Source organism: Cryptomeria japonica, chromosome 4 (genome assembly GCF_030272615.1).
Source record: "Cryptomeria japonica chromosome 4, Sugi_1.0, whole genome shotgun sequence".
NCBI classification, from domain to species: domain Eukaryota; kingdom Viridiplantae; phylum Streptophyta; class Pinopsida; order Cupressales; family Cupressaceae; genus Cryptomeria; species Cryptomeria japonica.
In genome coordinates, this window is record NC_081408.1 from 431,347,344 (window position 1) to 431,419,432 (window position 72,089).

The following is a 72,089-nucleotide window of genomic DNA, read 5'->3' on the forward strand; positions in this document are numbered from 1 at the left end:
CATTGCAATATGGTTTTGTGATTGAACTAGGCTAATTTGCTATTTGCTTTGATGATTTCCAAATTCCTATCTACATTAATTGGTGAACCTGACGTGAATCTAACCCCTAACCATGTTTTTTGAGTGCTTTTGAGCTAATTTGCAGGTGAAAACCCAAGAAACAGGGCAACTCAGGGCTTTCTGGGCACTTCTGCGCCTGTGTAGGAGGAATCTGCCCCTGTGTCAAGGGATTTGCGCCTGTGTAGGAGGAATCTGCCCCTGTGTCAAAGGGATCTGTGCCTGTGTCAATGCATTTTGCGCCTGTGTCAATGCATTCTACGCCTGTGTTAAGACATTTTGCGCCTGTGTAAGGCCAGAAACAGAGGTAAAAATCAGTGTTTTTACTTGCAAGTTACCTTGTTTTGCATTCTATTCTGGTATTCTGGTTTTCTTTGGTACTGATTCTTTGTGCAGCACCTTGGCATTACGCATGGTGAAGACAAAAATGAAACTACTAACAGATCTTATGCAGGTTCGCTAGTCAAAGACCAAACAAATCAAACTTCTAACTTAGTGATTTTGCAGGTTGCCTTGTATTCCAACCGAACTTTGTGTTTGTGATTCATAATTAGGCACCTAGTATGTTTGCTAAGTAGGATGGAATGAACATGTGTTTGCTTTGATTGTCGAGTTTGACATTGGAGTAGGAGAGTATGCTCGCATCCTTCTTAGGGTGATTAGAAATCCAGATCTTCGATACCATTCTCATGTCTTGGATTGTTTGTTACCTTTAGAGGGCCTGCCTTCCCAACCATTTGCTTTCTTTTGCAACCAAGTGACAATCGTGAGAAGGGAATGACCCAAAGTGAGCACAGCCAGAGTACCTTGGCATTCTAACTCACTATAAATAAATACCTGATGGGCGAAAGCTTTGAAGGAAGGGTTACATGGGAATTGTAGTTACTTGGGAAGTGATGACCCTTGGACTCTTTCTCATATCAACATATAAGTAGGGCCTCGTGGTCTAAATCGTGCTTGCGCGACTACATTTGTTTGGTATCTTGGTGGACTTATGTCTCAATCACACTTGTGTGACACCAAGGAGTAACGCTTAACATAAATCCTTATTAAACACCTTGTATTTAGAGGCCAAAAATCCTTCTAGTTGCTTGAGAAGGAGGAGTTCGGATACTTGGAAGAGATACTAAGTTCGCCATGGGGAGATTTCCATGGGGACTGATGCTTGGCTGCCCTGAGAAGTGAGTGCCATGGAGGGGAGCCCATGGGGTCAAGCATCTATGTATTCTCCTTGAATCTCATAATGAGTCTACCTCTCAAGTACCTACTGTCCTTACCTACCATAAGAAATGTGTGAATGAGCATGATTGTCTTGAGTCTAAGTTAAAATACCTTGTCTTCTTTGCTTGTCAAAAGTTGAGTTGTGTCTCATTTCAAAAACAAGACAAATTGATTCGAAACAAGGTTAAACACAAGAGTATTTCATTCAACAAAGTTCAAAACACCTTCAAACATGGTTGTCAAACATTTTTCAAAATCTTGTCTAAACATTCATGTCACTTAGATTTAGGTTCATCCTAGGTTTGCATTTTGCAAGTTCATTGTCAACTACCAAGGTTAGGTTTCACCTAGGTCATACTCCTTTGCATATCAATAAGGGTCATTCATTTGCATGTGTCCTCTTGCATTAGAGTAATGCCATTTCATAATTCAACCTTAGGTTTTTGTCTTAGGTTGACATTGTCATATATTTGCATTTGCATCTTTGTCCTCATAACATTAGGTCACATTTGCATACCCTAGGTCTCTTCATTAAGCTTAGGTCATTATCATATCATAATTAGGGTCATTTGCATAGTAATTGTCCCTTTGTATATAGTGTCAAAACTAGGTTTTGTCACACTTGAGTAATTGCAAATCTTTGATAAACCCTAAGTCATTGTTAAGAAGTCTAGACCTTATCAAGTTTTTGTCTTTTTGTCATCAATGTCATTTGGTCAAACCTAGCTTAGTATCCAAGCATATAGGGGAGACATTGTCATTTTGTCTTTTTGTCACTTGGTCCTTTTGTCCTTTGAGGTCTAGACATCATTTCAATTTCCTAAGGGTCTCTTTTAGATTTGCATTCCAAAAAGTTTGTCAAAATCTTGAAAAACAACCAAAAACATAGGTTGCATTCTTGCTATAGATTGCATTTTCATCTATTTAGTTTTCATTTAGTTGCATATCATACATTATCCTTGAAAAATTCCAAAAATATTGCATTTTCATAGTGACATGCCTGTTGAAACAAGGTCAAAATCTAAAAAGATGGGCGAACCAACGTATCAACCCATTGACAACATATCAAATTCACAGTTTCAAACTAGTCAAACAGTACAAATTGAAGGTTTGTCAAACACATCATTGCCACCATATGGAATGGTTCAACTTGGACCACCTCCATTATATGAACCAGTATTTGTACCCATGAAACTAGGACATGGGAGTGTTCCACCAACACCGAGAGGAAATGCACCTTTCGATTGGAATCAACCAAACCTGCAACATGATATTCAAACATTATATGAGGAACAAACTCTTTCACAAGGATTTGGTTCAGATCAAGGCATTCAACAGGAGACAAATCCAAATGTTTTACCAGATTCTTCATCAGATTCTAATGCTTCCGATGATGTTGATATGTTCCTTAAAGATCCTAAGATGACAAAAAAGATGGATAAATCTTGAACAAGGTCTTTAAGATGTTCCCACAAAAATATCTTGACATGATGAGTAATGTGACCTCCTCAAGTGAGCAAATCAATGTGCAAAAACAATAGGGCAGTGAGCTGTTAAATTTCTCTCTGCATCCAAATGAAGAAAATGTGCAACAAGAAACTCAACCTACCTTGATGGGTAAACGTGCTTCAAAGGCATTGACAGTGACTATTCCTCAAAAGTCACCGTTTGAAACAATAAATAATCCATTATTTAATACAACACCTGTAACACAAGATCCAATGAGGACCACACAAATATTGACAGCTGTCTCTCAACAAGAAGAGGTTCCTCACATGCATAAAATTGGATCAAAATCTAAGATGCAAGAAAACTTCATGACTGGAATGCCTAATCTCACCAATGTCCAAAACAATTCCACAATGCAGCGAAGTTCCTATGTCCCATTAAGTTCAATATATTTGCCAAACACTCAAGTACCGGCTATGCAAACTATTGTGACAGATCCTTTGATAATGGCGACACAAAGAGATACAGATAATGATTTGCATCAACAGCAAATGTTGCAACAATTGAGTAATACACAAAAGGTACAATCGAATGTGCAAACAAACAATGCACAACAACAACAATATCGCATTCGACAACAAGTTGCAGCGCCCTCTGCACCATTACAAGTTAATGCAAACTTGCAACCATCACAATGGATTGGACAAATGACACAACAAGTCAATGCAAGTGTCATACCTTATCTAAAGGAGAAACAACAAAAACCTCCCAAACAAAGTCTTTTGCAAATGATGGGATTTACACCAAGACAACAACAATTGGCACAAAGTCAACAAATTCTGATTCGTCAGCATCAACAACAACATATGCCTCAATATGTGCCAAGACAAACAAGTTATCATACTTCACAACCACAATTGACGTCTACGCAATATCAACAACACCCTCAATTGCAATATCAACCTAGGCTACAAACGATGATTCCACCACAAGAAGCACAACAACAAGGTCAATATCAAGGCATGGTACAACCACAGCAGCAAGAGGTGTACCAAGAACATTATATGCCGGAGACACTAAAGACGGCAATTTCAGAGCATCAACAACTGATCAGAAACATGATGTATCGACAAAGAGTACCCACCAGGATTAATGATGGACCTCCAAAATCTAACACAATTGCGCAACAACTTGAGAAGTTGCAACGACAAGTCGAAGCATTGGAAACCAAAGGATCAAAGAAGTTGTACACAGATCAAGATTTATGTCCTAATCCATTTGACAAGAGCTTATACATGCCTCCCTTCCCTAAGCATTTTGAGGCACCTAATTTTGAGAAATATAAAGGGAATGACAATCCAAAAGATCACATTCGAGCATTTTTTGTGGCATGTACTGAAGTGAGTTATGAAGAAACATATTTAATGCGCTTATTTGCATGAAGTCTCATAGGACAAGCCATGGATTGGTATTCGCATCTGCCAGGGAATATAAAGACTTGGTCGGAATTGGCTCAAAAGTTTATATCTCACTTCGCATTCAACATTGACAGTGACATGACCATGTCAGATTTATGCAACACCAAGCAAAAGCAAGGTGAACCATTAGTGACTTTCTTGCAACGATGGCGAAGCTTGTATAGTCATTCTTCCCTAGATATACCTGAAGAACAACAAGTGAACTTGTTTATCCAAAATTTGGTCCCAGAAATGATGTATGAACTCAAATTGAAAAGTCCCAGTACTATTGAGAAACTCATTAAGAAAGGGATGAACATTGAAACTGCTCTTGTAGCTAAGGGAATTATTAAGCTCAACAAAGACAATGACAACACAAACAATTCAGGGGACAGAAATAGATTTTGGTACAAAAACAAGAATGTCACTGATGATGGAGTTGTTGACGCAAGAGCGGTGAATGCAAATCAACCCCCGTTTACAATCAAGAAATTGAGTGCTCCTAATATGTCAACTATGGAACAAAATCAAACACCAGCGAGCAATGTTACTCAACAGCCACACTCCCAACAACATACTCAACAATACACTCAACAATATAATCAACAACAAGGTCAGCAACAAAACCAGCAACGAAAACCTTTTCGATCAAGGGATGGGCCTCCTCGACAGTTTACACCATTAGGAGAGCCTATTGAGTCAGTAATGAAACAATTAATACAAGCAAAATTTATCAAGTTACCAGATATCAAGGCAGAACCATTGGTGGAATGATAATGCATATTGTGAATACCATCGGTCAAAAGGACATAAAACTGCATCGTGTTTTCAATTGAAACATATGATTCAAGATTGGTTAGATCAAGGAGTAATTGAGGTAGACCCGCCCAACGCGACCTCTAACATTGATCATACAATTTTCAAAACTCCTTTGCTTGATCATGACAAGGGTAAAGCATCTTCTTCGAACTCTACCCAAATAGCAAATTATGCGAATACTGGTTATAACAATGTCATCAATTGCTTTCGAGCTTCAAACGAGTATGTTTCCACCCTAAGAATAAAGGGGCAAGATCCCCCTTGCACAGTCACCACTCGTCGATCCAAAATAGTCCTGAAAGGAGCTCCTACAGTTCCTCCCAAATCAACTCCTGCAAGTCAGTATAATCTCCTAGATCATCTGGGAAAGACACCTGCAAAAATATCAATCCTTGAGTTGTTGAAAATGTCCCCCATGCATTGCGCAGTCCTAGATAAAGCTTTAATTGAGTCCACTATCCTGACAAACATTGATGTTGACCAGTTTCAAGCCCGAATTGGATATCTAGCTGTTTCCCAACACGTTGCATTTTCTGATAATGATATTTCACCTGATAAGCTCCCTCATAATGATCCTTTACATCTTGAAGTCTTTGTCCATAATTGCAAAATTCGACGAGTCTTGATAGATGGCGGAGCGGGTCTTAATATTTGTACCCTGAGAGTGGTCATTGGCCTTGGTTATACAGAAAATGACATTGATTCTTCCAAAAGAATAACAATCAAAGCATATGATGATGTTGAGCGCCCATCTAAAGGGATAATTACATTGCCTATCAGAGTTGGTCCAGTGACAGAAAACACTTTCCTACAGGTCCTAGACCTCGATCTCCCTTACAATATGATTCTTGGTCGTTCATGGATCCACGCAATGAAAGCAGTTCCATCCACTTATCATCAATGTTTAAAATATCCTTACAATGGAACTGAGATAACAATTCCAGGAGATCCTTATCCATTTCAATTTTGTGCTACTCTAAAGGATTCCCCGCAGTAGCAAGTCCCAGTTAATAGAGAGGCCCACTCACATAGTTATGTGGATCCTAATGAATTGTTAGATGTTGTCAAAGGAAAATTGAAGATACAGGACCAAGGATGCGGAGAGTATTCAATGGCTCAAACATTCCTCATCGAGAATTTACCAATATCTCCAAAATCATATGGCAAACCACATTTGATGCAAAAGGAACCTAAGGTAGTTATTCAATATCAGCCCCCCACTACATTTACAAGATGGGGTGAACTTGACAAAGAAACTATGGATGATGATGTCATAGACTGGATTTATAAGGATCCTACTAAGACACCACTTATCAGGTTGCCAGTGGAGCGGTACGGCAAAGGATTTACTATGCTACAGAAGAAAGGATATGACGACTGCAGTGGCTTAGGCCCTGACAAGAAAGGAAGGCTAGAACCTATTATACCCAAGATGCGACCTCCAACTTTAGGGTTAGGTTTTGTACCATTGCGAATTGGACCCTCGTCTACCAAAATGACCGCGTGTAGAAAGGGGCGTGACTCTGATGATGAAACAACACCTGAGGATACCCGACCCGAAACTGATTTCAATGAATGGGAGTGGAATTCTTTTTCTTCTAGCTCCTATGCCCTTGACAATGTTTTCCTTGACCCTGATGATTTGCCCATGGAAGACAAACATGAAATAACTCCCCCTCCTAAAACATGTCCTAATGCTTGGATAGAGTCATTCTGGGATCCAAGCTCTGAATCAAATGCGAGCAGTTCGGACAGTGATACCACAGACGTTTACATCTTTACCATCTCAACCCTCTCCCTCCTTAAAACCGATGATGACATGCCCCTTGTCTATCCGCAGCTTATCCAACATGACCAACAAGAACCACTCACATTGGATTGTTTTCAAAATGATGAAGCAATTGCAGAATTCCTTGGACTACGGGAAGGCATACCACAAGGTGATCATAAGGTAGGATTTGCTATTGATTTGGATTCCACAACATATTTTGGGGAGTCAACTCCATCTTCCAGTCATAAAAATGACAAAAGAAAAGAAAAAGTACAAAATCAAAAAGATAGGTCTTTGAGTGAAAACCGTAAGGCACTCTCTGATCATACAAAAGTAAAAATAAAAGACGTACCTATGAGTGAAAACCTCTCTGAGGTGCCCAAAGGTGGAAGAGTGGACATACCCCTATCAAGTCAGGATAAATCAACATTGCTTGTGCAAATGACCGAAGAAATCAATTTGGGTACACCTGACAACCCTAGGGTCATTCATTTCGCTGCTTCTTTATCAAAATAGGAAAAGATAGATTTTGTCAATTTCTTTCTTGAGAAAAAGATTAGTTTTGTGTGGTCCTATGCAAATATGTCTGCCCTTGATCTAGAACTAGTTTTTCATCACTTGCCATTAAAAGCAGATGCCAAGCCTGTCAAACAGAAACTCAGAAAGATGCATCCCTAGGTGGCTCTTTTGGTCAAGGTAGAACTGAAAAAATTACTAGATGTGGGCTTTATCAGACCCATTGATTATGCAGACTGGATTTGAAATTTGGTACCAGTTAGCAAAGTAACTGGGGGTATCAGAATCTATACGGATTTTAGGGATCTTAATAAAGCATGCCCTAAAGATGACTTTCCACTGCCAAATATAGACATCATAGTTGACATGACTGCTGGATATGAGATGCTCTCATTAATGGATGGTTTCTCCGGTTATAACCAAATTCGCATTGCTCCTGAAGATCAACATAAGACTGCATTCACATGTGCTTGGGGTACTTACTGCTGGAATGTGATGCCCTTTGGTCTTAAAAATGCTAGAGCAACATATCAAAGAGCTATGACGACAATTTTCCATGATTTAATGCATACTTTGATGGAGGACTATGTTGATGACTTATTATGCAAATCTGTCACAAGAGATAGTCATCTAGCAATCTTGGGCCCAATCTTTGACCAAATGGAAACTTACAAGCTTAGACTCAATCCAAAGAAGTGTGTCTTTGGTGTCACAACCGACAAATTACTAGGGTACATTGTTTCTCACCGAGGCATCGAAGTCGACCCGGCCAAGGTTAAAGCAATAATGGATATGCCTCCTCCTTCCAATCTCCATCAACTAAGAAGTTTGCAAGGAAAGCTATAGTCAATCCGCCGATTTATAGCTCAATTAGCAGACAAATGTCATCCTTTCCAGCATTTATTGCATAAAGGTGTCGCTTTTAAATGGACTAAGCAATGTCAATCAGCATTTCAAGCTCTCAAGGATTATCTGTTGTCACCTCCTATTCTAATGCCTCCTATAGAAGGGAAGCCATTTATATTGTATATTTCTGCAACTGAAACGGCACTAGGAGTTCTCTTGGCCCAACAGGATGAGAAAGGCAAAGAGCGGGCTATTTATTATATCAGTCGGACACTAGTGGGCTATGAGCTGAATTATTCAACTATTGAACGGGCACGCTTAGCAGTGGTCTTTGCAACACAGAAGCTTCGGCACTATATGTTAAGTCATCAGACATTGCTAGTTGCAAAAATTGACCCCTTGAAGTACTTGCTTAGTAGGGCAACTTTGACAGGTCGCCTAGCAAAGTGGGTTATGATCCTTAGTGAGTTTGATATTGAGTACATGGAGCGAAAGGCGATAAAAGGACAAATCATAGCAGATCAACTGGTCGAGGCTCCTATTTATGATGATCATCCCATGTTGACAGATTTTCCAGATGAATCAGTCTTTGCTTTCACATCTTCTAATGAATGGAAGTTATATTTTGATGGATCCCATACCAAGTTTGGGTCCGAAGCAGGTATATTGTTTGTCACCCCTCAAGGTGATGCTATTCCCAAATCCTACAGAATAACTTTCCATTGTACCAATAACATTGCAGAATATGAAGCTCTAGTCACAAGACTCCGAGTAGCGGTCCATTGGAATATCACACATTTGCAAGTCTACGGAGATTCTCAGTTAGTCATCTATCAAGTGAATGATGACTATGAAACAAAAGATGAAAAGCTTATTCCCTACAAGCATATGGTAGATTTCTTCAAGACAAAATTCACGGCTATCCATTTCAGTCAAGTTCCAAGAATGCAAAACAAGTCGGCAGATGCAATGGCTACGATTGCTTCCATGTTAAATATGCCCCACAATATGGACAAATGTGAATTTTTGGTTGAACAGTTGCTTGTCCCTTCTTTTGAAATTCCGACAACAGATGTGATGTGTGTTCTTGTTGGTCCTAACTCCCCGTGGTACAATGACATCTATCAATATTTGAAATCCCAAACCCTACCACCTAACCTTTTCGCTAACCAACGTCGAGCCTTCATCCGACAGACAACCAAATATGTCATCATTGCCGACACCCTTTACCGTCGTTTCTTTAACCATACCCTCCTCGGGTGTTTGGATTCTGACGAAGCACAAACGGCTTTACACAAGGTTCACGATGGTATATGTGGGGGCCATTTCAATGGTCTGAGCTTAGCCAAAAAGTTGATTCATGTTGGGTATTATTGGCCTACTCTAGAAAAGGATGTTCATGATTTTGTCAAGAAGTGCTACAAATGCCAAATCCATGGAAATTATATTCATGCGCTAGCACAAGAGCTTCATTCTGTCATATCTCTGTGGCCCTTTTCTCAATGGGGATTGGATCTTATTGGCAAGATTCACCCGACATCTGCAAATGGGCACACGTTTATCATTACAGCCACAAAGTATTTTACAAAATGGATCGAGGCTATCCCCATGACCTATATCACTAGTGTGCAAATTTCAAAATTCCTATTGAATTATATCATATGCAGATATGGGGTTCCCCTTGCCATAGTCATAGATAATGGCCGTCCATTCAAGAATAAAGATGTCAAAGAACTCTGTGAAAAGTTTCACATCCAACACCGTTTCTCCAGTCCATACTATCCACAGGGTAATGGTCAAGCTGAAGCATCAAATAAAACCATTATCAAGATCCTGAAAAAGGTTATCAATGACACTAGTCGAGATTGGCATGTACAGTTGAATCTAGCACTATGGGCTTATCGCACTTCTATCCGCACACCTACTGGCGCAACACCTTATTCCTTGGTGTATGGTGCGGAAGCCATTTTACCCTTGGAAGCAGAGATTCCTTCTTTGCGTGTTTCCTTGCAACATCTGATTGATGATGAGACGCATAGAGTCTCTCAGTTGCATCAGCTTGAGATGTTAGATGAGAAACGTTAGACAGCCCTGACACATTTACAAGCATATCAAAACCATCTCCGTCGCTCTTATAATAAGAAGGTCAAAGGGCGACACTTCGAAGTGGGAGATCTGGTTTTAAAGGCAAACCCCAAGAATGCACAATCTACTGACATCATCAAAGGCAAGTTTGAACCTAATTAGGTTGGGCCTTTCATAGTTACTGCAGCCTATGGCTCGGGGGCATATCAGCTTGCCACCCCAGAAGGTGAACCTTTGTCTGATCCTATAAATAGTATGCACCTTCGCAAGTACTGGGCATAATTTTCTATCAGCAATTCTTCAAATATGATCCTGAAAAAATACAAAATATCAAAAAGCTCAAAAAAATACAAAAAAATCAAAAAGCTCAAAAAAATACAAAAAAAAAAGAAAAAGAACAAAAAGTAAAGAAAAATGATTCGCCCTCTAGTGAAAACCTGGCAAATAGGTGCTTTGGGCAAGTACCATGGTGAAAACCTGGCAAACAGGCACCATGTGTAAAAAGATCCTTGCTCCGTCATCTATCATGACCTCTAGCTATACTTTTCCTCGCAGGTTTATCATGCTTACTCTGACCCAATGTTCTGTTCTAGGCCTGTGATTGGTCAACATCATTGTCTTGCATACTGCAGTTTCTTGTGCATATGTTTCGGTCCAGGTTTCTATATATGTCTTTCAGATGTGCATTGGGTGCGTGCCCCTTGTCATGATCAATCACTGGAACTTTCAAATTAAAAAATGTCCTGAACAAATCATAAAAATTGAAAATGTCTTGAAAAAAATTTACAAAAAAATCAAATAAAGTCCTGAAAAAAATTACAAAAAAATCAAATAAAGTCCTGAAAAAAATTAAAAAAATCAAATAATGTCCTAAAAAAAAAAAATCTAAAAAAAATAAAAAATGTCCTGAACAAATCATAAAAATTGAAAAATGTCCTGAAATAAACTCCTAAAAAATCAAATAAAGTCCTGAAAAAAAAACAAAAAAAAAACAAGCATTTTGCAATAAATATCCCCTTTGTGCATAGACAGATCGCTGAGCATACCTCCAACGACACGCAATCACACATTGTGCTTTAATGAAATCACGCATTCACAGATGAACTTTTTCAATCAAACCAGACATTCAAACTGATTAAAATTGTCATATCAATCAATCAACATCAATATCATTCGTCCTTGGCACATTATCATGAGTCTTATACAGGGTGTGGTATACTTGAAACCAGACTGTGTCCTATCTTAGATGGGGTACAACATGTCCTGAAACCAGACAACATGATCATCCTATCAACATTTTCAACTTTTGACAATGAAGATCAAGATGTTTGTTTGACTTGTTGAAATTAGCGAGTCTTATCATTTATTGATTTATCTTCGATCATGTTCCTATGTTGCTCGATGATGCCACTGAGTGATTTAGAGTGACCGGGATGGTTCATGGTCCCTTTTTTTTTTTTTTGTGTTTGTTGTTTATGGAATGTTTGTCACAAACTGGGGCAACTATATCATTGGGTGTCTGTGATAAGTACGTTCGCTTTGTGAATGCCGCACATACCTCGACCCTTGATGTATGCACCCTAGGATTCTTCACTCATTCCTTGTGTGCGATGTGTCTATCTTTTGCAAAAAGGGTTGCGTTTCAGCTCTGGCCTTCAATGCCATGATGCTCTGCATCCATTTTGCTACATTAAATAAAGGTTCTCACCTACAAAGTGCATTAGTGAAAGCAAGTTTTTCTTCGTCTCTAACTGTCCTTTGTCTCATTTCTTCTTACTAACATTTCTTCCGTCAATTTGGGTATTCAGTTTGGTCTAGTGCTCCGATCTCCAAAACACGTAAGCTACATCCTACATTCATCGGTTAGTACATTCGCATTATATCAAGCATTTTTATCCATTTTCATATTATACATGCATCAAAAACACATAAAAATATATTCATACATGTTCCACAATGGTACATAAACAGTGCATAAGACATCCATACATGGAACGTAACCATAAGTCATAACACATTGTATCCCATCATATAGCTGCATATCATATCATATATCACAATAATATCGGAGTACAAAATTGGACTGTCTGTCCTAAGTATGGCCCGCAGGCTGACTACATAAATGTCACACTACATATGTCTCTATCATAAGGAGTACATGCCTCTGTCACTGGGTGCTCCCTCTGTCCTCCTCATCCTTGCCATGTCTCAAGGATGATGTCCCTCCTACCCCTGGTCCTGGCTATGGTGGTCTCATAGGTCCACTCACCCCCATGCTGCTCACTGACCTCTGAGAACGTGGCCTGCTCTGTCCTCGATCGTGCCCGATATGATGTTGCTCTCTGCTCTGGTGGAACTGCACTCTCATATAGTGTCCTCCAATGGCGTATCTCCTCTCCGATCTCTACCAACATCTGTGCCATCTCACGTGCACTGGCATCCCTAATCGACCCAATATACTCGGTGACTCTTTGTTCTTCTCGCTGTGCCTAGGCTATTGTTGTATCTCAAGCCGCTATAAGTTTGGCTATCTCCGCTCTGAACTGATCATGCTCTGACCTCAAGATGGCATTCTGTCTCTCTAATGTTGCAATGTGATCATGCTGACTCACTATGGTAGCCCTGCATATCTCCATCTCCTCTATGCTAGCTGTCTTCGGCTCTATAGGTATATCCTGTAATGACTCCTGATTGGCTGGATCTGGCTCATCCTCCTCATCCTCATCCCCTCCGTCCTCGTCATCCTCCTCATCCTCATCATCTTCATCCTCCTCATCCTCTCCTTCCTCGTCCTCCTCTCTATCCTCATCATCTCCCTCCTCTCCAGCAAGTGGGAAGTCCTCCTGTCTCCTAGGTACCGGAATATCAGGATATGTCAATGGCACTGGCCGTTGTCATGCAAACCATCGCTCATACTCCTCTGTCGTCCCGGCATCCACCACATATAATCTCCAATCCCACTATCTCTGTTGTAGCTGTGTGAAGTCAGCATATGCTATGTGTGGCTGAATCATTCTACCCCACTGACTCATCTCTCTGTGAGATCGGGCAAAGTGTGCAGTCCCACTAGGTACATCCTGCCTCTCTCCAAACTGTCGTCTGACTCTCTCTGGCAAGTACATCTCAATCACTCTTTGGTGATTCACTGGTCGCCCAATCAGGTACCTCTCCTGTCTGCAATACGGTAGCTCCTCACTATCATCTGACCATCCAAGGCAATCAAGATATGGTCTCCATGTGAACTCTCTCAATCTGTCTAGCTCATGTCACCAATACAATATGTATCCAAAAGGACCCTGTCTCAGTGCTCCCCCATAGCAGTACACATATGGTTGATGTGGTAATACCTGTCTCTCTGCAATCAGTCGACATATGGCTATGTGCTCAAATGCCCATACCTGTAACAGTGTGACTCCACAACTCAAAGTCTGAACTCCCTGATATGCTATCTGATGCAACTGAAAATATAGCATCGCGAGCACGCATGGTCCCCATGTGTATACAGTACCCTTTGTCACCATCTTCTCTAGCACTCTTCCCCATCCAATAGGGAATCCATGTCCTCATCTGTCCCCTGCTAATATGCATGCTATAACCACTGCTATCACCACATATCGCCGATCATACTCTGATGCCATGGTCTCCCAGCCAATCTCCCTCTCTACGATATCCAGATCATCTACGTCACACTCGAATAATCTGCACAAAGTGTCTCTCCCTGTCACCGGGTCATACTCTATCATCTCCCCATGAATCGGAATGTGAAGGATATGCCATACATCCTCCAGTGTCACAGTCGCCTCTCCAGTCGCTAGATGGAATGAGGAGGTCTCTGAATGCCATCGCTCTGCCAATGCGGTAAGCAGTCCTGTTTTTGCCCTAATCTCGGGCATGAATGTGATATAGTATAATCCAAGTCCTGCTAATGTGTCTCTATCCGTGCTTCTGAGTCTATGTCGTAACATGAAGCAGTCCGGTCGGTTTTCCTACGTGATCAATGGATACTGTCGACTCTGCATCACAATTGGGGCACACTTTGTTAGTTTTAGGGTTTTCTCCTATGGGTTGTATTTCATCCACCAATCAGGGTGTTTCTATTCTATTTTGACCTATCCTACCCTTATCCCCCTTTTTGGGATCCTTCGCATGCTGTTTTTGGTCAAATTAGGGTTCCCAATGCACAACTGCGCCTGTGTGCTAGGTCCTGCGCCTGTGTAGCAACAACTTGCACCTGTGTACCCTACATAAGCGTAGGATACCCTACACAAGTGTAGGATGTGCACACACAGGTGCAAAAGTCATTTTGTTCATTCCCTGTGGGCCCCACAATGTCCCGCAAGCAAGCAAAATTCATGAAATTGACAATATGGGTTTTTGAGATACATACCGCTGCTCCCGCGTCGTCCGGTCATCTGTAGGTGCGTACACATTCCCCGAGGTGATCTACCATTGGAATGTTCACCATCTCTCTGCAAGCATCCTTTTCTAGAGCAACAAATCCTCCACTTTGGCTAGTGCAAATGAGCTCTTTTCACTCTCTTTGTCTCATTTATAGATCTTTGTCAGTGCATAGATGGACATGCACTCTCACCATCTTATGCTAGTCGTGGTCTTTTGCACCTTCAATTGCTTGTCCTTTATGTATCCAATCCCCGATTGTCCATCTGTTTGCTCCTATCATTTTCTATCATTCTTATCGATCAATTGGCCTCTTTTCTGGATGTTTCCGGCCAATTCCTCGAGGGGGCATGCATATGTCATTGTAATTATCTAGGGAATTTTCATTATCGTTCTTTGAAACAACGCTTAAAATCGCATTGTCTGAAAGAGGGGCAAAATGTAGACGTCTAAAAATGGTCAACGCTTGCGGAGTCATGTTTTAACATTTGCGCATTGCCTTATTTTAGGGTTTTTTGCGTCACATTAACATTTCTCCTATGATTTGCACTTGGTCTTTATCATTTGCGAGCATCGAGTCCTTCTTCTGCATTCTTCAGTTGTCTCGCTTTCGAATTTGGTCTTGTCGATAACAATCTTCATTCATGATTTTGGTCAATCTTATCCTGTCACATCAATGTGCGTGCTCATTTGGCATATTTTGACATCGTCAATCCTAATCGATGATGGAATTAGGGTTTTGTCCTCTTATCAATATTATCATCTTGCAATCGATTTGTCATCGATCGTTGTCATTTTCAATCTTGTCATCTTGCGATTGATTTGTCATCGATCGTGGTCATTTTCAATCTTGTCGTTTTGCAATCTATTTTGTCATCGATCGTTGTCGTTTTCAATCTTGTCATTTTGTGATCAATTTGACATCGATCGTCGTCCTTCTCAATCATGTCAATTTGGATCAATTAGTCATTGTTCCTCGTCAATTGGCACATTTATCAATCAAATCACTTATCAGTATTGGTCCTTTGTCAGTCAGAATCATGATCAAATCGAATTGATATCAATTATCTTTTGTCAAGACCTAATTATCATCCTTGCATTTTCTAGGGTTGCATGATTTATTCATTTAACCTTGTTTGTCATTTCTCCCTCTAGGTTAAATAGTTTATTTATCCTAAGTCTTCTTGTCACAATTAAATATTTATTTAATTGGCTAATTAATTCCTCCTCTCTTTGTGAATTAATTAATGAATGAAAAATTATTAATTAATTTACCTAATTTCTCCTAATTCATAATTTTCTAATTTCTCCTAATTTCTAATTCATCTAATTTTCAATTTTCTCCTATATTTCTCCTAATTTCATGGGAATGACATAGCAAATTTGTCATAATTTGTCATAATTGTCAATCAATCAATTTTGACACAGCAATTTGTCATAATTATCAATCAATCAATTTTGCATAGAAAGTGTCAATTTTGTCATAATTTGTCATATTTGTCATTCTTGATTTGAAATTTCCTTTCAAATCTCTTCCTGCTAATCTTGTCTTTTCTCCAATTTATCTATAAATTGGATGAATTTCTTCAATCCCAATTAATCACTTTTTCGAATCGATCCCCGAATCAATGACGCTTCTAGTATTCTTGCGCTACCGTCTTGTCGATCTTGCTTCCACATTATACTTATGCACTTGAAGGTGAGATCTACAAAACAAAGCTATTTGAAGGAGAAAGAAGGACAATGGAGAATCATGGAGGAGACATTCACATTTGTGATGGTTTGCGTTTGAATTGAATGTTTCATTTCCATATCTCTATTGAATGTTTGTAGGTTTTCTTGTCATTGCAATCTGGTTTTGTGATTGAACTAGGCTAATTTGCTATTTGCTTTGATGATTTCGAAATTCCTATCTACACTTGGATTGAGTAATGAAAATCTCATTTTTCATTTTCAGTATTTGTAAACCTATAAAATACTTTATCTCACCGATTAATGACATCTCAAATTATTTGCTCATTTCATTTCCAAAGTTCTTACAAAGAGAGTCATTTCCACAAAATATAATATCATCAACAAATATGGCTGAGATCAGTATTCCATTTTCATCATTCTTCATGTACATATTGCTATTCTCACTTGTCCTTATAAAACCAATCTTAATCAAATAAGAGTGCAATCTTTCATACCATGCTCTAGGTGCTTGTTTCAGACCATATAATGCTTTGTTCAATTTACATACCTGATCTTTATTATTGTCTTCAATAAATCCTTCAAGTTGTTCAATAAAAACTTCTTCTTCTAATATTCCATTCAGAAAGGCAGATTTGACATCCATTTGATATACCTTGAAGTTTTTGAAAGTAGCATATGCCAACAATGTTCTTACTCCTTCAAGTCTAGCCATAGGTGCAAAAGTTTCACCATAATCAATTCCTTCTTCTTGAGCATAACCTTTGCAAACTAGTCTTGCTTTATTTCGAATGACCTCTCATTTTTCATTTAACTTGTTTCTGAAAATCCACTTTGTATCGATTACATTTTTGTCCTTTGGTCTTGGGATTAGTGTCCATGTGTCATTCTTCTTGAATTGATCAATCTCTTCTATCATAGCATTTATCCAATCTTCACTGTTAAATGCCTCTTTCACTATTCTCGGTTCAAATTCAGATATCAGACATGTGTTCTATCTCAGTTTGTTCCTTGTCATCACTGGATCATCCTTATCTCCTATAATCTGACTTGGTGCATGATGTCTTTTGACATACTTGGCTAATATAGGCTCGGTAGGCTCTGTATGATCTTCTTCATCACTCGGTAAATAGATATTTTCTTCAACAATTTTCTCGGTAAAACTTGTCAGTTGAACATAGACAAATTCATCATAATCTTCTGGTTCTTTGGAATTTCCTTCACCATTTCTTTCTGCAAATTTGTCAATTTTCACATTTGCACTTTCTACTATTTTGTTAGATGATTTGATTAGACATTTAAATGCTTTGCTTCTAGAAGAATAACCTAGAAATGTTCCTTCTTCACTTTTCTGATCAAACTTGCCATTTCTATCATCTTTGTGTACATAGCATCTACTTCCAAAGATTTTAAAATAACTTACATTAGGTTTCTTGTCATACCAGATTTCATATGGTATCTTCAAAGTACCTTTCTTCAGTTGTACTCGATTCAGGGTGTAAACTGTTGTGCTTATTGCTTCTGTCCAAAATGTTTGTGGCACTTTCTTTTCAATCATCAGTGTTCTAGCACAATCCACGATAGATCTGTTTCTTCTCTCAGCTATTCCATTCTGTTGTGGAGTTCTCGGTGCAGAGACTTGTCTTTTAATACCATGATCATTGCAGAATAAGTTGAACTCATCAAATGTGAACTCTCCTCCTCTATCTGATCTAAGACATTTCAGTTGTCTTCCTGTTTCATTTTCAACTCTTGCCTTGTACCATTTAAACATTTGAAAAACTTCTGATTTTTCTTTTAAAAACATAACTGACATCATCCTTGAATAGTCATCCACAAATAATATGAAATATTTATCACCATAATAACTTTGAACTTTCATAGGACCACAAAGATCAGTGTGCACAAGATCTAAAATTCCCTTAGAAGTGTAAGACTTACTTGTAAAGCTTGATCTTGTCATCTTACCCATCTGGCATCCTTGGCACATAGCATTCTCAGGCTTTTCAAGACTCGGTAGACCTCTTACTCGGTGCTTCTTACTTATTTTGATCAGATTATCAAAATTTATATGACAAAACCTTTTATGCCATAACCAGGTATCATCTATCTTTGCATACAAACACTTGTTCCGATTTGAGTCAAGGTGAAATGTGTTACCTTTTGTTTATGTCCCGGTAGCAGCTAACTTTCCATTCTTGTCATGAACTTTGACAATTCCCTTCTGAAATTCTATTCGGTAACCTGTATTGTTTATCTGTGCTACACTCAACAAATTGTATTTCAAACCTTCAACCCAATAAACATCATTGCATCTTGCATTTTCAAGAAGTGTTATAGATCATTTACCTTTCACCAGACATGGTGCATCATTACCAAATCTTACATAGCCTCCATCATAATCTTCTAACATAACAAACTTGTGTTTATCTCCTGTCATATGATGTGAGCATCCACTATCTATGATCCAAAAATCATTAGTATTTACGTTAGATATTAGGGCTTTTTCTTCATACCTTTCTTCATCTGATCCATCTTTGATAGCCACATAAACTACTTCCTCTGTATCAGTTTCATCTGATTTATCATCATTGGATTCATCATCAGCTATTAAGCATGTCTTTCTATCTCTTCTTCTGAAGTCTCGGTGTCCTCTGTAATGATTGTCTTTCTGTCTGTCATCTCAGTAATCTCTCTTTTCAGTAGATTCTTTGTCAGGACATTTAGAAGCCATATGTCCTATTTTATCACAATTGAAACATTTCAAAGGTAGTTTTCCTTTATACTTACCTTTGCCTCTCGGTAACCTTCTGGCTAATAGTGCTTCAAACTCTTCCTGCTTTTTGATTTCCTCATACAGTTTGTGTACTTCTTCCATGTTCTTACGAAATCTTTCACTTGCTCCACTATGATCTCCTTTAGTGTACTTATACTTTCTTTCATTGTAATCATTAGATTCATCAAGATGAAAAGAACTAAATGCAGATTCAACTTTATTTACCGAAGATCCACTATTATCAAAGTTACTTAACTCAAATGAATGTAGCTTACCAATAGTAGCATCTAAAGAAACTAGCATATTAGGTACAGACCTCAATTCATTGATTGCAGAGACTTTGATTGCATAAGTCGGTAGAAGGGTTCTTAACAACTTACTTGTTATATCCTTTTCTTCAATAGTTCCACCCGCTCCTTTAATTTGATTGACAATCTCCTTTAGTCTTGTACTGTACTGAGTTATGTTCTCACCTTCATTCATCCTCATAGATTCAAGTTGTCCTCTTAGACTATCTACTTTTTCTCTTTGAACATGTTCATCTCCTCCATATACTGATATGAGCTTATCCCACATTGCCTTTGCATCATTGCAGCCTTCTAGATCATTAAACTCTGAATCGATCAATGCAGATGTTATTTCAATCATTGCTTGAATATGTTCTTGCTTTGCCTTTATCTCTTCCATAGTCAATGGATAGGTGCTCGGTGTGACAAAATCATTCTCCAGATAGTATACAACATATTCTCCAACTCCTGATAGATGTAGCTGTAGACACCTAAAATTGTCCAATCTAATTAAATAAATATTTTATTTATTTAATTATCTAAGCTTAATTCTTCTATTAATTAAATAAATCTTTATTTATTTAATTAATTCATTTATCCTCTTCTAGCCTTATTTCTCATTTAAATAAATACATTTATTTATTTAAATTATCCTTTTCCTAAATTAAATAAATATTCTTATTTATTTAATTGATCCCACTTCTTCTATTAATTAAATAAATCTTTATTTATTTAATTAATTCATTAACCTTTTCCACCTATGACACATGTCATTCATCTCTTAATTCATACACTACCTACCTTTTTCATTATTTTATTATTTCTTCTACCTACCCTCTAATCATAGCCGACCTCCTTTTACACCTCTCAATCTTATCCCTCCATTTCATATTGTGTCTTCTATTTAAGAAGATGCTTCCTTCATTATCAAACCCTAAGGACCTAATGATCATTTTGACTACACTATGATCCTACTTGCAACCACATTCCGTTCTTTGTTGAGCTCTTGTGCATATAAAATCTGAGAGCAAATATATCAAGCAAGATCAATGGAGATAGGAAGAATGGAGATCAAAACCCTATTGGACATGTAATGGTATAATCTTTGTGATTTCATGTGATTTGCATTGTCTTAGGTAATCTTCATATGTTATGGTGGATCTTTGTTGTTGTTAGACTAGGGTTTTGTGGTTGAATTCATTTAGCCTTTCAATATTGTTATTATTGTTATCCATTTTCACCATATACAGTAGCTTCATCCTTTTCTGCCAAGTAGAGAAACTTGACTTGTTCAGCTTCGGTGCATCCCTCTTATACATCTTGGATTTTTAACTGAAGTGCCTTTAAACTTTCCTTTCGAAGTCCAAAGCTCTGATACCAATTGATAGTTCTGATACTTAATGTAAGTACAGATCCAATAGCCAACAAGATGAGAGGGGGGGGGGGGTGAATCATACAAACTTAATCTTCCATAAAAACATCAGATTCAACCTCAGTAACATATACTTCAAAATATAACCAAAACTGCTAAACATGCAAACTCAAAAGCATATAAACATCATAAACCTCATAACACCAGATTTAACGTGGAAACCCAAATAGGGAAAAACCACTATGGGATTTCGGACCCACTAAGAAATATACTCTTCTAGAGTATGCTCGGTTAAAAGCAAATCATGTTAAAGATTACAAACACATTGCTAGATGTGACCCGGTTAAGGGATTTCCCTCAGATCTGTTAGGATCTTCACCTTGTTAGAAGTGACCTTGTTAAAGGATTTCAAACACTCAATCAGAATGTCACCTTGCTAGAGGGTTTTACAAATAAGACTGTTAAGTCCACTCGGTTAAGAGATTTTCTGTCACTTTCACAAAATAACAGTAATAAAAATCTATCTGCAACTTCACATCTAAAATGCTAAAGCAGATTCTTATTTGCTCAATACAATCTAGACATAGAACTAATCTTGTCCATCTGCTGGGCTTCTATACTCTATTATTCAAACAGGTCTTCAAGCTTTTGTGCTCGGTAATCACTATGTAGCATCCATGTGCATACATTTGCCCACATACATTGTTTATCAATAGTTCCCTATTTATAAACAATTCGCCAGCCGCTTAATCTCCTTGATCACATTTCCCATGATCAATCATAGCCATCAGATCTTCAAACTTTGACCAGGTTCAATGTATCATTCGATCTGAAAACGTTTTACCCTGCCTTGGAACTTGCATACATTTCTTGGAACTTGTGCTAGGGTATTGCTGTTCAATTTGAGCTGTAGATCTTCATGCCGATTTTCCTTTGCCATAGATTCATTAACAAACTTCATGCACGACATACCAATCATTTAATTAGTTCCAGCTCATCAACTTCCTTCATTAAATAACGCATGTAACCATTTAATGTATTCTGTTATAGCTCGGTTACAACTCGGTAACAACACAGTAAATACTAAACTTCACTCGGTAGACATTCTGCCTTCATTAACCAATAGCGATAACCTAAGGGTTTACCGACTAGGTTCCTTAGGGTTTACCAGCTAGGTTCTTTGCTCGATAACATAGTATAGTATTAACCTTACAATTTACAACATATGTATGATGTTAAAACAATCTAAACATCATGATCTCATCATTGTCTGACTCGGTAATAGTTGCCCATTGAATACCTTATTCATCCCCTTATTCATCATATTCTTTCTGTGTCTTTTACCAACATCTTTATACTCTTCAAATCATACTTCTCAAGATATGGCAACATCATGCTGAATTAGAAAATCAATTTCTTGACATCAATGACAAAATAGTAATATCAAGATAGTAAACATCCTTAATCAATTATATCCATAATCATCAACAATCTTCTCAATATCCTTATTGAAATGCCAACAATCTCCCATTGTCTGTTATAATGTCAAATGCCAACAAAAGACATGGGATGTGGTGAATATATATTTCATGTTGATCAACTCCCACTATCTCCTAAGACATTTAGTCGATAGGAACAACCTACAAACAATTTACAATATCAAGGAATTAGGTATGAACCACCTAGTGTTGTGGCTACTAAGTCTAAATGCAAATATCCTCTAGTGGTGCAAGCAACTCTTGATATCAATAGTCCTAAGAGTGGTTTTAACAAAGAATATATTGAATACATCACCAGCCCTCTTGAGAACTCACATAGCTTTACCATTTCATCTGTTCATTCCATTTCCACTCCTCTCCCAAACTTGGATCAACAAGAATCAGAAAATCCCTTACTCATTGGGGATAAAAAATTAAGCTTTGAAAAGAAAAATCTAAAAGTCAAAAATAAAGAAAAGTCCTTTAGTCCAAATCAAAATCAAAAGCTATTGGACTTTGCAAAAATCAAGGTCAAGGATAAAAATACTATAAAGGAAAAAGAACAAGAGTTTATCTCCCCTAATATCAAAATAACTGGGGGCAAAAGTTCTAAAATTTCAAGTAAAAAAGAGTACTTGTTGATCCTAAGTCTCCATCATGCCATCCTACTTTCACTTCTTTTCATAATCATCAGCCTTCATAACTCATCCACTTGTTCCACACATCCATTCCCTTCTGGCGATACATCATGGACCTTTAATGGAGCTTCTTCGAGGGACTTTGTTATCAGGGATGCCCAAACTTCTTTAGGTGATACACATATGGGCCTGTGTTGTCCACACCCTAGTAATTCTATCTCAGTTCCTTTATTAAGAAAGACAATCACTCGAACTACATATCATTCATTCAAGGAACGTCGAAGCTACAATCACAAAGTAAAGCCTCATACATTTGAGGTGGGTGACTTAGTTCTCAGAAAAAATCCTAAGAATCAACAAGATCGAGAGAAGAAGGGCGAATTCGAACCAAATTGGCTTGGTCCCTATGTCATCACCGCAGTCTATGGATCAGGTGCATATTAGCTTTTGACACCAGAGGGAGAACCTTTGGAGGATCGTATCAATAGCATGCACCTTCGCAGGTTTTACACATAGCTCTTCGAAATATCCTAACTCAAAAATACAAAAAAATTAAAAAATTATCAAAAATACAAAAAAAAATAAAATCATACAAATATAAAAAATCGTTACTTGGTGAAAACCTGGCAAACAGGCGCCTTGTCACACAAAAAAATTGAAAAAACTGAAAAAAGTAAAGAGAAATAAATTCGTCAAATGATGAAAACCGCTTCGGTGGCGCCCTGGGCAAGTACCATGGTGAAAAATAGGAACTGGTGCCATGTGTAGATACATTGCTCCTCCCTCCTTCAGGATTCAATCTCATCCCTTCACTTTTCACACACTCACAACCTATCCATCCATAATAAACTTACCCACTCCCATCATGGCTTGTTATTGATCTACCTACGATTGGTTAGCCATTCATAATAATCCTTGCTTTTCACCCCTTTCCATCCATAATAAATCAACTCCTATCTGTGGCTAAGGCAAATCCTAAGTCTAGTGATGGGTGTGGAACTAAGAGCATCACACGTTTTGAGGAGTATAGTTTATTCCAGTTTTCTTCAGTCTATCTGCGCACAATCTACAATAAAGCAACACTTACATCATGGATCCGCAATAAAGTTTCGTCTTCTCTGCAATAAAGTATCAATTTCATGGATTTGGTCAGTTTCATATGAGATGTAAACAATTCAACATATCAACTCTTGCAACAGACTCAGACAACATTATGGTTCAATGCTATCTATCTTTTTGTGAACGAAAACATTGTGACCACAATCAAATAGACTTGTACAAGTGACAAGAGACACTAAACTTGAGGACTACAGTGGATGTTGGTGTCGAGTCTTGGTTTTCTTTTGATTTTATCTTTTTGGTGACATGTCTTTTAGCTTTTCTGGGATGTCTCTGACTAGAGATTCTATCTCCAGGATGTCTTTGACTAGAAAGGCAAGGATGGGATATGTTCACCTTTTGTTTTGCTGTTTGTGGATTGTCTCTCAGTAATGCTATGACTTGTCCAAAGATATGAGGACACTGTGAGTCTAGTGTGAACTGGGGCATTCCTCGTTTGCAACTGTCTGATCTCCATGTAAACAGGTACAATGACTTTCTGGGTCGAACCTATATTTGGATTGTCATAACCTATTTGCCATAATAAAGCCCAATGATGATAATAGCACAAGAAGATCTTTCACTTCCATATCTTCTATCTTTCATCCCCCTTTCTTGATTGATCTCCATCATCCTTCTTGAGTCCGTGTAGCCCACCATCACATTACTGAGTATAATGACATGCCAAAAATATTTGCATTTCATGTAGTTTGCACCTGCATCACCACATATTAGCATTTCATACATACATATAGATATCACAATTACATCACATTCTACACACACCACTGATTAGTATATCATATACACATCGTGCATCTCATCCTGTACATTATCATATTCATTTGCATTTCATACATTCACATATGCATAACATATTAAAAACGTAAAAGAACAAAAATATATTGCATTTCATCATGTACATATTTGCATCCATATCATAAGCATCATATAGAAACATGCAACACATAGAAGCAACATCACATAGGTACATATGCATATAGCTGTCGCAAGGATTGATCATCTCATATATATATATATATATATATATATATATATATATATATATATCTCAAAAATCATAAATGTCATGATACAATGATGTCAAAATCATATGGCTACAAAATCAATCGAAGGTGTCTACATCATCATACAAAAATGGTACAAAACTGATACATAGGGAGCCCTCTAAGGCTATGATAAACTCCCTCCCTCGGAGCCAACCAACCTCGACGAAATCTGAGACTGGAAGTCCCCACCCCAGGATCATCTCGCCTACCCCCTCTATCTAGTGGTGGTGGATGACCCATGACCCCACCACTAGATGCCTGTCTCCTGTCTCTCCCTCCAGTGGTCGTCATAGTCCACAATAGTCTCTAGAAGCTCCTAGCCCGTTGATCAGGTGGCACAACTCCATAATACAAGTCTCTCTAGTAGACTATCTCCTCCCCTGCTCGTAGAACATAAGCATATCTGGCCCCAGTATCCTCTGCTGCCTACATGCCTGCCCTTAATGCCTCCTCAGCCTTCGTGTAGTGCTAAATAGCTTGATCCCTCTCTCACTCAGTGTCCCTTAGCTACCTCCTGAGCCTAGCCCCATCCCTCTCTAGATCTTGAATCTCATCTGCCTATCCCTGACAGATCTCTCTCAAGGATAGTAGCTCATCCTCCTCCTCTCCTCCCCCCTCAACCTATCCCCGTGGCTACTCTCGTGGCTGTCCCTATCCCTGTCCTTGTCCCTATCCTGGAACCTGCGCTGCTGGCACCTATAAAGGCAGTCCACCTCTACCCCTGACTACAAGAGCCAATCTCTCCTCTCCTTCATCTCTCCTCCGAGCTACCCTCCTCTTTGCTACTGCACCTCGCCTTCGCCATCTGCCTCTGACTCCACCATCCCCACTATCATCTCTATGTTATCTCCTACTTAGATCAATAAGAACTTTTGTTAAAAAATCTCAAAAGAAAGTACATAAGCCACACATGAAAACATCCAAGTTAGTGTATTCAAGGATTAAATCAACATTACCATATTTATAAACCACTTTTATTCATAGAGACACTTTTAGTCATACATCATCTTTACATCATACTCATATAGAAGGTAGTCCTATGGGGGGCATTTAATTTCATGATACATCTTTTGATCCCATTGAGTTATACCCATTGTCATGTTAGGACATTGAACATATTGGTTAGCCTCTTTTCCATGTCTATCATGTAGTTGTTTATATTCTATATTCCACATTGATATTACATGTTACATAATGCTTTATTCATGTTATTTTTATGCTTTCATTTGATATTTTTGTTGTCGGTAAATGGATAGTTGCTTTTACATATTTTATGTGCCCATCTTATTCTCATCGATAAAAAAAGTGGGAGCATATTTTCATTACATCTTCCATACAAATCAATTAACCATAAATGTAAGTATATCTTAGGTACACATTTTTAGTAGAGTTTCATATTCACATATCATGTTCAATTTCTAGTTTCCATTTCTTTTTTCTCTCCTCCTTGATTTGTGGAAACTCCTTTGTAGCACATACAAGTTGAGGAAGAACATTACTACCAGTTCTATTTTTAATGCATGCATAGTTTTTAGATATTGTTGCTTTTCCTTCAACAATACGGTAAACTTGATGGATTCTTGTTGGATACTACGAACAAAGATAGAATACACCTTTTCTAATTTAAATTCATTTTCCTAGATTTTATAGTCTTTGTATCCTTTTAATAACATCTATTTTTTTCATTTCTACTAGAATACTTGTGCACTTAGATTTTCATGCACCAAAGTGGGACAAAATATAGAGGAGAAAAGTACACACTTTACATTTTTCCTCTCATTTTACACCACTTTTCATGGATGTTATTAATGCATACTTTTAGTACCCATTTTGAATCTTTTGGTGCATTCATTGATCCTAAATTTAAACATTCAATCTATTATGCAAATCATCCATTTAGAGAAACATTGATCCAATTCTTGTAAATTTTGCCTTCATAGTTCACACCACATCTTGATGTATATGAACCTTTGCAAATTATATCCTAGATCCTTTGATCATACAACTTATATTGCAAATTGAAAACTAGAACTATTATAGCATAACAAAGGATTATTGCTCATAGTATAATTTAAATTAATGCAAACAACCTTTGTTGCTGTGTGTACATACCCTAATCGAGTTGATAATGAAGTAAAACATAACAACAAAGAATAGAACATAACAAATCATGTAAATATTCCATTGATTCTCCACTCTATAACCAATTACATTCCAATAGATACAACAACTCATGCAATATATAATGTAGACATAGAATCCTTTCTAATCCTTTATTTTCTAAGCTTTATTTTACAAATAGTCAAATCGCTCCAAATGCTAGCACAATAACAAAAATCCTAAATAAAGAAGAACCAAAAGATCACTATTTACCAACTAGTGATAGTTACAAACAATCACTGATTTCAAAAATCAATATTTTTTATTTTGAACTTGACAATCTTGGGATATAGTCATTACACATTAGTGTGAAAGCCAAAATATTCCAATTTGCATGTCTAAGGTTGTGTATTAATGACATCAACCTCAAACACTTTAATTATTAATTATCACATAAAGAGAACCATCTATCACATGAAAGAATCAATCAACAATATAATTTATTTTCTCTACAAATCAACATCCAACATTCTATATTTCAATCTTGTTGAAGCAACCTAAGGTTCTGATTATCATCAGAAGTTAAATATTTTTCTCTACACATAATAGGTCCCAAAAGTGCTTCTTAGCATTGCCAATTTTTAGATGTAGGTATACTTAATGGTGAAAGCGATTCAACAATCAACAATAGCTCTAGATATAATTGAGCACGTTAGATATGCTTGTGTTAGGTGAACTAATAAATCATAAACAAATCAAGTCCCAACATCTAAAAAAACAAATCCAACTATTCATTAATTTTTGACTATCAATCTATATCTACATTTCAATTTACATACTTCATTATAATATCACAATAATCTAATCAGCATTAACATTAGATCAATTATTAAATAAATCCTCACCTATTTCAATTATTTCAACACATTTTTGTCAGTTTTCTTCAATCTCAAGCCTCTTAACTCGAATAGTCTTCTTCAATCTCAAGCCTCTTAACTCGAATAATATTAGTTTAGAATATGATCATCAAATAGAGTAGCTTAGAGTTTGATCATCAAATAATAAGGCTGAGAAGTAATGAGGATTGTGTTGAATAGTTGGCTACACTAATAAAAAACTAAGTGGCAAATGAAAATGAGCCCATTCTAATAAAGGGCTTGGTAGAAAAGAAGTGGAAAAAACTATAAAAAAACAAGAAGACGACTTTTCTATGGAACAATTGTGGTGTCAAGGGCGTGTGGGGCCCAGAGAGTGTTTGGACACACATGGAAAGTGAATATGCTTTGAAAGATAGCACCAAAATAATTTTCAAGAATTGAATTTGCAATTCATAAGCTAAAAGTTAAGGCCTGATATCTGAGTTTGTGATAATACAAATATTAATATAATGATTTGGGGATCTGCCATGTTGCTTCCCCGTTGTTGCGTTGGGCAAAATAAATATCAACGAATGAGAATGCTAATTACAACGGCATTCAACCAAAATGAAATGAAATGAAATGAAAGGAAAGGAAATCAAACAGTAAATGAAATGAAGATGGAATGCAGGAGCAGAATGGGTGGATTGGTCCTGGAGGGGAGGTGGTCGTGGTCGTGGAGAAGCGTGGAGCAAGTCTTTTTGATGTGAAAGCTGCAACTTTGGAACACCACTTTCATTTGGGTTTCTGGATCTGCCATTTTTACCCCTCAATCCACGCTTTTTTGGAGCAAGGTTTGATTCAGTTTCGGTAGATTTTGTTTTGGGAATGCCTTATCCCTGCCCAGGGGAACAAAACCGTGGCGTTTTGGATTGCCATGGTGATAAAATGTGATTTATTAGGCCTCTACTTTGTAGGTTTTTGAGGTGGGAATCACAGGGGATCAACTGGGGACAGATTAAGTATTTGAGAATGATAGAAGGAGCACAATATCGAACAATGGAATATGAGTTTACAGATTATCATAGGTTGGGAGAGGCATCGGACATGTCTGTGGAGAGTGTTGGGAGTTTGCAGACGAGTAATGGAGGGGGTTCTGTGTCCATGTCCATTATAGATAGCAGTGTGGGTTCAAACAATTCCAGGACAACAATATTGATGCACCCTGATTTGAGGACAAGGACCAGAACCCATCATGGGCATAGTGTAGCCCATGCCAACGTAATCTCACACACGCTGGGAGAAGATGCCCTTGCGCAGGCCCTCATGGATGACAGGTATCCCACCGAGGGTCTGGCGGAATATGATGACTGGACTATTGATTTGAGAAAGCTCAACATGGGCCCTGCCTTTGCACAGGGAGCATTTGGGAAGCTTTACAGGGGCACCTACAATGGGGAGGATGTTGCAGTCAAGATTCTTGAGAGGCCGGAGAATAATATGGAGAAAGCCCAAGTCTTGGAACAGCAATTCACCCAAGAAGTCAAGATGCTTGCCACTTTGAAGCATCAGAATGTGGTGAGATTCATAGGGGCGTGTAGGAAGCCTATGGTTTGGTGTATTGTGACAGAATATGCCAAGGGTGGCTCTGTACGACAGTTTTTGGCAAGGAGACAGAGCCGAGCTGTACCTCTCAAGCTGGCACTGAAGCAGGCGTTGGATGTGGCGAGAGGGATGGAGTATCTGCAGAGTCTTGGCTTTATTCACAGGGATCTAAAGTCTGACAATCTTCTTATAGCTACAGATAAGTCTATTAAGATTGCAGATTTTGGGGTGGCTAGAATCGAAGTACAGACGGAGGGCATGACTCCAGAAACTGGAACATATCGCTGGATGGCACCGTAAGCTTCATGGTGTCCTGCTTTTCTCATCCATTTTTGCCATTTTTTTGTTATTTGTTACAAATCATCACCAGAGTAAATGCCTGTCCTCAACTTTCTGCCCCATCAAACTACCTGTCCAAATGATGCTTGTGTCATCCTTTTATTTAGATCTTCAAAATCCACATGATTAAATTGCCTGAACAGCCTATATTTTATCAGTGCTTTCTAGGAATTAATTGGCCAAATTAGGGAAAATGGGTATTTAAACTTTTTTTCTACATGAATTTGTTATTTAGATCAAGGATATGAAATTTTGCTTCCAATGATTTTTTTTTTAAAGTGGCTAAAACTTTGTTACAGAAGAGCATGTGTGCTGTTTGTTTCACTGGATTCAATCAATCAAATTGATATTGTGAAATCATGTATTTTGTATTTTATTTAAGGTATAAAAACTGAAACATGCTCCAAGTTCCAATCATGTCCTGTGGTTTTTTGAAGCCTGAGAATTAATCAGTTCAAAGCCACAACTATCGAGAATGTCTATCTGACTTTTCTGGTCAGAGAGGGTTGACAGATCAATATTTGTGTGGCATTCTTGTCAGGATAGCATGCCATATATGACCAATGGGTAATTTTTAATAGGCCACAGTGTCAGGGTAATAATTAGATTTTCAATAATAAACCAGTATATGAAGAGTGGGAATTGTGAGAGATTTTGTTACATAGCTAATTATTGAAGTTGGGTTAAAATGAAATAATTAATATTGAACCGAAGTATCACATTTAGCTAAGAAATCATGACTACAATGAGAGCTCATTTTGTAGGATTTATGCATGCAATCTTAAGTATGGGTAATTGTCAGGCTTTGATATGTAATTCATTTCACATTGGTGTGTGATATAAGTTCTAATGTGTGGGCTTCTCTATAGAAACTATTGCATTGAACACAAGATAAGATTGGGATAGGAAACCATTTAGTGCTCTTCTGATTATTTTTAATGATATTAATGCCTGTTAAGTAGCAAATGACAGATGGACATCAGGATTAATTTTTTTCGTTAAAATTTCTATGCCATTTACCCACCGAGCTTATATTATCATATGGTGTTAATTTTTTTGCAATTATTGACACAAGCTAAGTGTCAAATTATGCTCATACCTTAATAAGATGCGTGCCATATCATGCTGTGTAAATTTAATAAACATTATTGACACAAGCTAAGTGTCAAATTATGCTCATTCCTTAATAAGACGTGAGGCATTAAAATTCTTAATGCTTAAGGAGACTCTAAATTGAAACTGCATGTACCAAACAGTCAATCTTTTAATTCAGAACTAGGAATAGTTCACTCAATCATAATAACAAAAGATCAATGTTTCTAGTGCTATGTTGTTCTCTTAGGGATTTGTTTTTCAAGTTACGATGATCTGCATGTCTTAATAACAAAAGATTGATCAATGTTTCTATTGCTATGTTTTTTTCTTAGGGATTTGGCTTTCAAGTTACAATGATCTGCATGTTTTGGGTTTTGATGAAGAGATCTCAATTAGTGTTCCATCATTGCAATTTGTTTTGCTTTACTCTTGCTCAATGATATTGCTTTAGAATGGCGGAGACTGTTTAATTGATTGATCATCCCTTTGTGACAAGGATTCCTAAATCTTCATGGAAGCATGTAACTGGGATTCTGAACACTGTTAATGGGATTCATTTTGCGCAAGATTATGAGGACTTTGCCCTGAACTGGTGACATGCTATCTGTATTGATTTCATTGGTTACTGGATGCAGGGAAATGATCCAACATAGAGCGTACAATTACAAAGTGGATGTGTACAGTTTTGGAATTGTTTTATGGGAGCTCATAACAGGCATGCTTCCCTTCCAGAACATGACAGCAGTCCAAGCAGCATTCGCAGTAGTCAACAGGGGCGTAAGGCCAACTATTCCTCCAGACTGCCCCCAAGCTTTGTCAGATATCATGACTCGCTGCTGGGATGCTAATCCTGATGTGAGGCCTTCATTTAATGAAGTGGTTAGAATGCTGGAAGAAGCACAGGGGGAGATGATGACAACAGTTCGGAAAGCCAGATTCCGGTGTTGCATGACGCTGCCTCTTACAGCTGACTAAGCATTAGTCCTTTACATGTTCGTTGTATATTGGAACCAAATATTTCGTAACATTAACTACACATGCTTTTGTAAAATTCAATTGATGAGCACTAGAAGAAACCCCAAAAAAGTAATGTATTCTATTCCTTCTTGTAGGCATCAAAAACAGGTGTTTTGGGCTTGCTGTTTCTCACTGGCTAGTTTTGATAGAAGCTTGTTCATATGAATATCTACAGTGATCTAAAATCTGAGTATTGACCCTCTCAAGGATTATTGGATGTGTGAAGAACATATAGGAGCATATCCTCTAATTAGATTTCCAAGAAAATTTGGTTGTTTGGTTTGAGGGAGGTGTGTTAAGAAGGCTACAGCTCAACCCCTTGGCTTGAGTTACATGTTTACAATCATGCTGAGTTGTTTATTTTATGTTTATTGGCAAAAAATTGGTTGGCACACTGCATACCTCTGGCATGCCACCCAAGATCTTGTCATGACGTTTTACAATCAGAAAATTATCATCACTAAAATGCATCAAGCCTGATGTATGCATTAGAACTACTGCTTTCTGTGAGAAAGGTATCCTAGTTCATTTATTTTATAAATTTTTGTTGAATCTTCTTGTCTGCTTCTTCATAGCATTGATATCTTATTATCTTGTTGTTGTCAAACTTAAGGGACGCTCAGGACTCCTGTATGCCAATGGTAATGTTTAGAGTTCTTATTGAAGTACTGTGAAAAGGGTTCAATGAATATGTCGTGTTAACTTCTTCAATATCTTATACAAGTACTATGAAAAGGTTATTTACAGGTCATATTTCATTGTGTATCGTTTGGATACAGATATGGTTTGGTTTATGTATATATGGTAGTCAAATATTGAAGCATTTATGGTGTTTTATCTGCATATGGTTTTTCACGCTTGTTTTTTATGTCTTGATAGTGCTTTTACATTCCAGATAATCATGCTGGCTGGATGTATTGGCCTGTTGGGGACTCTTATTTTACAAAGCATTATACTGCATTGCATCATTGGGACTATCTTAAGTAAACTGACAATTCTATTTGGTCTATTAGTTGTTTCTCCTGAACTTATGTATATTTGAGTCTTCTTAGTTTTACATTCCGTGTTAGCAACGTGTAAATAAGGTCGTGGTTTAAGTAAACCAAAAGTTTAGTTCTTAAGCTTTAGTTAATCTCTATTAAATGTTTGTTCGGTGCTTCAAGAATGTTAAGTGTTATCCTAAATGTAATTATTTCAACAAATTTTCTGCTAACACTTTTTGGAGCTTTAGAAATGACCGCGTGACAGTAGTGCAGGAGTTTGATTTAGTTTTAGGCCTAGTCACTTATTTTGTTCCCAACTTTCATTTTAACCCTAGCATTTAAACAACAAGATTTAAACAACAAGAACTCTTCTAACAACACCAGTTCAATTTTTGTTTCTTTTATTGCTGATGCTTTGTTTCAGAAATTTGAAATTTAAATTAAAAGATCTCTGTTAATGCCTGGGCTAAAATATTTGAGTACTACTTTGTAGTATTCATTACCCTTGTTTTCTTGTAAATATTATGGTCTTTACATTAAAGTAGAAATCGTGAGGGCATATCAGTTATGCTTTTAACATTGCTTGTAGCTATTTTAAGCAAATATATCCTATGTGTGTGCACATTGTTTCAGGAATTATTTAATGATGTTTGATACCCCTGATGAAATAGTCTGTCAAATCAGAAATTTCAATTTGCTAATGCCTGGGTTAAAATATTTGAATGTCACTTTGTAGTAGTCATCACCCTTTGCTATTTTGGAGATACTATGGTCACTATGTCAAGAAAGGAATTACGGGGTCGAATCATTTACACTTTCAACATCGCCTGTTAACTATTTTCAGCAAATATATCCTGTTTGAAACTGAGTGAACAAAAGGCAGTGTATATTGTAAGGGATATCCAGTAGATGCACAAACAAATCAAAGTTTTAAAGAAAGGGATGTCACTTTTCCCCTTTGAATCATCAAGGTTAGACAGTGTATGTGTAGTATGGGGTATCTAGTACACCCATGAATAAAACAAAAATCAAGTTTAAAATGAAGTGACCTCAATTTTTTCTTAGAATCTTCAATGTTAGCATATGTAAGAAAGATATCCAGTAGGTACATGAACAAAACAGAAGCAAATTTTTAATGAAAGGGACCTCACTTTTCTCCGGTGAATCTTCATTATTAGACAGTGACACAATGGGTAAATGAACAAAAGAGAAATCAAGTTTTAATGAAAGGAACTGCAGTTTTCTCTTAAAACATTTTTTAATGTTTAGAAACTGTGTCTACTAAGGGATATCCAGTAAATACACAAACAAAACAGCAATCAAGTCTAAATGAAAAGGAACCTCATATCTCTCCAGTGAAACTTCAATCCTAGTGGGATCATATGTATTCATGGAAAGCTAATATGATCACCGCAGCTTGAGCTTATGTTTCAGATTGGCTCAATGGTACCATAGCATGTCTGCTGGTAACCTTTCAAAACTTAAATAAAAAATTGATGGTTAAAAGCATAGTATCGTGAATGACCTCTTGCTGTGATATTTTATATTAGCTGTTAACTTTATATTCGTTTTTTGATATGCTGGGCACATGGTTTTATTACAATCCACGATTAACTCATCAAGCTATAGATTTCTCAAAAATATGCTTTCAGCGTGTTTGGAAATGCAGCAAGTCAGTTTCATAAAGGTCTGAACATATTTTTATTGATGAATTTTTCTAAAAATTGCTTGCTTGTCACGTTTCTGCATTTTGACAGGATTTCCTTTATTTATGAGACAGCAAATTTGTCAACTTTCCTTTGGCTTTTGGCTCTCCAAGCCTTTTGTTATTTTCTACTTGGCTTGATGTATTGGTGAGTGCTGATGTGGACAACAGATGGTTTCTCTTAGAACTATTTTGTTTTGGTAATTCATGTATATATGCCATCCTCCACCATGTAGTAAGGGCAACTGGAGATGCTTCATACTTGGCACGCTAAAATACTTGCTGGCATGCTGAGAATTGTTTTCAGCATGTTTTCTTTCTACATTCCAAACCCGTGTACCGATGCTTCTATGAATGAGTCGCCTTTTCCATGCAGAGCTTATGAGAATGTGCTTTTGACTAATAAAGTTGCAATTGTACAATTTTCTAGTTACTCTGAGAAGCATGATATGTGAGATGAAGGCAGATACTCCATATAAAAATTAAAAAGATGGTGGCAGTTGTCTCTTTTAAAATGGCATTAACCTTTACCAAAGTCATGGTAAGATTTGCTTTTACAGAAGCTATGTGGTTTGCATTGACCTTTGGGGTTCTTGGGTCAGAACTACTTGCCATTAGTTGCAGTAGATAAAGTAAGGTTGGACAAGTATACCTTTGGGGTTCTTGGGTCAGAACTACTTGCCATTAGTTGCAGTAGATACAGAAAGGTTGGACAAGTATATAAAAGGTAAACCTTGTTTTTAAGTAATGGCCAAGTGAGACCAAAACCGCATTATGAAGGTCACAAGATGATTTCTTTAATAGTGTTTTTGAAGTTTGTTTAGCTTGACCCTTAGTGCTAAGGTTTTGATCTCACTAAAATAACAGGGTGCTTTGGACTGTTCCACACATATCTCGTTATTTGTGTGTTTGTTATTGATTTTATAGATTTTTAAATCTTGCCGAGTACATGGCTAACTTGCCTAATAGGCTGGACCTTGCCATATCTTGTATTGTGTTTTTGAAGTTTGATTAGCTTGACTCAGTGTGCCAGGGGTTTGATATAACCAGCTGGACCTTGCCATATCTTGTATAGTGTTTTTGAAGTTTCTTTGGCTTGACTCTTAATGCCCAGGGTTTGATAATCAGCTGGGCCTTGCCATATCTTGTATGGTGTTTTTAAAGTTTGTTTAGCTGAACTCATCATGCCAAGGATTTTATATAACCAACATGACAGGGTGCTTACAGCTGTTTTGCACCATCTCGTTACTAGTCTGTACTTAATGTTATGATTTCATAGATTTAAAACTCACTGAATGCCCAAGTGATCTGCATACCAAAGGACATAGGCTGGCATCACACCTGCAACTTGGCTGGTGATTTGCAGGCGAGTACTTGCTGAGTAACTTGCCCAAAACTTTGTGAGTTCTCATGAGTATGTACAGCTGTGGGGAAGTCTCATGAAAGATGGGAATTAGGACAGTGCACTTAAAATAGGAAGGATATCACATATTTTGAGAGGAAAGTGGTGTGGAAGTACAACTGGAAGCAGAAGCATTAGGTGCTGGACAGGATGATGGCATCCCCGAGGATGAATTTATTATCCAATGTGAAACAACCAATCATTTAGATGGAGCTTTAGGAGGAAGAGAAACTTGTAAAATGTTTAATAGATTTTAAATTTTCTAGCCTGGATATCAACTTATGATATTAATATCAGGATTTAACTGTATAATTTTTGAGTCAAACTGATGGACCCATATTTGAGTAGTGTTTCACACGAACCTATTTCATGAGAATGAATGGGTGACTTCTTGGAAACATGTATGACTTTCGAGGAGGTTACCCATTCATTCTCATGAAAGAGGTTCATGTGAACTGCTTCTCATAAAACATGGGTCAATCAGTTTGACTCAAAAAGTTAGACAGTTGAATCTTGATATTAATAATCATTATTTGATACACTCATGTGTCAGTTAGTTTGACTCCAAAAATTAAAGTTGAATCCTAATATTAGTATCATATTCTGATACACAGGAAAATGCCTCATCAATTGATATCAACCATTAGATGATCTTATGATATACATTGTATTCTTTTTGGGCCAAAGCTAAATTTATTATTTATACTATATAATTTTTTTAAAGTTTATTTTATATGCACATTTTCAATATGCCGGAGTTTTTGTCTGAACCGAAATTTGAGCTGTTACAGGCTTTGGAGTCCCAGTTTCAAAACTATGAACGATTTATTATATTCAGTTTCTATTATTCATTTTTTTATACATATATTGTGGCACTTGCTGCACCCCTGTTCTTTTGCACTCAGATTACAGAAGTACCGCATACCCACTGAAAGCAGATACCCGGTAACTTTTAATGCTTAGAATATGGACTAGTCATGGGAAATTCAACGCAGAAAATTCAGTTTTTGTTGAATCATAAATATCATCTGCAGTTACTAATGCAGCTTGGTGGAATTAGTAGTGCCAAAGAGTTGTATGTACAACGCGGTCATTGCATCCCAAAAATCAACTTTTGACCTGTACAAGCGCTCAGGCTTCACTATCCTCTGGACTGTTGGCAGTCAATATGCAGTACTTTGCCGAACACTGACAAGAATTCAAAATTCACAAATGCTTAATCTCGTCTCAATCACACCCACTCAGTTTTCTGCTCTGTTAGTTCCTTTCCTTTAAAACTAACAAGTCTCAATCGTTCTCTTAATAACCTCACTCTTTTAGGCATAAGAACATATTAATTTCATTGTAATCGATTGGCTGGTATTACAGAGCTTACTAACTCTGCAAGTGGTCAAGGGTGCTTCATTATTGCTTCACCGTAATATTAAGAGCTATTGGCAACCGTGGATGCAAACATACATATCAATGAGTAAATTGATTTAACAATTTTAGGATAAGTTGTGGTGGGGATAGGAGATGTGTTATAGTTAGATAAATCCTATTATAATTATATAATATACAATATTAACTCGTTATTAATTTTACATCATTTGTAAAGATATATTTATAATTATTAATGTGTACAATGAACTGAAATCCTTTAAGGCATGTTTTTAAATAATTAGTGGGGAAGGCCTTGAACTCAATACAAGAGAACATCAAATAAATCTCAAAGAGTCAAAAGCCTCGAGGGCAAAGAAAGATAGACCAATAAAGACCACTTACAAGTCAAATCAAGATTGGGTAGCGATTCTATTGACTATTTGTTGGGAGGGTTTGGGAAGAGGAGGAAGAACATCATTTCCTCCAGTGCTGAACAACAGTGTAGACAATACAATCATCTAGAACATCATTACAATGGGAAGCATGAGGGAAAATCCCCTTAGAGGGTCTGTCAGCACAAGGGGCTGAGTGCTAGTGAAACATCATCCACCGAAGGTTGGAGCTGAACAGGAGTAATAGGTAGAGTAGGATCTCTTGGGCTACACCATCAGTGTGAGGCTATTTTAAGGTGTGACGAATGAATAAAACTAAATAAATATAAGTGCCATTTTAGATATGAGAGTTCTGAATGCTTTATTGAAATTATAAATTTGGATATGTTAATTTGAAATTAGAGAGAATTAGGATGTGTCTGATATAGGTTTACTATTTTGATAATAACTTAATTCAAAATCATTTGCAAATGGATATGTTGGACGTAAAACTACAAAATATGATAGTAGTGTCTATAATATGGTCTAAATGGTGTAATCTTGTTTTTTTTGTGGGATTCTGTCTACATTTTTATACTTTCACCAATGCTTAATTTTATTGCGGTGTTATGAGGCTTTCTATACAAAATCCGAGGTTGGTTAATTTTAGAAGGCCTCTCTTAAGAACATAAACACATATAATGTTATAAAATAATGCTAAAATAAAATAAAATAATACTAAGATATGCAATATTCATCGTTTTACTCTACATTTTGTTCACACTTATGCAAAATTAAGTGTACATATATGTCAAACTAGAAATCTTAAAAAAACACTATAATAGAATAACTGATTTTTTTAACCTAAGAGAATATATGCAATGATTTAGCATACTGACTTCTTAGGATAAAATTAGAGTAAGCTGTAATGAAAGTGGTTGAAAATGAGCCAACAACTCTCTATAATTGAGTTAAATTATTAATAGTTTGTATAATTCAAATTGAAAGTAACAATATGCAATGATTGGGCATAATAATTTCTTGGGACCAGTTTAGAAAAAAGTAATAAATAAATGTTTGGAAGTAAGCCAAAGATTATGGTTTAGGCAAATTGTTGATGAGTGTATGCAGTTCGAATTGAAAGTGACTATAAGAATGATTCGAAATACCAATTTTTTGGAAATAATTTAGAAAAGTTACAAGAATATTGATTGAAAGTGAACTAAATTTTTTATAATTGATACAAATTGTTGATTAATAAATTAAGTCAAGTCAAAACTATCTGATTAAAATAAATTAATTTGAAAAAAATACTAATTATCTAATTAAAATATATATAGTATACAATCAATTAATAATTTTTAAACCTTTCCTTTAAAATATAAAGATAATATATGACTTTTTTAATGCAAAATAACACTTAAATATATTTTTAAATGTTTTGATTTTCCAGTTAAAATGAAAAAGGAATGATTCAAACTTTACTTGAATGCAATGTCTTTTGCAACAATCCAAATTTCTAGCTATACAGGTCCTACTTATATGACTATGAAATGCCAACTTATTTGATTTAGGAAATTGAATGCGATTATTTGATAAATACAATATTTTAATAATATTTATTTTTAATGAGAATGTAGTCCTCTTTATGGTATAGGTTTTGTGGACCAGAAAATGGGAACACAATGATCATCCTAGGATAACCATCAAGTCCTTGCCTAACCTATGAAGAACATGATAAGGGAGCAAAAAGCATAAAATTCAAATCCTCAAGCATACTTATGATCAAATCAACAAAGATGTCATAATGAAACTCAAATGCAAGGATAGTAACATCATCAAGCACCATAGGAGGAAATGAGCATAGAAATCATAGTAACGTAAACACAATTAAATCAAATGCAAAGACATAAATAAAAAACTCCCTTGAAGATCTCCATAGTTCTCAAGTTTCCTTCCCAAAGATAATAGTGTTGGTCACATAAATCTACAAGCACAAGTATTAAGACAAAAGGAAGGCTCAAGCATAATGGTTAACCTAAAACTGGAGGCAAAGTATTCGATAATGTTTGCCCGAGATGTTGTAGAGCATCAACAAAAAATGTCAGAAAGATTGATTTAGGAAAGGGTGAACATGAACAAGTCGTACAATGAATTTTTCCAAGAGAATGCAAGGTTGAATATTGCTGCAGGGATCAAGTACCCCCTCCTCTTGCCAACAAATGCCATGCACCAAGAGCAACCTTTTTCATTAGCCTAGGGTGCTACCTCTCCATCAGTACAAGAATTTAACAACATGAAGACACAATTGAAAACAATGGAGTAGGAGTTAAAGAATAAAGATGAACTATTGAAAAGGGCTAAAGATGATGAAAGAAAGAAATCAGTAGAAATAATGAGGGGAACAATTTTGCATATTTTAAAAATAGTTTTAAATAAGTTGGATGATGTCTAAATGCATATCAAATATTGTTTTGTCTTGAAGCAGTGCAAATAATTTATTGTAGTTTTGAAACCACTAAATGATGTATGGCAACTATAGTTTGGAACTTTGAAGGACTTGTACTTTGTTGTTAAAAGCCTTCCATCAATCCCACCCATTATTAGTGCCAACTAGAAAATGTTAAATGTTTTAATCAAGGAATTGCAATACATTGGACTCTTTTAAAACACTTCAACACTGGACTCTTCTAGATATTGGATAAAATGGAGAAGTGAAGAGCCTAGAGATGTGAAAGAAAGATTTTGAAAAGAGCACACAAGCTGCCATAAATGAGATTGATGAAAGAAACCAAATTCAAATAGCTACATATCACTTGATAATTGATAAAGTGATTGAGACAAATGGCATATATGGAAGGATTATAGCATAAGTAAAGAGTATATTGGATAATAAGTGTAGAGAAACCCAAGACAGGGTGCAAGATATCCATAATTTTAAGTGGCCAATGAGTTACCAAGTTGCACATTGACATCAAGAACACTATACACTAGAGGAGTGAACAATGAAGCACCAGGGATAACTTTAAGAAACCATCCCCCGGGCAACTATGTAAAATCCTGGCGAATCAGACATTATTTTTGGGGGGAAATTTTCATATTGATGGCGATTTTTTTTTTCAAAATAGGGCAAAAAATTATTTTGTATTAGCGTTTTTTTTTCTAGGGTACAAAAATTCCATAATTTTCTGGCGAATTATACCTTGTTCTATGGGGAAAATATATATTGTTGGAGGCGAATAATTTTTGTTAAAAGGAACAAATATATAATTGTATGGGCGAAAAATTTTACTCCGAAGGAAAAATTATTTAAATGTATTGGCGACTTTTATCCACCGCTTGAAAATTATTTAATTTGTTTTGGCGAATATTTTGTTATTTATGGAAAAATATATAATTTATTAGCGATTTCATGAATTCATTACCATTAATAGACAAGGCACATCACATCACATTGAGTTTGCACTCTGCATGATGTATCAATAAGCGTGGCCTCTTTGACACGTGAAGGGTGACACATACCTAAAATCCATCAATGATTTTAAACCATTCAATGATCGTAGATCAATGGCTGAAGTTTTATTGCGGCTCAATTTTCTGAAGAGACCATAGCTCACCAGATAGTGCCCGGAATGGAATTGGATTCAATAGACACATATCAAATGTCACGAATCACGATCGATAATTTCAGTCATTTAATATATATCTATTCACTTACTACAATCCACTCTGTCCCCACGACTTCCAATGTGGTACTTGCCAACTTGGTACTAGTTTATAGCTGTTTCCAATTTCGCACACTCGTGCATTTAGGGGAAAGATTTGCAAAGATATGAAAGATTTAAATTTTTTTAAAGCAATTAATATGGTTAGAGAACTAATTATTACAATCAAGAGCTTCAATTATTTATATACGATCTTTGCTTCTTTCATCTTCAATTAGCCTTTGCCATTTGCTAGATAAATCGTTGGAGCTCACGGTATTTAAATTCTTCCTCTGGTTTAGGTTTATAGGCTTAGGTTGTTTAATTTGTTAATCTGATTTCTCAAGATGGACACTCCCATCCACTTGAGAAGCATTTTTGCAGAGGACCAGAGGGCCTTTCTGGGATACGTGAGAGACCCAACCCTCCAATCAGTCTGCAAAAAGGTTAGGTCGTTCACCAATGAGGCTGTGCGGATGGTGTTGGGCAGAGAGTTTCTGCAAAATGAAAATAGATACCGTGTTAACACAGACATTACATCCTAGTTCTTGGCATCTCTTCTGGACCTGGGAGGAGACAAGGTGGATATGCTGATGCTGTTGAGGAAGGTTTTTAAGGAAGACTTCCTTGGACGACATTACTGTTGTCGTCCTTGCAGAAGTGAGGGTGGGGATCCCTTGGGCGAGTGTATTATCCAAGCTTCTCCTCCCCGACCAAACAGTGCCAGTGGCCAGGCACCCGTTTCTCCTGAACCTGAATGCGGAGCACTTGACGCGTCATAGGAAATGGGCGCAGATTGGCAGGGACTTCCTCCGGAAATGGTTGCTCCTGGACGACTTTCCAAACTACATGTGGCTTAAAGAATTCTCTCAACTTATGCTCTCTGAAGAACTCTACATGGAAGGAGGGCCAGATTCTTAGGGCAAAGTTGTAAATCATCCACTACCTGTGCCCTAGCCCCGACCCCCTAGTAGTTTTTTTTTTGCCTATGTCCTCGAAACCTCAGAGGCTCAGTGGCTCACTCATTTTGGCTTTTAAGTTTTTGAGGGACTCAAGTCTCAGACATAAAAATTGTAAATTTCCAAAGCATAAATATTAATGATAATTTTTCAAATTCCAGTTTGTTTCAGTTTGCCTCTTAGAGTCTTATGGATATAAAAATACTTTCTCTAATTCTATTTCATTTTTATTAATGAAATTTTTTCAAATGTTTTTTGTCTATGAGCTACGTTATTTCAATATTTTGTTAAACAATGGAAATAAATTTAATACTGTTTTATATTTTTATGTAATGCTTCTTCCTCTATATTTAATATATATATAAAAAATTTAGTTCGTTCCATTAATTATTTGTACATTGATTATGGTTGATTATAATTTTATAAATACATAGTTAAGATTTGAACTAAAACTCCAACTTACTTGTTGTTGAAGTTTTGAACTAGTGCATTTGTGGGTTGGTATTGGGTACATGCTATGATTTATAGTTAAGGTTTTGTCAGATTTTGTCATAATGAAGAAATTTGAGACATTTATGAAGGGTAGATGGGATCACTTTCATGGAAGAGAACAAAGGGCAAGGATGTCCCAATTTCACACAAAATTGATCTGAAGTAGGATTTAGGAATGATAGCAAAAATGACATCTAAGCACTTAGTACCAACCTTAACGAGAACTGGAAGAGTAATAGAACCTATAGTAGGACAAGAGAAACCATCTAAGATCTTAACCACTAAATCAAATTTATCATATCAATATGTTACTTCATGCAATTGTAAAGTATAAAGATATTCTTAACTTATTACATTCACCATACATGTTGGATCAAACATCAATGAGAACCATCAATGAGAACCCCTCATGAGAGTATATCTTTAATCTTTGCAGGTGATATATAGACTTATAGTGGGCCATCAGGTGTTTCAAATTTCAATTTCCAATAGTCTCACTAGGATCAAAGGTAATGCATATTGCATAGGTCCTTAGGAGGTGCAGGTTTATCACTAAGATTCACCACATTATTTATCAATAAAATTATATTAAATTAAAATTTATATTAAACTAAATTTATGTGGAACTTGTATATATATTTTTAGTCTTTATTTATTTATTAAATTAAAATTTATATTACACTAAATTTATGTTCAACTTTTATAGATAAAACTATTTTTTTAGAATTATATATCGTAAACATATTTTTAAAGAATTTTGTTAAACTTTAAATTAATATTTTAGATTTAATATTGAATGTTTTCTTTTTTATATTAAATTTTTACCTTTCAAATTGTATATCAAAATTTATATTTTTATTTAGTTATTTGTTTTATTCTAAAAACGAAGTTTCATGTTCTATACTATTTTTGAATTTCATATTTTTACAAATAATATTAACATTATATTTTTAATAGTTATCTCAAACTATTGCACATCTTTAAATGTCTCTTATAATGGGACCGATGACATCTGACAACAGGTACCATCGTCCGTTGGATGACTAAAGATCAATGACTTAAGGTGGATTTCGACACGAATGTGGTAAGTGAACACATTTGTGAGAACTTCACTCGAAATTGAACATTTTAAATTTAATTAAATATAATTAAGTCTATAAAGCTCTTTTTTGGGCGGAAGTTTAAAATGATTAAACAAACTTAAAAAACAGTCCTGAAAAGTGACACGAGTATGGTGATGTCCCCAAAAAATGGCAGAAATCATGGGACCCATGACATCTGACAACAGGTACCATCATCCGTTGGATGAGCAAAGATCAACGACTTAGGGTGGATTTCGGCCCGAATGTGGGAAGTGAACACATTTGTGAGAACTTCGCCCGGAATTGAATGTTTTAAATTTAATTAAATATAATTAAGTCTATAAAGCTCTTTTGGGGCGGAAGTTTAAAATGATTAAACAGACTTAAAAACCAGACCCGAAAAGTGACACGAGTATGGTGACGTGCTCGAAAAATGGCAGAAGTCATGGGACCCACGACATCTGACAATAGGTACCATTGTCCATTGGATGAGAAAAGATCAACGACTTAGGGTGGATTTCGGCCCGAATGTGGGAAGTGAACACATTTGTGAGAACTTCGCTTGGAATTGAACGTTTGACATTTAATGTCCTCATAATTTATACTGAAGTAATGAATGTTTTGTCCTTTGACATCGAATAGTTATTAATAATAATTAATAAAATTACAACATGATTCTAGATATTTTGCCCTTTAGGTATTACTTTTGTACTTTTCAGAGTTTTCAAAATAAGAGACTCACAAATCATAATCGTATTTCATTTCATGGACAAACCAGTAAATCGAGGGAGATTCAGAAACAACTACTAGATTGAGGAATGCAAGTTGCAATAGAGACTGTCTGCGCTAATCTAGTGAAATAGAAATTTCGGGTAAAATCTAGAACACCTACATCCCGCCTTTTTTGTTTTTTAAATCTCGTGGTCCAATTTGAGGGTTAGCATTTTCAGGTTTTTATCTAGCATTATTTTGAATTATTAACAATAACAACTATGGGGAAAATGAGGAGGAGTAGTTCAACAGGAAGCCAAGTGAAAAACAAAATGTACCTAACCGAACTAGTTAAAACACTAGGTTTCACTAATGAATACCATGATATTTATGACCTTGCTATCCATGGTGAAAAGCGTATCATAGATATTAGATATGCATTATCTAGTACGACGACATATGCATCCAAGGCAAAATTTACTATTTTCAACCCAATGTTAAAACAAAGAACAAATAAAATCGCATCGTGGGATGCTGGATTGGGAAGCATGGTGTTACCTGAAGTATTCCCTTGCCCTGATTTTGTCATGGTCTACGTTGAAAATTATGATGAAGATAAAAAAGCAATTGTCAATAAAAATACAAAAGAGGAAATTCTATCCATAAACGAGGGAGAATTTGCTCATTTGTTGAACCTAGGATTTGACGCCCAAAACTCAAACATCCAAATTGACCTAGGAAAGCTGACAGGGAATTATGAGAGTCTCGATCCAAGTCACAGAGATTCATTTATCAAAGCTCTAATAAAGAGTGGTATTCTATTGGATCAAAATCATAAGCCTCCTTATGATTCTAACATTTTTGTTCCATGGGTTGGGGATACTATTTCCTTGCTGTCGTTTTGCCTGGGATTGGAAAATGATAGGGAAGTGGGTGCAAGCCTTCTTGTAATGATTTATAATATCCATTGTGTAGGTCAGCTAGTAAGATATAATTTTATTGAGCACATTGTTCAATCCATGCAAAAACAATTACTAATGATAAAAAAAGGTTCCTATAAGACATGTAGGTTCTCATCCTACTTGTGCTATCTCCTTCTATCCAAGTATCGTGCAATATTCGAGACCAACAATATTCAAATTGTGAACTGTAAGATTGATGAGAAGACTCGGAACAGAACATAGTGTCCAATATATGAATGGACACCAAAGATAAGGATGCATGATAACAGAAAGAACTACAACCATTTTGTAGACTTCTTTTTGGCACCAATGTATAATGAAATTACAAGCACTCCAATGCCTAGGTTGCCTGTGTCTTGTAGAGATTGCATTCAACTCGGAAGTCAAATAGAATTGGCTGATTGGTTCTTCATGGAAGAATTCACTGTGTTAAGGTTTTATGGATCGACAGTAAAACTATATAGACTTCCAATACGTGACAAAGAGGGTATTTGCACAAGAGTATGTACAAAAATTGGAGAGCATAGATAGGCACTTCCATGGTCAGCAAAAGAAGAGCATATTTCCTTCCTTGCCTTTCTCATGTGGAGGGTTCACATTTGAGAGAAAAGCATTCAATGTGGCACATGATTTTTTGACAGTTTTTAACTTTGGTGATGAGGGTCTTTGGCAGTATGATCCAATCGGTGTAGTTCAAGCAAGGCTTAAGAAAAATGGGAACTCTTCAGCATTATGTCAACATGAAAGTAAACCATTGCTAGAAAAGCTTAGAAACATGGACTCCTTGGATGAGGTTAACAAAGAGATGGAGAAAATTGCATCTGGCAATAACATTTCAATAGAAGAAATTTCATCACAAATTATGGCATTGCACACACAGAGGACAACAAAGGAGGGCCAGGGCATCCAAAATAGGAGGTCCTACAATTTCTACCAAAAATCTGCTAATCCATCTAACAAATCTATTCCCAAATCAATTCTGCAAGAATGTAAAGATAGTTTTTGGACTCAAACCAAAATGAATGATTTTTGGACTATGAGGAAGAATCTCGGTGAACCAAAAGACCAGTGCTAAATTTGAGACCATCGACGTGGATGTAGAGTTTAGCAAATTGTAGAATATGGATCATCCCACAACAACATATGACAGGAGTGAATATGATGATGAGTATGAGGTTGAGCCCACTCCAACAACTACTATAGTCTCTAAAATATTAGGTGGAGTCAATGAGTCCATGAAAAAAAATATAGCAAAGGGGCAAGCATTGTGGAAAAAATGGGTTTTGAAGGTGGTGGTCTAGCTCCCAGAGGAGAGGGCATTTGGTATCCACTTTAGGTACAACTTCCATCAGAGTCAAAATCAAAAGCTCTTGTTAAACCAGTCATTGGACTTGATTCTTCATATTCATCATGGATAGGTACTACTCATTACCCTTAGGGTCCACCTACATTTGTTTCAGGTTCAAATCTACAACCACCACCACATCATGGTATTCCCATTGGTGGTGAATCAAGTGCCACTGCCACAGGTGGGGAATCTGGGGATAATATTCTTATTATTGTTCAGTCAAGTGCTACTGTGATTGGTGGGGTTGGCATGGGTGTGGTGGTGAAAAAGTGAACTTGTAGTTGCAAGAACAACACTTCAATTAAGTCATTATATGCATGGTTAGTAATCAATAATCAATAAGTAATAAACCATAGCAAAGCGACCAATTGCCTTCTAAAAGATGCGAGTATAAGATTGCTCTCAGATTTTTATAAGCAATACCAGTGACTAGACTACACCAAGACGAAGGATTTAATCTATATGATATTAACTATATGGATGCAAGATGGATGAATAATTCAAGCAATAATCAATTCAAGCAACAATGGATGCAAGCAATAATGAATGGAAAATGGATGTAAACGATCTAAAAAGCACAATAATCTTCAACGACTCCAGAGTGAAATTAGCATGATAATAATCTCCAAGTGTGTTCTCAAAAATCTCTGGGGTAAATTGGAATGAGAGCTAAAGACTGAATTTATAGAGAATCACAAGAGAGATGATGAAAAAGCTTAATTTTGGATTAATTAAAATAATTGAGAAATCATGTTCAGTTAACCTTGAGATAGATTCCAATTATAGTTTAATTGAAATGCATTCAAATTAGAAGTCCAAGTTGCATTGGAAAATAATAATAAATTAATTCCATGCACATATTTGATTTATTCAAGAAAAAGGTCTTTCCAATGCAACTGAACTTCTTTTTTTTGAAAAGCTTTGAGTTCCAATTTTAGAGAATAATTCAATAATTCAATTAAAGTGCTTTTCTGATTTCAAGTTCTAAATTTAGGAAAAGAAATAATATCTCAAGTTTGATTTCTCTCTAAATTCAATTCTTTTTGTTTTATTTTCAATTCAACTCTTTGTAATAAATTAATTCATCTTTTGTAATAAATTAATCCTTTTTGCATGATTGAATGACAAATTTATTAATTAATTAAATATGCAAGGATATTTAATAAATTAAAAAGGGATAATTAATCAAAATGATATTATTGGAAATGATTTGATTAATTAAATACATATTTAATTAATATTGAGTAGTTGATTTGCCATGTGATATTTGATGATTCGAAGAATTAATAACGTGCTCAAGATTGATTTAATTGCCTTTGGTTAGGACCTTGGTGATGTTGTCGAGATTAGGGGCCCATGGTTTAGATGACCAATTTTAGGGTATTACATTTTCCCCTCTTTGAATTAATGTGCGAGCATCGCGTTGGTTCAAAGAATGTGTGATATCTAGGAGATGCCAGTTCTGAACTTGATTGATCACGAACTAGATGAAAAACAAGGTGTTTAGCTTGATTCGAAGCAACAAAGCTGAATGAAGTCTGATTAAAGTGATATCGATCCTGAACTTGATTGAACTGAGGAATGATAGAAAACAAAGATACCGAACTTGAACTTGATTGATCAAGAAGCGGATCTTACTGATCTAGAACTTGATTGATCTTAGATACAATGAGTGATGATAAAAAATGATCTTGAACTTGATTGATCAAGACACGATGAGCGAAGAATGAATCATTCAGCTTGATCAAGAAACGAATACTGAACACCTGCTTAGATTTAGTGTGATCAAAGATACTCTTGAAACTTTTGATTGAGTTTAAATGAATAATTAGCTTGATTTGAAGCGATGAAACTGATTAACGTTAATAGATTAATTCAGATGAAAGACAAATATCAGCTTGATTTGAAGTGATGAAACTGATATGCCCCTAGTGATTGATTCTATTCAGATGATTGAGAGATCTCAACTTGATGTGAAGCGATGAAGCTGAGATGCCCCTTAGCAATAAGAATTGATTTTCTTTAGTTGAAAAGATTTTTCTCGACTTTTGATGAAGATTTGAAAAATTTTCTCGACTTGTGAGATGTGAAGTCATAAGGTAACAAATATGCCCCCTTGGGAGTAAAAAGATAATGAGGGTACTTGATTATAAGCGTTTTGGTGGCGAAATTAAGTTTTTTGAGCACAAATTGATTCTGAGGAATTTTTTGAAAATTTCGGCATTGATTGATGACAAATTGAGCGTAGAGTTGATTGTAATGTTGATGTGTAGAATGAAATTGAATTAAGATTCAACGTTGAAATTGAGCACAATTTGAAGAAAGAATGAGCATTTGATGAAAAGAGCGCTGAGTGGTCGAAATTGTGAAATTGACTAGCAAAATGATCTCAAATTTCGATTTCGATCACGAAAATGGAATCAAAGAAGACAAATTAGCTAAGGGTACAATTTTCATAACCATCGGAGCAAGTTGAAAAATTAGGTTTTAGGCTATATATGGGACGAAAGTGTCATTTTCAAATCATTTTAACCTTCCAAGTTTGAAAATTCAAAAAGCCTTCTGTGAAGAAAATGGTGGTCCCTACTTGTTAGCATCGATTTGAGCGTTAGAGAAGACATAATCGACCCCGAAACTATGAGCCAACGGTAAGTGATCGATCTTAAGCCTCTTTATGTTTCCAATTTTGAATTTTTTTATGCTTCTTTGAAGTTTTTCACAGGTTTTGGGTCAGGTGTCTCGGTTTATCGTGCGAGACAGGATCCTGTCTTGTACGAGAAACTGGTAAAAAATCTTTTTTCGTTTGAGCCTACTAGTTTTGTCGTACGGGGTCCACCCTTGTGTCGTATGACAGGTTTGTTAAAAGACCATTTTGTCGTGCGATGTGTAAAAGTTTATCATTCGAGGTTGTTTTCTCGTATGAGAGCCATTCCTGACTTGTACGAGATGCTGCTTGACTGTGTTTTGTCCTTCGAAAGACAGTGATCATTTTTGAAAGTGTAAACATGAAATTTTGGTTTTGCATTTGACTTATTTGGATTTGCGTGATGTTTAACTTCTCTTGTAGGCTCATTTGGAATGTTTTCTGATGATCATTGTTGGGTTTTTGCAGGTTCGATTACCTCCTGTGCTCTTCAGATGTGTATATCCACCTACAATGGTATTAGTTTGTCATTTATCTGAGGTTGAGCAGGCTCATGTTGATTTATGTGGCTTGAATCATCTATTGCGATTACCTGATATCCGTGTGAACCACGAAATGCTCATGACATTGGTTGAGCGTTTTCATTCAGAGCAAAATACATTTCATTTGCCAGTTGGGGAGTTGACTATCACTCCCGAGGATGTGTACAGGATCCTTCGTATCCCTTTTGCTGGGGATAAGGTGGATTATGATACCACGTTGTTACCTGGACTACAGGCACTTAGGAACATATTCAGGGACCCAGACATTTTGACTCGTTCCATGAGTTGGGACATACTTATGAGCAGGTATAGTGAGGAGTATCCCCTAGCATGTGTTCTAGCAGGGTTCATTGGTTGCTTCTTGATGCCGGACAGAGGGCAGCAGGGTTTCCAGAGCAGATGGAGCTAGATGCTAGAGAGGTTGATAGAGACCCCTCAGAGACTTGGCTGGGGCTCTTGTTTATTGGCCCACATATATCGGGAGATGCATGAGATTGTTTACAGAGATGGGCAGAGCATGGCCGCGGGTGTATACATTTTGTAGGTGTGGGCTTGGGAGCACCTTCCCGTTTGTCAGCTGATTGTAGATGACAGTAGAGAGCTCGGGCAGTCGATCATTTACAGGTATGCTGGATATATCACACAACCCCATCTAGGCAAGACAGACTTCTAGAGACGAAAACTTGATGACCTGATAGCCGTTGTATGGAGACTATACAAAGGATTGGAGCTGTGGGACGACTGGCAGAGGGTTCACAGGGACCTTTTTATGACATGCCCACTGATCAGGAGATCACAGACTGTTGTGGAGAAATTCATCATTTCACGAGTGATGAGGCAGTACGGTCAGCCTCAGGGGATCTCGCAGGAGTATACAGCCTGCGCATGCTATGCTGATGAGGAGAGGCAGGGATGGTCTCCACGGTTGTCGTATGCTTTGGCTATGTAGGAGTTGACAGGTTTACATCACCTGAGATGGGATTACTTGGAGGATGTGGCGGATGTGGGGGTATTACCCTAGTATATGGATTACTTTCAGCAACATCCGTTCCCTCGATTTACAGATCCAGGAGAGCAGGCTCCTCATATTGAGGATATGGAGGATGATTCCCCCGCACCGGCACAAGGATAGGGCCAGAGGCAGGGTCAGAGGCAAGGACAGGCATAGAGTTCAGAGGCTCCACAACGGACTGGTGGTGATCCTGGTGCTAGCAGCAGCAGGGTGCCAGTTGATGCTGGACAACAGAGGGGTGAGGGTGGATCCCTTGGGAGAGTAGGCATGAGGTTGGGTGGTGGAGAGGAGGAGCGAGTATCTCTGAGGCAAGTTCAACATTGGCGGGATGAGCAGGGTGGAGCCACAGGTGGAGATGGCGGTGGAGATGGTGGCAGAGAGCCTGCGAGGGAGCAGGGGGCTGACACGGGACAGTCGATGAGAGCACATCTTACAGAGCTGCAGTCACAGTTGATAGTGGCTCAGACTTAGCTGGCGGAGCAAGACCGATAGCTGGCTGAGGTGAGGGCCGAGCGTGATCACCAGATCACAGCATTGAGAGAAGAGTCGAGAGCAGAGATAGAGTCTCTACGACAGGAGGTTCTTCTCCAGAGCAGTAGGACAACATATTATGTGGTGGCATATAGTGTCGCAGTTCCTGTTGCATAGCAGGTGCAACCTATTCGCAGTATATGGCATGATCGGAGGGAGCTCGGGCACCGCGCCAGGATCCCAGACATCAGGCTCCTCCTCCTCCACCAGGCGATGAGGGAGAGGGCGCCAGCTAGATGATTCATTTGTAGCTCAGATATTTTTTTTTTGTAGACACACATTTTTTGTAGCCTATACGATTCTTGCTCCGATGGGAGTTTGTATATGTCATTGGACATCATTTTGTACTCTTATACTTGACATTATATATATACGATATTTGATTTGACTTCATCGTACTTGTGTTAATTCGCTTATGAGATGTCTCTTATATGCTTTATTCTATATGTATGCATTTCTTTTCCATATGATTGTATGTAATGCAAATGATTATGAATGTATATTTTTGTTTCTTTTATATGTAAATAAATGATAATGAAAATGAATAATAATGAAATGTATGAAGCTATATGAAATGTTACGTATGCAGCTAAACATCTCAAAACACAAGTACTCAATCGAAGAAATAATGATAAAAAGACCACTTAGCGTAAGTAATGACGATGCTTTCAGCTCTCCTTCAGAAGATAAAGAGATTATTACCATACCGAAATCACTCTAGATTCACAAAAATGCAAAATGATGTGCAAAATGCAACCTAAACCTAGTCACTGGATTTAAAATACTTAAGATTCATCACTGAGCATAACAAACACAACAGGCAGGTTAGAGTTCCTTTCTATTTTAATGTGCAATATTAATTATCTTGTCCGCAATGACCCTTTTTTCGTTCCTATCCTTGTACATATTTCGCAGGGACCCGAATTGCATCATAAATAAATTCCCTCAAAACAAACAAAGAAATGATATGGACCTCCTTGTAGCATACAAATAAGCGGAGTCAAGGTATGTGAGGCGATTTCACCTTGATGTGAAGGCTCTTATCACAGACACCCAGCTAATTTATATGCTTCCAGATCATCGGGATCATTCCTACAAGCAGAAAACAAAGAAAATATTATGCCCCCAATCCTTGCTCCTCTTAGTCACAATAGATTTCCTCGAGTTATTCAGAGGGACAATAATAAAAAATAAATATAAAAGACAACATACAAAGAAAATTTTCATTCATAGCTCAAACTATTTAGTGATTGTTTTCCGTTATGTTGTTTTTCTTGTGAACTCAGTGATAAACTCTTTGGTAGTTAGGAGATAGGTGACTGACTCGGAGTGGATGACTAGGTTTCACTGACGGAAGAATGACTTGGTTGACATTGCTTAGGATATGTAATGTGCTCTGTCGAGTAACCTAAGACTAGGATGTTGATTAGTTTCAAGTCATGAGGATTCCAATGAACCAGGATGTCACAAAAGTGACTAAAAATATGTACAAGCGAAAGCAAAACATGCATGAAAGTGGGAAATGCCAATGTTGCGTTGATAGATGGAGCGCTTGAGTACAAGAGGCGCCTGTTTGCCAGGTTTTCACATACTTGGCAAAGATTCATTTTTTTTTTTTACCAAGGTGCCTATTTACCAGGTTTTCACCAGGGAAATTTCTCTTTTTATATATATATATATATATATATATATATTTTTTTTTTTTTTTTTTCTTTTTTTAAAATTTTTTTTGGATTTCTTCAGGACTTTTTTTGATTTTTAGGATTTTTTTAAGGACTTTTTTCAGTTGTATATGTTTGCTGGAGCAGAGAATGCTAAGTGAAGAATTTCTTCAAGTGGATGGTGTTAATCAGTTTACGGAGCTATTCTCCTTCCGAGTTTGAGAGTTGATAGGCACCAGAGCTGTATGATGCAGTAACAATGTAGGGACCCAACCAGTTGGGTTCAAACTTCCCTTTATTGTCGCGAAACTGTTGATTTTTTGGATTTTCTCTCATAACTAGGTCACCAACTTGAAATTCTCTTTGTCAAACCTTCTTGTTATATCCTCTGGACATTCTCTTCTGATACACTCTGAGATGATCAAACGCCACTTGCCGACGCTCATCCAACAATTCGAGTTCTTGCAATCTAGATATTCTATGATCTTCATCAGTAACAAGACCTTGCAACGAAACTCTTAGAGACGGTATTTCTTCTTCAATAGGTAATACTGCTTTGGACCCATACACCAAAGAGAAAGGTGTAGCCCTAGTAGGTGTTTTGATACTAGTTCTGTAAGCCCATAGTGTGGGATTGAGCTGCAGATGCCAATCCTTCCCAGAATTGTTCACTGTTCTGTGCAAGATAGTCAGTAGGTTTTTGTTAGACGCCTCAGCTTGTCCATTACCTTGAGGTTAATATAGTGATGACCAGTGTTGCTTTATTTTGAATTTCTCACAAAGCTCGTCCAGATCTTTATTCTTGAATTGTCCTCCATTATCAATCATGATGGACGAAGGTATCCCATACCTGCAAATTATATAGTTTAGGATGAATAAGGCGACTTGTTTACCAGTTGCTTTGGTGAGCGGAATCGCCTCTACCCACTTGGTGAAATACTCAGTGGCAGTTATGATGAATTTATGTCCATTGGATGAAGCCGGATATATCTGACCAATGAGATCAAAGGCCCATTGCTGAAAAGGCCAGTGTGTTATAAATGGTATGAGGTCCCTTGCCAGGGCATGTATGAGATTTCCATGAAGCTGACATTTCTCACAAGTCTTAGCAAATTTAATGGCATCTTTTTCCATGTCTGTCCAATAGTAGCCAGCCCGCAATAGTTTCCAAGCTAAAGTAAAACCATTTGAATGAGATCCACAAATACCTTCATGGACTTCCGATAATGCACGTTTAGATTCTTCAGTTTCTAGACATCTAAGCAATGTACCATCCAAACCTCGTCTAAATAAATCGTTAGCTATGATAACATACCGCAAAGCATTTCGAGTTAGGTTTCTTTTCTCATTACGAGTAAGGTTTTCAGGGATTATTTGATCGCATAGATAGGAATAGATGTGGTTGTATCGGGATGAGTCATGTCCAATAATAGAACAGACTATTTGGGTCTCAGGAGAATCATAAGCGAGGTAGTATAACTCTTCCACCAAGAAATCAAAGCGAAAATTGGACTCCTGTAGCTCAGGTATAGATGCCAAGGTGGCCATAGCATCTGCTGCTCTGTTCGGTGATCTAGGAATCTGTTGGAATGATACAATAGCAAAGTAATTCTTACTATCATCCACCATCCTCTTGTAAGGCATAAATTTCTCATCTCGAGTCTGATATGTATCATTGATTTGATTGATGACCAACTGAGAATCTCCATAGATATGTAATTCAACAACCTTCCATTCAATAGCTAGTTTTATTCCATTCACCAAAGCTTCATATTCTGCAATATTGTTTGTGCAGGGAAACAAAATCTTGTAAGACTTTGGGATTGAATACTTCTGAGAAGTAATAAATAGTATGCCAGCACCTGAACCATTTTGAGTAAAGGAACCATCGAAGAACATCTTCCAGGGTTGTTGAGTAAGATGCATTATTAATTCATCTAGGAACTCGATGTGTAGTAGTTGAGTATCCTCAAGTGGAGCTTCAACAAGTTGATTAGCAATTACCTGTCCTTTTATGGCTTTGCGTTCCACATATTCAATGTCAAACTCTGTAAGGATCATGACCCATTTTGCCAATCTTCTGGTGAGTGTTGCTTTATTAAGAAGATACTTGAGTGGATCAATTTTGGCCACCAACTTGATTGAATGTGCTAGCATATAGTGCCTCAGTTTCTGTGATGCAAAGACTAATGCCAAGCATGCTTTTTCTATTATACTGTAGTTCATTTCATAAGACACCAATGTCCTGCTGATGTAATAAATAGCCCGTTCCTTTTTGTTGTCATCCTGTTGCACCAAAAGTGCCTCCAGTGATGAATCAGTTGTTGATATATATAAGATGAGTGGTTTACCCTGAATAGGTGGCATCAATATCAGTGGATTAGATAGGTACTCTTTTATCTATTGAAGATGTTGTTCACACTGCTGATCCCATTCATATATTATTCCTTTTCTCAATAATTTTGTACAAGGTTGAGCTTTGTCTGCTAGTTGAGAAATGAATCTTCTAATGGATTGGAGACGTCCCTATAGACTTCTCATTTGACTGATCTTCTTCGGAGGCGGCATTTCTATTATAGCTTGGATCTTCTCAGGATCAACCTTGATTCCCTTCTTTGAAATAATGTAGCCAATTAGTTTACCAGATGTCACTCCGAATGCACACTTCTTTGGATTTAATCGGAGCTTGAATTTTTCCATTCTGTCAAGTATAGGACCTAACTCTTGAATATATGTTGATCTTTTCATAGTTTTCACTAAGGTGTCATCAACATAATCTTCCATATTCTTATGCATCATGTCATGAAAGATGGTTGTAACTTCTCTTTGATAGGTTGCCCCTGCGTTCTTTAACCCAAATGGCATAACGTTCTAGCAAAAGGTTCCCCATGCACAAGTGAAAGATGTCTTTTCTTGATCTCCAGGAGCGATTTTAATCTGATTGTAGCCAGAAAATCCATCCATTAGTGAGTACATCTCATACCCAGCTGTCATGTCGACTATCATATCAATATTTGGCAATGGAAAGTCGTCTTTTGGACATGCTTTGTTGAGATCTCTAAAATCTATACAAACTTTGATAGATTTATCTGCCTTCGACACAGACACTATGTTGGAAATCCATTCAGCATAATCTATTGCTTTGTTAAATCCATCTTTGAGCAGTTTCTCTAGTTCAATTTTGACCAATAACGCTACTGTAGCGTCCTAAAATTGCGACACTTGCAATTTCGACTGCATTTGGGTCTTCACGATGGCGATGCAACACGGAACCTGAATGGAGACCCCGAAACTTGTTCATGACATCAAAAACTGCATTTTTCAGCACCCTGGCCTGATCCTCCTTGCACCCTGCTGCCCCTGGAGGTGGGACCATGGCGCCCAGCGCCCTGGTCCTTCAAGACTAGGGCACCCAGCGCCCTGGTCCCTGGCCCTATTTTGGGCCCGGTCTCTTATGGGGCTTCGGGTCTTTATGTTTGCAAATTGGAAAATAATGTTTCCTGGTCGGCCTAAGGTCGGGAAAATCAGTCTTTTAACCCTAATTGACAAGTATATAAACTACATTTCCCCTCTCAAAAGGAGGAGGACATATGTGTGCAAAGACGTGGAAACGATATTCAAACATTCAAGCATTCAAGCATTCAAGCATTCCTTCAAGCAATTGATCATTCTAAGTCTCCATTCAAGGCTAAGTGTTGCATTCAAGACAAGGATTCAACCATTGAAGAGGAGATCACATACAACACATTACATGCTACATACATTACACCTTCGCATGTTGCAGGTACACGGCTGTAATTGAAGATCTAGAATCCTTGTGCAGAGACGAACAGATCCACCTTCGTTTTGCGGATTTTTCGGAGGACCGTGTGCACACCGGGCGCCATCGTCCCGTCAACTTTCGCTCAAATTTGCAGAACAACACTGTCTCGACATTTTACTGCTAATTCCAGGTCCGCAGCTTCATACCATATCCCTATCTCTGTTTATAAGCGAATATTTCCCACTTTACATGCATTCCTAGTTCAATCTTTCTATCTACATTTCTTTACAAAAGAGGGTATCCTTGATGTCTTAACCCTTGAAACTCATATAGAATCCAATCTTGCATTGCGTGGGATTGGATCTTGTGGGTTTCAACCCCTCTTTTGAATGTAAAGTCTCTCCTAAGTGAAAACCATCAACCCTAGTGACTCTCCCTTCTCTCTCCTTGGAGTTGGGGAGGAGAGAACGACTAGGGTTCGATTTTTTCGCTTTACATTTTGGTGAACCCGACGTGAACATCCTCATTCTGATTATTCATGGTTGGATCTGAAAAATTTGCTTCCTTAATTACATTTCCATGTTTGATCTTTTGCAAATTTTAGAGGTTGATTGCATAAAAAACCCTAAAATTTTCTTTTTAGTAATTAAACTTGTGAAATGTTTAATTGTTAATGCTTGTTTCAGATCTACCCTTCTATTGCAAATTGTCAATTCATATTTGTGCTTTAATTCTGAAAATTAAGCGGTTAAGTGTCAAAACCCTAATTTTTAAAAACCTTCTTGATTCAACCTTTGACTGATCATTTCTCTAATCAAAACACCTCCAAATCAGCTGTAATTTTGGATTCCGCAATAAAATCACAATATCTTTCATCCCTGAAAATTTGGAAAAAAGTTGCGAGGACCGTGTGCACCCCGAGCGCCATTGTCCCCGACATTTTTTCCGAAATTTCGGGAGCTAGATCTTACTGTATTTTTCTGCTAAAATCCAGAAATTTGGCTGATTTTATCAAATTTAACACTTTCAAAATTAAAGTCAAAGTTGGTCTAGTGATTGCTTGGATTAAGGCTTCTAATCATTCAAAAATTGGTGAAATTGAAATTTTTATCAAAATTGTGTTTCTTGCTATCCTAAATCTGAAAAGTGTGTTAGCATTCATTCAAAATTTCAGTGCTTTATTCAAATTTTTGCAATTTGTGACTTCTGAAATTAAGTGTTTAATTGCAAAAACTTTGATTTCCACTTTCAAATTCGAATTTTGCATGAAATCGAGTCAACTTTTAAATTTCAAAACTTGCATTGCTTTTAGTATTCCCTCTAAAATCATAAAATTCAAAATTTCAGTTTCCCTCTCTTTTTCAAAATTCAAATTTTGCATTTTTCAACAATCTTGGTAGGGTTCAATTTTGAGATTGCAACTTTAATTTGGCCTATCTACAGATCGTAAAATCATTCAATTTTTTCAGATTAGCTTTAAAATCATCATAACTTTCATCCCTGAAAATTTCGAAAAAAGTTGCGAGGACCATGTGCACTCCGTTCGCCACGGTCTCGGACATTTTTTCCGAAATTTCGGGAGATTGTCCTGATTGTATTTAACAGCTTAAATCTAGGAGATTGGCTGATTTTATTAAAATTTGCTACCTCTAAAATTCAAAATCTTTCTCTCTCTTTTGTGCATGAGTTTTACAACAATAAGCCCTACTTACACTATTCCCGTTAGACGAAGCCTTAGAATTAAGTCTTTCCAAGGTTTAATTACTGAGGAGATGGAACCTAATTTGAATGGCCCTTTTAACGAGGACATGGGTAATTCCTCCAATCCTCTTAATGATGAAGAAGCTCTCCATGAGGTTTCTGTAGAACAACTTTCAAAATTGGATAACCAATTTGATGATTTTCGACAATGGATGTCTCAAGAATATCCTGATAGTGAAGCTCTTTCCTTAATTGAGGGTCTAAAACGTATGGTTCAAAGTGATAAGAATGGAATCGATATTTTGCGTGGTATTTTACACATTGTGGATTCGAATGTGATGCCTATGAAGAGTTGTGCCGAAACCTTAGGTTATACACAACCTCCTCAAGTTAATCATTCTATTCCTTTGACAACTCCTATTGCTAGTATACCTACTTTTACATCAAACATAATGACTACTTCAATACAAGGCATTCCTCCTATGATCACTAATCATGGGAGCAATCCCTCTTCCTCAGTCGACCCTCTTCCTTCATTCAATCCAACTTCTTCATTCATTCCTTCAATGAGTGTTCCTATTATATCACCACAAATGAACATGACGCAAGGGGGCAATTCGTTTAATCATTCCATTCCTCCTTGTAGTGTTCCTCCTTTCCAATCATCTCCTATGACTAACTATCATAGTGTCCCACCACCTTACTCTCTACCTTCTTTCAATAACATAACACCTCCATCACAATCTAACACGTCTAAGATGAACTCTTCGACTGAAGAGACCATTAACAATCTTGCACAAACTGTCTCTTCTTTACAACAACAAATTGCCTCTATGAATCAATCTAAGTTTAGTGTGCCCACATTTGATTTTGCGAGCCCACTTTCTCTTGACATTGTTCGAGCTATCCCCCCTAAACATGTTGAAATTCCGCATTTGGAGCTTTATAATGGTAAGGGTGATCCTCTAACACATGTTAAGACATTTCAAACAATATGTACTGATTTTGCTTATGACCAAAGGTTGCTTGCAAAACTGTTTACTAGAACATTAAGAGATAAAGCCCTACAATGGTATTTCTCGTTGCCTTCTTATTCTATTACTTCTTTCAAACAACTTGCAAATGCTTTTATTCAACAATTTCAAAACAATATAAGTCCTAAGGTTACTTTGATTGATTTAATGCATTGTAAACAAGGTGTTAAAGAAAAAGTGACTGATTTCATTGGTAGATATAAGCATTTGTATGCTCAAATTTCTTTTCCAGTACCTGACAATGATATTCAAACAATCTTTATTTCTAATTTACAAAAAGACATTAGAGAAAAACTCCTGTTTTCTGAGTTTACTTCTTTCCAACAGTTGTGCGCAACTCTTCACAATTATCAACTGACTGTGAGTCAAATGGAACAAGCAAATCCTATGGCTCTGAGTGATAAGGGTGATAGTAGTCAACAACCATTTGGGAAGTTTAAACCGAACAGAGAGTCCATTAAATTCAATGAAAACATCATCAACAACAATGTGAATGCAGCATCAGGTGTGCCTCCTATTTCTAAGTTTTTCAGGAAAGAAAGAAAGTTTACTCCTTTGAATGAATCATTGCATAGTATTATGAATAAGTTATTGGAACAAAATGTGCTTACTCTTCCTCCTATAAGACAAATAGATCCTGCAAAGATTAATTCACCCTATTTTGATAACAAATCTTTTTGTCAATTTCATCGTCATCCTGGGCATGATACTGAAAAATGTTTTTCTTTAAAGGGTAAAATTCAAGATTTGATTGATAATAATACTATCTCTGTTTCTGGTGTGAATGATAAAGGCAACACATCTGTAGCTCCTCCTAACCAAAATCTTAAAATTTTTACTGATCCATTGCCTTTTCATACCTCTAATGTGATTGATACTACTGATTCCTCTGTCTCACCCGATGATCTTGTGTCTATGACTCCGAATGTGATTAAATTTGTAGAGCAGTAGAAAATCCCTAAAGAACCTTCCATCACATTTGATTCCAGTGAAACTATCAGGGCACCTGATGGTCCTTTATATATAGTTGCAAAAGTCAAGAATACACCTTGTCGTGGAGTGCTTATTGATCCTTCTTGTATGGTTAATGTCATTACTGAAGAATTTCTTTTTACTTTGCAATTGAATCAAGTGATCTATGATGAAACAAATGTGGTTGTGAAACTATTTGATGCATTTTCTTCTCCTGCAATTGGTTCTATTACATTACCTATTGAGGTCCATAACAAATCCCTTGATGTGAACTTTGCTATTATTCCATCATTCGAACAATTTCGTGTGAAGCTAGGCTATCCTTGGCTATCTTCCATGAAAGCTATTGCTTCTCCTATTCACAAAAGTTTGAAATTTCCCCATAATGGTGAAGTTGTTACTGTCAATCATAGCCTCTTTAAACCAGCTGAAAGAACTTCTAGCATTCCTATTGATTACTTTTGGCCTAAACAATTCCAATCTCTTCCTCCGCGAAGTGATCATCTTTTCAAATCTGATCAAAAGTGGAAAAAAGATATGATCCTATCTCTAAGTGAACCTAGAACACCCAAACTTGACATTCCTATCATTCTTGAGAAGGAAGTTCTTCCTTTGAAAGATAAAACCAATGTCTTTCCTCAAGAAGATTCCCAACCCATCCCTATGGATGTAACTATGCCTATATCTAATAAACTTCCTAAAAGTAGACCTATACCTCCTCGTCATGATGGACTTGGTCTCCTTCCTAAACCAAATATTCCTCCCTTATATGGAGCAGTTCCTCCTCCTTCCTCTTATGGAGAGAAGAGAGCTTCCTCTTCTCCTATTGTTCAACTTAAGAGACCACAACCTAAACACCCAAGTGATAAGGATGAGAACATTCCTCCTCCTCAATCTCCTAATCTTCCTACTAAGACTAGACAAAATCGTTCTGCACGTGAACGCCGACGAAAGCGTCATCTTAGAGCTCAGGCAGCTGCTTCTCAAACTTTGCAATCCCCAAAAACACCTTCAGCCAGTATTATTTCATTTTCTCCTCAGCCGACGATTGAGCCGAAATCTCCTAAACATAAGATGCATGATGGTCTTGATCCTGTGTGAGTTAAAGATCCTATTTTTATAAATCTCGATGATGATATAGATGAAAATGTTATTCATGATGAAAATGTTACTCCTGTTCATTCTGATAGTGAATATGAATATGTTGATGTTGATAACCATTTATCTAACGCATTTTCTAAAGCACTTATCCTAGCTCCTAGACAAGAACAACGTGGCTTGGGATATGAACATAGCCCTTGTTTGGATCTTGTGATAGCTCCATCTGCTGTGTTGGATGTTCCTCCTCTAGCGTGTTTCCTACCTTCCCGAAATATTGATCAGCAAGATCGGGGGGTAGATGACGTGCTAGACTAGTTGCATTAGCATAGCAGATTCTCTCCTCCTCTCTTTTGTTACTTCTTCTATGTGTTATTCTCATTCTTCTATTTGTTGTCCTTAGTGTTGTCTACTTGAGGACGATGCAAAGCATTGAGATCTCTTTTGGTCTCTCTCATGTTGACTCAAAAGACACATGTGTTCCCTTCTTCTAGGTGACTTTCCTTGATTGGGGAATGAAGAACAATTATGCATACATACATATGATATACATGAATTATCATACAACATACTGACCCCGAGGAAAGCGAAGTCACCTTGTGCTTTGTGTTTTGTGTCTATTATCCTTGGACTTATCTCACACTTGGGGGCTAAATCCTTGTGATAACGTGCTCCTTTCCTTTCTCAGTTCTTATATGTATCACTACCTTAAAGCAATCACCCCCGGTGAGGCATGTGCGATCGCTTTAACGTAGGGGGGCATACATCCCGTCTATATCTTTTCAAGATACTTGAAAATTTCTTGACAAACTTAGCTTTGCCTTGAAAATTTTTGGTATCTTTCTTGCATGACTCATAGTGAGGGAACCTTACTACTGAAAGTCATGGTTCTCCCTCGTGATCTTCCCTTTTACTTTGTCAATCAAAGTCGTAAGATCCTTAGTCCACTGGGGGCTTGGTGTATCTTGCCTCCTTGACGTGGTGAAGGTTTTTCAATATTGTTTCCTTGTACTTTACCAGAAGTATTGGCGTACGCTTATACTCCCGCTAAAGTGGGGGCTAAATGTAGTGTCCTAAAATTGTGACACTTGCAATTTCGACTGCATTTGGGTCTTCACAATGGCGATGCAACACAGAACCTGAATGGAGACCCCGAAACTTGTTCATGACATCAAAAACTGCATTTTTCAGCACCCTGGCCTGATCCTCCTTGCACCCTGCTGCCCCTGGAGGTGGGACCATAGCGCCCAGTGCCCTAGTCCTTCAGGACTAGGGCGCCCAATGCCCTGGTCCCCCAGGACCATGGCGCCCAGCGCCCTGGTCCCTGGCCCTATTTTGGGCCCGGTCTCTTATGGGGCTTTGGGTCTTTATGTTTGCAAATTGGAAAATAATGTTTCCTGGTCGGCCTAAGGTCGGGAAAATCAGTCTTTTAACCCTAATTGACAAGTATATAAACTACATTTCCCCTCTCAAAAGGAGGAGGACATATGTGTGCAAAGACGCGGAAACGATATTCAAACATTCAAGCATTCAAGCATTCAAGCATTCAAGCATTCCTTCAAGCAATTGATCATTCTAAGTCTCCATTCAAGGCTAAGTGTTGCATTCAAGACAAGGATTCAACCATTGAAGAGGAGATCACATACAACACATTACATGCTACATACATTACACCTTCGCATGTTGCAGGTACGTGGCTATAATTGAAGATCTGGAATCCTTGTGCAGAGACGAACAGATCCACCTTCGTTTTGCGGATTTTTCGGAGGACCGTGTGCACGCCGGGCACCATTGTCCCATCAAATTTCGCTCAAATTTGCAGAACAGCACCATCTCGACATTTTACTGCTAATTCCAGGTCTGCAGCTTCATACCATATCCCTATCTCTGTTTATAAGCGAATATTTCCCACTTTACATGCATTCCTAGTTCAATCTTTCTATCTACATTTCTTTACAAAAGAGGGTATCCTTGATGTCTTAACCCTTGAAACTCATATAGAATCCAATCTTGCATTGCGTGGGATTGGATCTTGTGGGTTTCAACCCCTCTTTTGAATGTAAAGTCTCTCCTAAGTGAAAACCATCAACCCTAGTGACTCTCCCTTCTCTCTCCTTGGAGTTGGGGAGGAGAGAACGACTAGGGTTCGATTTTTCCGCTTTACAGCTACATGTGGGTGCATCTTACAAAGTTTTTGTTTAACTGGTTTTACTTCTGGCGTGATTGAGAGGCGGTGCATAATGAGATCAGGATCCAAGCCTGACATATCAGAGTACGTCCATGCAAAGTTTATTTTCTTTTCTAAGAATAGCTGAGTGAACTCCTTCAATTCTTCTGCTGATAGTGATTGAGCTATGCGAATGATTAATGGTGTCTCTTGATTCTCGATATTCACTGGCTGAGTTGGCTCAATCAATATGGAAGACCGCTCCTAGAAATGACTGGGCAGTATACCAAGTACCTCACCTTCAGGCACCTCAAAGAGGTTTTCACCTTTAGGTACATCCTTTATTTTCTCTTTTTTAGATTTTGACACCACCACAATATGGTTTTCACCATCAGATCTTTTATTTTTATTTTTCTTGTTTTTGCGACTAAGATACTTGATATCCGCTGCAATCATATTTTCACTCTATTCACTGGTGGAAGAGTTTATAGGTTCGATCGCATTGAGATAATAGGATAATGTATAGTCATTGGCAAAAGTAGGTATATCCATGGGTTGGTTCTGTAAAGTACAGTCAATCAATTCGGGATGTACTAAGGACAAATTTTGGATAGGTTCAAGAGCGTTCACGATATTGTTATCACAGTTGCGGATCGAAAAGTCGAGTTCTAGAATGATACCTTGTGTAAGTGTCTCGAGAGCAGGAAGAGTCAGATCATGATTATTAAAGTCACGTTAGTATTTAATCGATCTAATCTAATAGACATACTTGTAACATCGTTTACTACGCCAGACTGGACGTCATATCGTGGTTTAACAACAATAAGACTAGTAGGCAACTTTTCATTGTTTGTATCAAATGATTCAGAATTTGAGGCTGAGTGGATATCATCATGAATAGGATTGTCATCAGAGTCATCAGAGTCATCGCATGGAGTTTCCAAGCCTCTATCAGGTAATTTAGTAAGAATATGTATGGTATCAATACCAACATCTTTAATGCTACAAGTTTCTTCATGTTGTGGTTCATTTGTCATTTGTATTTGACACACCTATTGACATGATCTCATTGTTTTTGTGATTTGTTGTCATCTACTCCATTCAGCTTCTTCTGGACTGATGACTGGTTCTTGTTCTGTAGCTTCCAACTCTTCCTATGTAGTGCTATAACTGATTTGTTCTGTTTTAGGATAAGGGCACATAGATGAGAAGCTTTTTGGTATTCTTCCTTCTTTCAATCCTTGTTCATAATTTTCTTGCCTCTTTTGTCTAATTTCTTGTATTTCCTTCTCTAGTTTTATGTGCATCAGCTCTTGAGTATCATCTATGACACCACTAGATTCTTCTGGAGTTTATGTAGTGGATATGTCTGAAAGATAGTCAGGACCCCATTCATACTTGTTTGAATCAGTCTCTGAATCATCTACTTGTTGCCTGCCAATATATGTAAGTGGAACTTTTAATGGTGCGAACAATTCTCTGATTCTTACCATTTCATCTCTTATATCCTCAGGAACCTCAACTTCTTGTATTATCGTAGCTGATACCGTCGAAGCTTGAACATTGACTATTTCTTCTTTCTTGACTATCGATTCTTCTCTCTCTTTTCTACACTCTACTTTTGTTTGTTTATGATCTGCTTCGTGTAATGTTAAAGGTGATAGCCTTTTCGGGAACTTAGACTTAGAAACATGTTTTTGGTTTGATGTCTTTTTTGGATTGTATCCCAGTCCAGCATTATCATGTGTGGATTTGGTTTGTAGCTGAATTGGTTCAGTAATACCTTCTTTTTGTTTGCCCAAAGGATCAGTACCTGAGTACCCCATGCACTGAATCATTTTGTAACCACGACCATATTGGTTTGAGGAAATCTCACAATGTCGTACCTCCTCATTTTGACTATCCTCCTTAAAGAGCCAGTTAAGAACAACATCCTCTTCTATTTCATCCACCAAGGAGGTAGAAGACTGTACAAAGAGACCATCATATATAGTATTCAGAGTTGAAGTTTGTGTTCTCATAGCCTCTGATGGTTTGCCCAACTGTTTTGGTGATGGAGGGAGAGAGAATAATGATAGTACCGGTTCTATCTTATAGCCATCCATGCCGGTATTTGTAATCTTCAATCTCTTTTCTAAGTCTTTCATCAGTGTTTCTGGATCTTCATTTGGAGAGGCGGCCCTATTATGAGGCACAAAAGTATCTGCACCTTTTGTCAATGCATTATAGATGACATTTGTATCAGCAGGAATACTGACTTCAACTCTATTATAAGGAAACTTTAAGCATTGGTGATATGTTGACGGTACAGCCTTCATTTCATGAATCCACGGCCTGCCTAGTAATATATTGTATGGCAATGGAATATCGAGAACCTAGAAAAGGACACCTCTCTCTACCGGTCCCACTCTAATTGGTAATGATACTAGACCTTTGGAGGTCCTTTCTTCCTCATCATAGACTTTTATTGTTATTTTCTTGCCAGGATCAATAACATTTTCAGAGAATCCTAGTTGTGTAAGCAGATGATAAGTACATATATTCAACCCTGCGCCTCCATCTATCAAAACATGTTTAACTCTGTGTTTGTGGATCATGGCCTCAATATGAAATGGCTGGTTATGTGGATGATTTGATGAATTGTCATCTTCTTCAGAGAAGGTCAAATAGTGAGGTGAAGTCAGATGACCCACCATAGACTGAAACTGATAAATGTCTAAATCTTTTGGAATGTTGGTAGTGAGCAATGCTTTGTCCAGGATTTCCTTGTGAGCAGATGAGAGTTGTCGCAATTCAAAAATTAAAATTTGAGCATTTGTCCTTTTTAATTGTTCAACCACGCTGTATCTAGAGGATGATGATGAAGTTAACTTTTTAAATTTGTCCAAGGTTGATTCTTTTTGTTTGTTTGAAAAAGATGTTGGATTTGATGTTTCTTGAGCTGGGTTGGAAGAACTGGCTCCTTGGAGGGTAACTTTCTTTTGAGATCGGGTCAGAGCTCTTGCATATCGTGATTCATTTGGTTTATCTTGAACTATAATCACATTGCAATATTCTGAGTGTGAAGGCTCAATCATGTTGATAACGTTGTCCTAACTGGCATAAGTATAATTTACCTTGGCACCTCCTTTGGTCTTTGAGGAATCACCTTGTTCAGAAGCAGGCAAAGGGTCTTTAAATGCTTTATGATCAGCATTGGTTGGATGATTCCCAACAAGAACTTTACCAGCATCTATGAGATCTTGAATCTCATGTTTTAGCTTCATGCAATTGTTTATGTTATGACTCTTATTCTGATGGAAGTCACAATATTCATTTTCTCTCCACCATCTTGGTTTGACATCTGGATCATATGGTCTAGAGTTATCTTGTAGTGTTATCAAGTTGTTTGCCAATAGAGTTTTGAAAGAAGATTCATATGATTCTTCGAGAGGAGTAAAATCTCGTTTAGGTTTGGAAAGCCAAGGCTTTTCTTTGAACCATTCCTTTGCTTTCTTTGGTGAATTCTCTACGACAACCTCAACAGCTTTAAGTGCTTGTGTACCTCTAGCCAAGTTGAATATTGTGGATTTTGAGTTGGTTTTAACAATGTCTATATTCCATCGTTAACAACATTCTTATTGTTGTCTTTGCCAAATTTCCAATACTTGTTCTTCTCTTTAGAGCTAGATCCTGTTTGTGTTTCTTTCCAAGGTGTGATATCCCCCTTCTTTATGAGCACATCTTCCATTCGAATGACATTATCTACCATTTTGTTAAATGATGGGTCTACTTGCATTTGTACACTATATTTTAGTTCGGGGACCAAGTTATTGACAAATATATCCATTTTCTCAGAGTCTAGGATAGGTCGTGGGTACCTAGAGAACATATTTCTCCAGCATTGGAGAAAAGTAAGAAAAGGTTCCCCTGTTTTCTGTTGAGTATTACAAAGATCGATCATAGTCACAGGATGTCGAATGTTGTATGGGTATTGTTGTAAAAATAGTTGGATTAGTTCTTCAAATGTTTTTATTCCTTTGGGTAGACTTGAGAACCATTCTATTGCTTGACCCCCTAAACTCCTTGGGAAGAGACGCATGAGGTACGTTTGATCATGCATGAACTCCATACAAGCAACACTAAATTCCCTAACATGATCTTGAGGATCTGAGGTACCATCATATTTATCAAATTTTGGGATTTCCACTCATGGAGGAAATGGAGGCATGTGTAGATTCTTGTCAAATGGAAAGGGACATATTGTTTCCAGAGAATATTGTTTTGGGGACTTGTCCTTATTCTTCAGTTCTGTGACCTCCATTTGCAAGGCTAGAAACTGTTTGTGTACCATGAGTATAGGTGAGTCTTCCTTTTTAGTAACAAGTGTCTGAACATCATATCCAGTAGGAAGTTTGGCACCTTGTTTTGCTAATTCTAAGAAATAGTCTTCCTTTTCTCGGGTCATGATAACTTTCATCATTTTTCTAAAGTCTTTGCCTTTTTGACAGTCAAGGATTTCTTTTTCTGGAGGTTCAACATCTTCGTCAGTCTCACTTGATGATGAGGAGTCATTATGATTTTTGGGAATATTACGGTCATTTTTGTTTCCATCACTGTATTCTATCTCATGTATGGTGGGATATTCAGGTTCATCAAAAATTGGTCCGCCTGATGATGACGACATGTCAGTGAGTGGATCCTTCATGTAGAATGGATTATCTTGATAGGTGAAGGTTTGTTCTTTGCCTGTGGCTTGTTTCTTACGAGAACTCCTAGTTTGAATAGGCATCTTTATGGATTTGTGTGACCTAAAGTTGTTTGTGATGCAGAGGTCAAGATAAATTTCAGAGCTAGTTGTTCTGTTTAGAGTATTGTTTAGGAGAAACAACTGAGATTTAGTCTGATTTCAGGAACGATCTATCCTATCTAAGACGTTATCTAAGTTGATTCTAAACGTAGTGTAAGATTCAGTTTGGTTTCAGGAATGATCTATCCTGTATAAGATGTTATCTAAGTGACTAAAATTTGATAGGTAATTGATTGAACTAGCTGAAAGGTGATCGACCAAATCGTGCAACGCAAATGGTAGAGGTACACTGTTTCGATCTGTTTATGCTTAGGAAAATGATAACCAACATTATGTTCACTGTAAGATATTTTTTGGCAAGTTTGGCTATTCTGTTCTGACCAAACCAGAGACTCGTATGACAATATTTTCTGGATCAGACAATAATTTAGCAGCTACAGGACGACAATAGTTCTGTTTCGTACGAGTTGCTGCCTTGTACCGTATGGCAAATGGGCATGTGCAGGATGACAAAAGACTGAGGGAAATGCTGTCTCGTATGAGATAGGATACAATGCAGGACGATAGATGACTCAGACTCGTACGACAGATAATATGGTATAGGATGACAAACCAGTAGACTCGTACGACACTGGACCTGGTACAACATGATGGATTATCAGACTTGTATGACTATTCACAGGACAGAGCCTAGAAATTTTGAGTTTTTCCGATTGCTGAGTATGAAAACTGAGTATGACTAATTCTAAGATGGACTGATTTTTGACCAAGATAGACTAGTTTCTGACTCGGATAGATTTCCGACTTAAAATGGACTAGTTTCTGACACAGACAGAGTTTTGACTTAGGATGGACTAGTTTCTGACACAGACAGAGTTTCAACTTAGGATGGAATAGTTTCTGACATGGACAGAGTTTCGACTCAGGATGGACTAGTTTCTGACATGGACAGAGTTTCGACTCAGGATGGACTAGTTTCTGACACGGACAAAGTTTTGACTCACTGAGTTGTTTTTGGTCTTCACCAATTTTTGGTATTTCAGTTTTTTTTTCAGGGATGAAAACATAGAAAACAAGTAGTATGTATAGTGACTCCAATCACAGCATGCAAAACCTTAAGAAATTTGGTGAGGAAAGAAAGCCTTTGCTTGTAGACTTAGGTACACACCCAATAGCTAATCAGAATACAACTGCTGAGTCTCACACAATGGATTCTCAATGCCATATTATCCAACTCTAAACGCTAATGGGGGCACGAAATGACAAGTATCTTGGGAGAGTTACTATCTCTCTTGCACAAAGATTATCTCCCTTTCGAAGGTGAATCAGGTAGCTTCTAATTTTGAATTGGATTTAGTCAGGGATCCATTCAGCGCGTTGAGGTATAAACTCAATTAAGAGGTCTCCCAGCCTTGAAAACCAAGGTTTAATATACCCGAAGGTACGAAGGAGAGCTATTCTTGAGCACTGCCGTTGACTTGATTTTCATCAAAATCACATTTATTTTATAGTGGGTTGGAGTACTTGGCGTTTAGCCATTCCCACTTAGGTCGTTCCCCTCACACCGACTATAACGACTTTAAGAGTTTTTCAACCCCTCGGGAGGGAAGGCCTGCTAAAGATGTACAAATCTCAAACAAAGAAAAAGCTTCAAGGGTCTGGATTTTTGATTGTCTAGAAAAAGACAAGAGCATACTCTCTTACCTCTCAGAATTTTCTAAAAGAATGAAAGACAGATTTTGTTCATTAGCCAGATAGCAAGTTAGGTTCCTAAAAATGAATTTAAAGAATACACGACCTTTGGTCGATTCTCCTTAGGCAACCTGCAAAGACAACGAATCAATAGTCATATTGTCTTTGTGCGACAAGCATATTCTTCGACAAGCGTTCTGCAAAAACTAGTTAGGCTATGAAATTTTTTGAGATAGACAGATAAACAGTCAGGGTCAGTCATCAGAATAATCAATCAGAAATGAGAAAATTATGAAATTTGCCTCTTTTACCAGAAAATACAGAATCGTACGACAGACACTTGACTCGTACGAGACATGATTTAGTATCGTACGAAAGAAGATTGCTGATGATGTCTGCTCGTACGACAGAGGATTTCTGCTCGTACGATAGGATATTGCAATTCGTGTGACACCTACAGTTTGTTGTTTTAGCCTGTAAAAATTGTCGTACAAGATGTACGGACGAAAAACCGAAAAATCTGAAATCTAGAAAATAACAAAAAAAAAAAAGTGGTCAGTCTTGGAGGCCGAAAAAGTGTAGTCTTTGGGCCCCACAATGGGCGCCAGAGATGTGGTGGTGAAAAAGTGAACCTGTAGCTGCAAGCAAAACACTTCAATTAAGTCATTATATGCATGGTTAGTAATCAATAATCAATAAGTAATAAACCATAGCAAAGCGACCAATTGCCTTCTAAAAGATGCGAGTATAAGATTGCTCTTAGATTTTTATTAGCAATACCAGTGACTAGACTACACCAAGATGAAGGATTTAATCTATATGATATTAACTATATGGATGCAAGATGGATGAATAATTCAAGCAATAATCAATTCAAGCAACAATGGATGCAAGCAATAATGAATGGAAAATGGATGTAAACGATCTAAAAAGCACAATAATCTTCAACGACTCCAAAGTGAAATTAGCATGATAATAATCTCCAAGTGTGTTCTCAAAAATATCTGGGGTAAATTGGAATGAGAGCTAAAGACTGAATTTATAGAGAATCACAAGAGAGATGATGAAAAAGCTTAATTTTGGATTAATTAAAATAATTGAGAAATCATGTTCAGTTAACCTTGAGATAGATTCCAATTATAGTTTAATTGAAATGCATTCAAATTAGAAGTCCAAGTTGCATTGGAAAATAATAATAAATTAATTCCATGCACATATTTGATTTATTCAAGAAAAAGGTCTTTCCAATGCAACTAAACTTCTTTTTTCTGAAAAGCTTTGAGTTCCAATTTTAGAGAATAATTCAATAATTCAATTAAAGTGCTTTTCTGATTTCAAGTTCTAAATTTAGAAAAAGAA

At 37.2% G+C, this 72,089-nt stretch overlaps 1 protein-coding gene across 2 annotated transcripts; it reads left to right on the top strand.

Moving 5' to 3' along the window:
• The first annotated feature begins 28,554 nt into the window (after window positions 1–28,554).
• On the top strand, window positions 28,555–32,601 carry LOC131030499 (serine/threonine-protein kinase STY13). Of its 2 annotated transcripts, XM_057961354.2 has the most exons (3): window positions 28,555–29,888; window positions 31,662–32,018; window positions 32,139–32,601. In XM_057961354.2, the coding sequence occupies exons 1-2, from the start codon at window positions 29,020–29,022 to the stop codon at window positions 31,999–32,001; spliced, it is 1,209 nt and encodes a 402-aa protein (XP_057817337.1). In that variant the 5' UTR covers window positions 28,555–29,019; the 3' UTR covers window positions 32,002–32,018; window positions 32,139–32,601. The 2 variants fall into 2 exon arrangements, with proteins under 2 accessions (XP_057817337.1, XP_057817343.1); XM_057961360.2 differs by having other exon boundaries at window positions 31,662–32,601.
• Window positions 32,602–72,089: the final 39,488 nt, after the last annotated feature.

Excerpts from the sequence above, each read along its gene's own strand:
- LOC131030499 (XM_057961360.2), top strand. The coding sequence starts at position 29,020 with ATGATAGAAGGAGCACAATATCGAACAATGGAATATGAGTTTACAGAT. Across the intron at positions 29,889-31,661 it reads ACATATCGCTGGATGGCACC|GGAAATGATCCAACATAGAG; the intron begins GTAAGCTTCATG and ends TACTGGATGCAG.